General features: G+C 43.4%; 3 protein-coding genes and 1 long non-coding RNA gene across 11 annotated transcripts; all 4 read right to left on the reverse strand.

Moving 5' to 3' along the window:
* Positions 1-5,334: 5,334 nt before the first annotated feature.
* Positions 5,335-11,885, reverse strand: LOC111961305 (uncharacterized). Its single transcript, XR_002876992.3, has 4 exons — positions 11,578-11,885; positions 7,036-7,102; positions 5,984-6,038; positions 5,335-5,535 (listed from the first exon to the last, which is right to left on the reverse strand). It is a non-coding gene; the product is annotated as an uncharacterized lncRNA (long non-coding RNA).
* Positions 11,886-15,110: 3,225 nt separating this feature from the next.
* LOC111961306 (uncharacterized) lies at positions 15,111-20,858 on the reverse strand. 2 transcript variants are annotated; one of them, XM_070440745.1, is made up of 9 exons: positions 20,773-20,858; positions 19,441-19,471; positions 18,402-18,436; positions 18,242-18,301; positions 17,888-18,141; positions 17,449-17,714; positions 16,936-17,290; positions 16,362-16,698; positions 15,111-16,173 (listed from the first exon to the last, which is right to left on the reverse strand). In XM_070440745.1, exons 2-9 carry the CDS (start codon positions 19,463-19,465, stop codon positions 16,039-16,041), a joined length of 1,467 nt encoding a protein of 488 aa, XP_070296846.1. In that variant the 5' UTR covers positions 19,466-19,471; positions 20,773-20,858; the 3' UTR covers positions 15,111-16,038. The 2 variants fall into 2 exon arrangements, with proteins under 2 accessions (XP_070296846.1, XP_023839238.1); XM_023983470.2 differs by lacking the exons at positions 19,441-19,471; positions 20,773-20,858 and having other exon boundaries at positions 18,402-18,501.
* Positions 19,469-40,081, reverse strand: LOC111961307 (transcription factor TFIIIB component B'' homolog). Of its 5 annotated transcripts, none has more exons than XR_011477201.1 (19): positions 39,445-40,081; positions 38,706-38,943; positions 36,976-37,666; positions 36,275-36,378; positions 36,086-36,151; positions 35,784-35,933; positions 35,494-35,627; positions 35,241-35,335; positions 28,843-28,897; positions 28,502-28,636; positions 27,986-28,231; positions 27,813-27,858; positions 25,983-26,200; positions 25,613-25,724; positions 25,105-25,525; positions 24,492-24,626; positions 23,402-23,438; positions 22,171-23,261; positions 19,469-19,826 (listed from the first exon to the last, which is right to left on the reverse strand). XR_011477201.1 is itself a non-coding variant. In XM_070440734.1 (18 exons), exons 2-18 carry the CDS (start codon positions 38,921-38,923, stop codon positions 22,267-22,269), a joined length of 3,858 nt encoding a protein of 1,285 aa, XP_070296835.1. In that variant the 5' UTR covers positions 38,924-38,943; positions 39,445-40,081; the 3' UTR covers positions 21,769-22,266. The 5 variants fall into 5 exon arrangements, 1 of the variants encoding a protein (XP_070296835.1); XR_011477197.1 differs by lacking the exon at positions 19,469-19,826 and adding an exon at positions 20,945-21,027 and having other exon boundaries at positions 22,060-23,261; XR_011477199.1 differs by lacking the exon at positions 19,469-19,826 and adding an exon at positions 20,945-21,027 and having other exon boundaries at positions 22,060-23,261; positions 38,706-38,967.
* A 306-nt stretch (positions 40,082-40,387) lies between these two features.
* Positions 40,388-55,669, reverse strand: LOC111961308 (disabled homolog 2). Of its 3 annotated transcripts, none has more exons than XM_023983478.2 (14): positions 55,434-55,669; positions 48,080-48,341; positions 47,715-47,854; positions 47,463-47,561; positions 47,091-47,222; positions 46,928-47,008; positions 46,524-46,547; positions 46,385-46,435; positions 46,146-46,208; positions 44,687-45,289; positions 43,858-43,981; positions 42,977-43,639; positions 41,129-41,328; positions 40,388-41,037 (listed from the first exon to the last, which is right to left on the reverse strand). In XM_023983478.2, exons 2-14 carry the CDS (start codon positions 48,213-48,215, stop codon positions 40,966-40,968), a joined length of 2,388 nt encoding a protein of 795 aa, XP_023839246.1. In that variant the 5' UTR covers positions 48,216-48,341; positions 55,434-55,669; the 3' UTR covers positions 40,388-40,965. The 3 variants fall into 3 exon arrangements, with proteins under 3 accessions (XP_023839246.1, XP_023839247.1, XP_023839248.1); XM_023983479.2 differs by lacking the exon at positions 55,434-55,669 and adding an exon at positions 51,514-51,619; XM_023983480.2 differs by lacking the exon at positions 44,687-45,289 and having other exon boundaries at positions 55,434-55,666.
* Between the last annotated feature and the right edge of the window lie 15,890 nt (positions 55,670-71,559).

Here is a 71,559-nt window from a genome sequence, read left to right on the forward strand (position 1 = left end):
GGTCTCTTCCATATCAGATGCCTAAACAAATCCAGAGCTTATCATGAGAGGCCAGAGTCCCCTTTGAGGAAATCTTCAGGCACATATAAACCTTTAGCACTAGAGGTTGTTGTGTAGTCAGTGCACAGACATCTTGTTCCTGCAGGAGCATGTAATCATTGTCAACTATCGCAACAGATCCTATAGGTCCAACTAACAGACAGGTCTACTGCAAGCCTGTGGAAATGCATATGTAACCGCCAGGATATGAACCCGGGTCTACCATGGGAGAAACCAACGTCTTGACCATTAGACCAAGAGGAATTTCCCCATTGGCCTGAGGGTCGACACCGACTTTGGAGACGCAGGCGGGGCTACCCATCACGAGACCATGAACGATTCATGTCCGCTACACATACAGTAATTGACATTGATGGACAGCCAGAAGCAAGTAGCCTAACAGATCGGTAACTTCTCAAGTCATCTTGTGTCACTCCTGAAGTGTAATACGGTCAACCATCTTAGCCAAATACTCCACACTCGCCTGAGCAAAGTCTTATTACATCTCTCAACTTCGAAAAGAGGGATTTAACAAGATAAATWATATTTGGTTTCATGGCAGTTCTACAGACTGCTTCTGAGGTATTTCCTGATCCTGTCCCTTTTTGTATTGAATAACAGTAAGTGACTGAGATCATGTGTTGCCATACACTCATGCACTGTGATGCAAAGCACTGAAACCCATTAGAAAGGAAACAGAAGCCTATAATTCCATTAAAAGCTGAAAGGTCATGGATCATTGATGTGATACTGTAGGTTAGGAAATGTCCTTTTCCCCCTGAGTCTCTGTGTGTGTGTGTGTGTCTGGAATGCATGTTTTTCCTTAGGAAGGCTTAAACGTTCTGGGTCTCGGGTAGCTAGCCGATGAAAGGATTCTATGAAAGAGCTGGTCCCAGACTCCAAGTGGACCATGATTTCCCATGCTGCTGTTTAGCTTTGGAGTACAGTACACAACACAGTGCTTTAGCTKTCACCCGTTCACCGCCCCAATGCCAGAATATGATTTAAAGACAGGCTTGGAAGGCGCCGCACAGACTGAGACTACAGTAAATACAGAGAAAAGAGGTCAAATACATACAACTATAAATGTAATGTTATTAATACACAATCGTCTGATAGGAAAATGTTTTATGCAAACTTGGAATCCTTGGTATTGTTTTGAGAAAGAAAGAAAGAGACGGGGTAGAGGGAGGAGGCAGAGAGAGGAAAAGAGAGCGGGGTAGATAGAGGGGGAGAGATGGAGAGAAAGAGGAGGCGAAGATAGAGGGGGAGAGATGGAGAGAGAGAGAGAATAAGGAGGGAAAATGAGGAAGAGGGAAGGAAAATTAAATGAATGAAAAGTGGCGTTTGGAAGGTGGAGCTGCTGATGAGATTAGAACGAGCTGGTCACCGAAACAAAGACAGACGGCACCAGGGAGCCGGGGAGGGAGGACTCAGTAGTGGCTCAGCTCTGTCTGACCAGAGCCTCCTGCCACACAGATGGCAGGGAATAATGGGCTTTGCATGCATGAACTCAACAGCCCAAATCCTGCAGTGGGAAGAGTTTCTACGCCCACAAAATTCACACATCAGTTACACAAGAATACACACAAGAACATATTGAGGGAAGTTTCTCAAAATCTTAAGATCACATGCCTCGAGTTAAAATGCCATCATACACCAAATGTTAGTTTGATTCAGATTCCCCTTGACTGCATTTTCCACATGATGCTTCAAAACTTTCCCAGAATCAAACTCCATAGAGATTAACCTGAATCTCAGAGAACGGCTAATAAGGCATTTCTACAGCACCTCAGTGGGTAAAACTGACCTCAGTATTGAATTAAAGAGGGATGTGGTGTTCTTCTGTGGGTAACTTAAACACTGCTTTTCCATCATGCACAAATCTGCAATATTCTTTGATTTATCCATGATCGTAATCATCTCCGGCCGTGTTTGCTGTTTAAGGACAGCTACTGTACTTTAAATGTCATAGAACTTAGTGTTCGCCCTTTTTGGTGGAAAAGTCTGGTTTCTGGGGGTAGAGGTTCATCCAACAATGTGTACTGTAGCTGTGTGTGTGTGGGGGGGGGGGTTGAAAGGGTGGTCCCACCCCCGTTGTTTTAGGGATCATTTTTATGTAGGACTGAGAAGCTCAGTTCTGACGACTTAAAGACATTATACTCCAAAATGATTATCAGGTAAGCTACTAGCAATAAACAGTATCACTTGTAGCCCAAATKATGTAGCAAAGTGCAAATAAATAGGCTGAAGCATGGGGTTGCCTATTGGGCTAATCATTAGTCAGATCCCAAATGTTATCTTTTAATTATTTATTATCCTATTGATGAATTTTACATACCCCAAAAAATTGCATAAATACAGTGAATGTAATGTAGGACCTACCCGTTAGGGTAACTCACCAAACAGGGTAAGACTCCCCCTCCCTGTACTTCTCACAGAAACCAACATTAATGTCAACCACAGATCAGTCAGGCTTCTCTAACAAAGCGCACTGGAAAGAAGACTCCACACACATCAACAGATTTAAATAACACCAAATGACAAGCTTGCATAATTATTGCACTACTTCTAAATTGCCAAAGGAAAGTACATGGGATACAGTAAGTTAAGTGCATCGTTATAAATAATTTTGCAAAGCTGGCATAGTGGTATATTTTTCAACCTTAGTGGTAAATACTGAATACCTCACTCAACACATCCTGCCTACGCTATTCACTTTGCTATGTACAAAACAGCATTCATATTAAGTAGTCTATGAGGATATTATATATATATATATATATATTTTACAAAAAAAAAACACAATGACAAAAAGAGAGCACGCAATTAGTAAGACCAGAACATGCTGGTTCAATAGGTCCCAATATCGAGGGAGAATGGAAGACAAAAAGAAAACTAACGTGGGCTTTCAAGTTGGTTATTATCATATTGAGAAATTTAACATAATTAAAAAAAGGGAAGCAAAGACAAAACTGCAAATACTGACATTACTTCGATGTTTTAAAATCTCTAGCTAGGGTGGCAGGTAGCCTAGTGGTTAAGAGCATTGGGCGCAGTAACTGAAAGGTTGCTGGTTTGAATCCCCGAGCCAACTAGGTGAAAAATCTGTCAATGTGCCCTTGAGCAAGGCCCATAACCCTAGTTGTCTAAAAAAAAAAATTGCTAAAATTAAAAAGCTTTTGGATTTTAGTTTGTATAATAAAAGTTCAGTCAACAATTAATTTACTAAATAATTCAAAGACAATAAAAAATATATATATATATTTTTAAACTGAGATCACTTTATGATACATGTGCGCCCTGTTTGGAAAATGGTTTCAAAAACAAGATTATATGCATCATGTGATTCCAGTCTCACGTTAACATATATAAACACACATGACTCACTATAGCATTAAGTTCATATCCAGCTGGTGAAGAAAAGTTAAACCCTGAACCCAAACCCTAACAGGCTGGGCCTTAACACACATTAAAGGTGTTCATTCATTTTATAATTTAACTATTCAAAGTTCTCTTCAAGTGCCATTTTCTAAAAAATAACCTTTACGTTTCAGTGTTTACTTATGCTTGAACAACTTTGAAACGGATATCTGACTTAACATTCTGTGCCGTCTATATGGTGACAATTTCATTACTCACAAGTGTGCAAAATCTCTTAGATCTGTAAAACACAAACAAGTTAGGGGAAAAACGCACTCTTGGTTTCAAGATTGTCTGTCAATCAGAACATGAACAGAAAATGTAGACATTTCTATAAAAGTGACTTGTGCTGGGTACTACCAGATACAATGCATCCTTTGATTGCACATCTCAGTTTTAAAGGGTAACTAGTGTTAACGATTGCAGTTTTGTGATGCTCCGATCAACATGTGTATCCTCAAATTCTCTCACCTAAATCCCCCCCCCCCCTTTAGTAAAACATTAATGAAAAAAGTTGATATTTTCCTTAAATCCAATGAGAAAGCCGCACAGAAAACGACAGGGAAATACAAAGCCAATCCAGACCAAGTTACAACAACCAGACGTCAAAGAACCAACCCCTTCCTTAATCAGAACATGAAAGTAAAAAATAGAACCCGTCTCAGCTACCTTTCCAAGGAGCAGATTAAAGTCCAAAATAGCACCAATCATCAGTGTCTCAGTTCCGTGGCAGCATCTCACTCACTTACCACAAGGAAACAATGCATTTCTACATATATCTACTTCTATACATCACAGCGTACATGACTGTGTCTACACGTGGTTTATACTAGCTGCAACGTAAACATTCAAAACCTAAAATTCTACATAAAAAATAAGAAACATTTAAAAACAAAAAAAGAATGAACTACAAAGCATTTTAGTAGTCTAAAATGGAAAAAGGCGGGACTCTTAGCCTCAGTGAAATACTTTAGAGCATGTAATATTTTGAGTTTTTGAGAATGAGCATAGAGATGAATTTAAAGCTGAAGGGTGTGAATCACCTAAAGAGCTGAAGGGTGTGAATCACCTAAAGAGCTGAAGGGTGTGAATCACCTAAAGAGCTGAAGGGTGTGAATCACCTAAAGAGCTGAAGGATTAGGACTATTAGAGGTTAAATACCAAACCCAATGTTTGAATGGTTATGCTTCGAGGTGGAACCACTCCCCCTTCAAGAGTTAAACTCTGAATTGTTCGAAAAAGACTCGTAAAGAATTTCACTGTTAGTCTACACCTGTAGTTCATGAAGCATGTCACAAATAAACATTTGATTAGATTATTTTTTTTTTAAGTGTGTTTGTACAGGCAATGATATAAGTCTAGGCCTAACTACATACTGTGTTAAGCAGAGATCAATGCTGATGAGTGTGTGAGGTGAACAGAGCAGATAGAACTGAATGAGTGTTAAAACATGCATAGAGGATCCAGCTGCTGTTTGAACTGTGTTCTGTGGAAGAGTGGATGACATGCTGCTGCCTGTCAGTTACTGTACTCAGCCCAAAAAAGGGGCCACCTGTAGAGTTTGAAAACGCAGACGTTGGGTCTCTGCTAGCCTGGTTCCAGATCTGTTTGTGCCATCTTGCCGATGTCATGGAAGACAGCACAAACAGATGTAGGAACCAGGCTAGGTCTCAGATGTAGGAGACTCTGCTCAATTCGGCCAGGTATCGGTGTTATTAAATTTCTTTGTGTCTTTTCCTCTCCTTCCCGAAATACAAACATATCGTCAAGGCTTAGAGTCCCTTACAGGCTACTGTATATCGAACATGTTAATAAATCACAGATAAGACAGAGAAGGTATGAAACTTCAGAGTCATMATGATCTCATCTATATCCCCCCACATACTAAAAAAAAAAAAAAAAGGTTAGACATGTTTACAAAAAAAATATGAAACTAAAATATACATAATTCATTTTTCCATTTGTTCTTTACGGTGAGAGTGTGGTGTTTCTCCCAGGAAGGAAGGGAAGGAATGGTGAGTTGTTTCGTTGCTGCTCCCCTTTTGTCTGACTGGCAGTGACTTGCAGTCTTCTCTAAGAAAGGCAAATGTTAATTCAACGTTTCAGACATGATATATTGACTGTACATGTGGACACTGTGTTGAGACTTGCCAAAAGGCTTTTCAATTACATATTCAAGAAGCATCTGTAAATGCAGCTATACCGTAAGTAGAGATTTGGGGGTCGGACAACATAATACTAAGAAACCTCAGTTTCACAATTCCTGACATTTAATCCTCATCAAAACTCCATAGAAATCCACAAATGTCTTGTTAACAAACTATAGTTTTGCCTATCTACGTTGTGCGTGACACAAGCAATTTYCCCAACAATTTACATACACTTCTGACTTCAACTGTATATCAGCTGCTATTATTAGCTAATGGCATCTTTACAGCCCAATAAATACTACAATAGCCCTGCACTGTCCTTCATTAAGGGACTTGGCTGTCTGACATAATTATGACTCAAAAGTTCTTACCTCAGAGGATTCATCATAGCCTGTGTTTACTTCAGTTTGAGGGTTAAGCTGATACCTAAGACCAAGAGAGACAAACATGAAATACAACTGTTTGATGAATGAACAGGAGTTAGTCTGTATTACAGTACAGAAAGTAGGCCAGGCTACCTGTTTAAAGCATAAAGACTGTCCTTTCCACTTCCCTGACTGCAGCTTGGAGCGCATCCAGTCAAACGAGGTCAAATTTACCCCCCAGTGTCGGTCCACCGTACTGAGCCTGCCTCGACCCCTACAGGCAGCATTGAGCTAGCATAGACTTACAGGATACAGACAGGATCCTGCTTGAGACACGGCCCTACAGAGTCTGTAGACACAGCTCCAGCACATTGACCTATAACCCCAGCACTGTTCCACTAGCACAACAGTCGGGAAGRAGGGAGGTAGCCTAGCCAGATATTTTAGCAAGCTGAGCAGCCTAGAAGGATCTTAGAGACATACCTCTACAAAGTACAGACAGGAACAGCTCTCTAGCTCGAGTCCTGCTCTACATCACAGTCAGGAGGGAGGGAGGTAGCCTAGCAGGCAGCCTTGCAGGGTCAGTGCTGCATCGGCGCCATGGACTTACATTAGCCAGAGCACTGTTCAATGCTGAGCAGCAGTGACGATACTGTACCGGCTAAAGCTGTGATTGGAATACAACTACCGGTATACTGCTGCTGCGCACTCTGATTGGATAAGGGAAGGCACACTTGTATCATTACAGCATCTAAATTGGTGCTGGTTTAGTGTGAWGCGGTTATAGGTTCATTCCACAATTGGTTAGATTAGGAAATGATGTGACCCTTATAAAACTTGTCATGGATTGTTTAAGATGCATGTTGGTAATACTCCTCCCCTTTAGACTTGACACAGATACAGTATAACATTGAGAAAATTATGATTAAACATAGCTACATAACCTGCAACATACATCAAGGCAATATCCTATTAGCTATGTGACAAAATGCAGATTTTAATTATGAAAATCAGTGAGGTTAGAATGTGTAATTTAGCAGGGCTGCATCATATCTTACCTTGATTATCTGCAAAATCAGCTTTGCTACTGCATGCATAGTTTGGCAGCTGGGCAAGTGTGGGACTCTAAGAGATTTAAAAAAGAAAAAGAAAAAAAGAATGTCATGGATTTTTCGTTTTAAATGAGCTCGGGCGGATCGGCTATCTACAGTTGGGGGGGCTGGTAAAAATTGAGAAGAAAAAAAWAATATATATATTGAAAAAGATGGCATGGCCAGTGATTCTTGGGCGTGTTAAGATTTTATTTAAGATTTTTGCGCCATTTCTCTGTTATACTAATCTATAATGAGCTTTTCGCTGATCAGTGGGCAACGGCCAACCCCCCTACCAAGATGGGCCGACCCGGTTTTCTGTTAGGTTGAGGTCACGCAAACTCACATTCAAAGTCAAACGCGGCATCAGCTAACACGGAACCCAAACCAGCTGTGCGCGTTCGCCATCGTGCATAAATGTATTTTGTACCCCTACACCAAACGCGATCACGACACACAGGTTAAAATATCAAAACAAACTCTGAACCAATAACATTAATTTGGGGACAGGTTGAAAAGCATTAAACATGTATGGCAATTTAGTTAGCTAGCTTGCTGTTGCTAGCTAATTTGTCCTGGGATATGAACATTGAGTTGTTMTTTTACCTGAAATGCACAAGGTCCTCTACTCCACCAATTAATCCACACATAAAATGGTCAACCGAAACGTTTCTAGTCATCTCTCCTCCTTCCAGGCTTTTTCATCTTTGAACTTATATGGTGATTGGCATCTAAACTTTCATAGTATTACCACGACGACCTGCAAAACAGTTMATCTTTCAATCACCCACGTGGGTATAACCAATGAGGAAATGRCACGTGGGTACCTGCTTCTATAAACCAATGAGGATGGGAGAGGCAGGACTTGCAGCGCGATTGGTGTCAGAAATAGGAATGACTTCTATTTTAGCCCTTGGCAACGCAGATCCTCGTTGGTGCGCGCGAGAAGTGTGTGTGCAATAATTGAATAACATGTATTTCTAAATTTATTTTGCAACGCTCGCACACGCGACGCGAGCGGTGTTGTCAGCCTATAAGAGTCCTGCTCTGACTCTCACCAAACAAAGTGAACAGGCTACGTTGTTCAAACTGTTGGGGGCAGACAGGATGGTGTATTCATAACAGTTCAACTGTTCTACCTTCTTAGCAAGCAAATAGATCCAAATTGGCTTAAAATATAAAAGACTAGCTGGCTACTCACTAGCAGTGGGCTTGTGCTTGAAAGATTGTTTATGAGACTTGTGCTAAATTTTCTATAATGCCTGCTACAAGAAGTTGGTTATTATTAGTGGATGTGCATGGTTCTGGTTACATTTGTAACAAAAAGCGCATTTTCATAGACAGACTTGAAAGCTAAGTCAGTAATTATTGCAAAAAAGCAAGTTAAACAATGTTTTTATAAAATAAATAATTAGTGGGTTTTATGTTTGAAGGCTGATATTTAACCTAGCTGTAATTTTACAAGCCCTGAATCATAATTTGATTATTCCCGACCGTTTGAAATGCAGTGTATTGACCTTTAATTGTACAACAAAGCTTAGACATAAAGTTAATCGCCCCCAAAAAACATGTAGATAAGACTTTAAGGCCTTATCGCCCAGCCCTTTTTGATGTTGGGGAGGTGCTGGAGATGATGAATATATAGGTGAACATTTTTTGCTAATTCCCTTTAATGTCGAGTTACCACTTCTTCAAATGAATTAGCCCATGATATTAGCTAGTGCACATAACATGTATATAATTAATCTCTAATAATATATATATATTTAAAAAAACAGAAATTCTGCAGTCCTATTTTGACAGTGCAATAGCATAAAATCAATGACCATCACTGGATCAGGTTGCACCTGAAAGTAACTTGAATCATGCATTCTTGGACACGTTAGAAGAAACAACTTATCTCCTGAATACCTCATTAGTCTCAATAGCACCATGAATTACTTTCTATGATGATTACTCATGATTTGGTTCTGGTGCAACCAACTGTAATTTAAGTGATCAACTGGATGGTTGGAGCCCTGAATGCTGTTTGGCTGACAGCYGTGGTATATCATACCTTATATATTTACTGCTTTAATTACGCTGGTAACCAGTTTATAATAGCAATAAGGYACCTCGGGGGTTTGTGGCATATGGCCAATATACCACTGCTAAGGGCTGTATCCAGGCACTCCACGCTGCGTTGTGCGTAAGAACAGCCCGTAGCCGCGGTATATTGACCATATACCACACCCCCTTGGGCGTTATTGCTTAAATCATTAGYTTGGCTTTTATTACATTATAAGGCTTAAGCAGACAGGCAGGGTTTCCGTTAGTTAAATATGGAGCCAGACATTTGACCTGCAGCATTTTAATTCACCGGGCATTTGAGAAATGCATTGGGTGCGTRAACTGATTAGGGTATCCACCCACTGTGCTCTGAATGATAGAAACCACATTTAGATTATGGTTATTCATATRAGCAGAACATGCAAGTCGAGGACGCAACGATGTGTGGTACTTCTTACCAAATTATGATGCGAACTTTGAAGATTTTTGAATAACTGTCCACATKTACTTTTYCCCCAGCCAACAAGAGTAACGAACAGCAAAATCACTAGCCTATATCAATCTACTTTCCACCATATTAGAAAAGTTTACCTATTATATTGGTCAGCTTATCGCGAAAGAACTAGACTATTCCAAACAGACGTTGGGACAGCTGTGGGAAGATAGATCCCAAATTCATACAACCAGCAGGCCTAGGCAATATACMAARAAAAAAGCAATGAGTCTGATGCAACAGATCAAAACATTAAGCTTAAAATGTTAAACTCATTTCTTCACATTATAAGCGCAGCACTGCACACAAGGCAGTAGGYTACGCGCAAATGTTAACAGGAAAACACCCTTGTTAATTAAAAGCGCACCGCACTTGCGAGCGGTTTTATGTTGAMAGAGATGAAAATATCTGTTAGACATTTAGAAAAYGGAGAGATCTAATATACAAAAACTAGCATGGGTTGCTATATGACYARGATTGTGCCTTTGGCTACTGGGCAATGAAAGAAAGTTGATATAAAATAATTGCCTCCATCGATATGGTCTGATTTTGGCTAAAAAAAATAAGTAGATGTTTGCTAAATGCATACTGCCTCCAGCTTATTGCAAAGTGGTGTGTGACGTGCTGATGTAGCCTGCCTTTTGTTGCCTATGCATTTGCAGATTTTTCGCTAAAAGGCTCTGTACGCATGTGACAAATAAGATACATAATGGATATATACTGTATATACACACACACGCACACCAATTTAATTCCACTAAATTATGCAAATTAACCCATAGACCGATAAGCATTACCAGTCAAATGTATTTACATCGAAAGGTATTTCCATCAATGAATAGGCTAAAAAGCATTATTTTGCTATGGAATGGTTTCTTCTGGACAATTGGCCGGTGCCAATTTTATTTAGCGGCTTTTCTATTTATTTATTTATTTCATCTGCCAAAAGCCGCCTATTGCCAGCTAACGAAACCCTGAGACAAAGAACAAGAAAAAGCAGTGTGTGATGAGACAACACACCAGGGTTGCAAACAAAATGGCTAGAACAGAGTTACAGCGCTAAGCTGTATCTCTAGTGGTGTGTTTACATTTATTTTAAACATGAGCTGGTTGAAAACGAGGAACATGTCTCGCCAGTCACTGGTACCGAAATGGTTGAGAAACGCGGCAATGTCTGTGTCTAAGTAGGGTGTGTATGGGGCTTGAGTAGGCAACGTGCACAGTGATGWGGATAAAATGTCAGGGCCGAATTCTTGTACCAGTCTGCTACTCAAGGCACTGCAGACATCATTAAAAAAGTGTGATGCATGCAGTCAATGACAGTCAGTGTACATAGAATAAGCCGCATCTCAATGCACAGTAATGTGCCATGCAGTCAGAGCTTATCAAATGCATTTGTGCAGCAAGCAGACAAAGCATGACTCCATCGGTCTTTGTGTCTAAATATAGATCCATGCAATCCCCGAATTAGCAGCTGTCTAGATACCAAATGAAAATAGCAATGCTGCTGTGTAAACGTACCATATGCCGGATTCTATGGGTTGAAAGCATAATCTAAAGCCCTCATATTAAACTCTGGACATCGAAGCCAGTTTCATTGCTTATTTCTCTCAATTTTTTCCCCCACCAGGTGGGCGCAATCCATTATCAGATAGAACAGAAAACTAGYAGGCTCCGAACCTCGTAGGATAAGAGTGGAATACCCCTGGTCTAAAGGATAGAGTTTRCGTCAAGCAAATTGTAGTGGTTTTACTAGCCTCTCAAACACAGTGGTTRCTATAGTGTAGCTAATGTTAGCTTGCTAGATTAGCACACCGTCTACGGCTGAAACTGATAGCGGTGGCTCGCGCTGTATGACAGTGCAGCACAAATTCCATGCCAGTTTGGCAACTCGCTAGTTAACCCACATCGTTAGATTCGCTAACTAACATAGAACAGACCATTTATAATTCGATGTAGCTACTTACGGACTGAAGCCCCGTTCCACTAGCAAATTCTCGTTCGCTAGCGGGGGCTGGGCTAGCTCGCGCTGCTGAAGTTCCAATTTTACTGCAACAGTGTTGYATTCGCGTAGGTATAAAATGGCATGCAAACTTGCGGGGAGAGAACCCMATACAAGACTGCCACCGTCTTTAACTAGCTACCTAGCTATATTGTATAACAATTAGCTAATTCTGACGGTTGTTGGCCCGGGGCCAGGCCCCCCATTACAGCCAGACTGCTCCGTGCCTCGGCAGTCCGCGGTAACTCAAGGTCCCCCTCTGTCTGGGAGCCAACCTCTAAACATTGAGGGGATTCAATTATTTGGCCCGTGTTACTCCGRTGGGAGGAGTTGAATTGGGTGAAAAGTGATTGCATTCGTTATGGAACTGGGTTTCCTCCCGGGTTTGAGCCATGGTTATACGTGGTCTGTGGTTGTAAGGACATTTGGATGTACTGCCAAACTCTCTAAAACAACATTGCAGGMAGCTTATGGTAGAGAAAGGAACATTCAATTCTCTGGCAACAGCTCTGGTGGACATTCCTGAGGTCAGCATGACAATTGCACGCTCCCTCAAAACTGTGGCATTGTCTTGTGTGACAAAACTGCACATTTTAAAGTTGCCTTGTATTTTCCTCAGCACAAGGTGTACCTGTGTAATGATCATGCTGTTTAATCAGCTTCTTGATATGTCACACCTGTTAGGTGGATGGATTATCTTGGCAAAGGAGAAATGCTCACTAACAGGGATGTATGCAAATTTGTGCACAAGAACAATATGCTTTTTATGTGTATGGACATTTTCTGGGATCATTTCATTTTAGCTCATGAAACATGGKACTAACACTTTACATGTTGGGTTTATATTTTTGTTCAGTGTATTTTATGGAAAAGTGATGCATGTTTCTGAACAATACAATGCACCATGCTGCCTTGTTGACAACATGACCGAGTGGCGCAGAAAACTCTTCGATTTGAGAAGGGCACTCCAGAAGTCGCTCCTCCCTCATTGATTTTTGGCCGTCATGTCACAGGCCATAGACCGGTGCACCGCGGTTCAGTTTAATCGAACTCACTCAGTGGGTGCAACTCGATCTAGTTTGCAGCACATATGACACCTGCATGCAATGGGTGGTGGCTGCAGATACCACTGATCTGGTTTCCCTTAAACATCCACTATCAAGGGAAGCTCTACTACTTCTTACATGCAGGATAATGCAGTAGTTTGGGGGTGCAGGTGAAAAAAATGTGCCTGCACTGAAGAGGTCTATATTTGTCTTCTAATACAGGGCTAGTGAAGGCCCATTGCACTACTTTTGTTAATACATTTGTTAATACATAAATGTTTTTGAGTGTTTACCAGCATTTGGAACTTCAGTCAAATAATTATCTGTACAAAAGTTAATCTGGTAATACTTGTGGAATTGAAAAATACTTGCTTGATATGTTTTCCAATTTCTTGAAATACTTTGCAAATGCAACTTACTTCTACATGAACTTAAATTGTCTATTCATTCCTTTTTAGTTGACCCTGTTATCCAGAGTATTTTACATTAGGGAGTGCATACATTTTCATAGTACTTACTTTTCTCTCATGTTATTTGATCAAGAAAAATATTACATTTTAAGTGGATGTTTTGTGCCTTTGCCCATAACTTTGCACCTTTTGATGTAAATGTTTGAGGACAGGGTTTTGTACTTTCTGGATTCCATTAGAAKGACAATCACAGATAAACAATCAGGGCAACAACTCGTACTATTTCAACTACTGAATCCTGCAAGATACTGTTCTTAAATTATACAACTACCATTCTTGCCAAAGCAGAGATTTTAATATTATTTTTTTTTGCCCGTGCTACAAACGTCTATATTGTTCCGTTAATACTAGTAAAGGCTCACAGTATAACTTTTTTTCCCCCAATTGTTGTATTTTTTTYCTCTTCTGATTTTTCAGGGGGTGCTRCAGCACCCTCAGCTATGGGATACATTATTCCCATATTCCCTATATTTGGACTTAATTGGCTCCTGGGTGGGTGTAATGCACACAATTTGCCATTTTACAATTGCTTGTTCATAATCAGAGACAGACAGTGATGAGTTTATACTGGCTTAAATCATTGATTGGCAAGTGATGCACAGTAGAAGAGGCTGGTGGGAGGGGCTATAAGAGGACAAACTCRTTGTAATGGCTGGATTGGAATCAAAGGAATGGTACCAAACACATGGAAACCACACATTTTACTCTGTTCCATTGATTCYATTCCAGCCATAACAATGAGCCTGTCTTCCTATATCTCCTCCCCCCAGCATTTTCTGATGCAGTGTTTTCATTTTTTTTTTATCTAGGCAGGATGGAAACGGTTGGAAACCCCCTGATTAATTCAATAGCAGAATCTATAAAAGTGAATAACCCTATCCGTATTCAATATGGACCAACAGAAGAGGGGCACTGCCTGTGAGAGGGTGGAATATTTATGTAGTGAGGTCACCTAGCAACCCCTACGATCTCCCTGCCTCTCTATGCTGCTTGGGAATGAAACATCTGCACATTCCTCCCCCATCCCCCTATGCACACATGCACACACAGCAAAAGCTTTAAAGGCTTTTGAGATGTGCTCTCGACTTCTGTTGAGCCTAACTAAGATATCTGCACAATGTGTTTTTGAATAACTTTGTTACAGATTTCTTATGTTGYCATAAGGTTCTGCTGCATAGCTGGTCTGCAAAAAAGCAGTCATAATTGTACAGCTAGACTGCCTCCTCCTGGTCAACTGGCAGAAGACCAATGTCAAAACAGAGCTCTACATTTTCCCTTTCAAGTAGGCCTAGGCAAAGCCACCTCTCCCTACGAGCTGAGTGTAGGGCCCCTTGGCCACTAGGGGACCCAGACCAAAAAACCTCAGTCAGGGTCTTAAAGTACTGCTGAGAATTAGAAAAGTAGAAAACACAAGGTGCAATTAAAAAAATGTGGTAGTACATAAACAGTTTTCCACTTCTTTTGTCAGTCACTCAATTAACCCATGTCAGCTAACATTTCTTAAATTGGTAGGTAATCATAACCAAATTACCATCCGGACCGCAGGGCATGTGCTCAGGGGGACTGACCTCCCAATTGATTTTGTTATTCACTCACACTGATATCATATGAATTTGGCATAAATCAAGGGCCCCTGAGCGGCGCAGCGGTCTAAGGCACTGCATCTCAGTGCTAGAGGCGTCACTACAGACCCTGGTTCGATCCTGGGCTGTATCACAACCAGCTGTGACCGGGYGTCCCATAGGTCGCCGCACAATTGGCCCAGCGTCGTCCGGGTTAGGGGAGGGTTTGGCCATCATTGTAAAATAACAATTTCTTCTTAACTGAAAAATGACCCACTGCCAAGTGGAGGCACTAAAAAAAATTCCGGGGAGGTGGGAGGCTAAATCTTGCTTAGGGCCCTTAAAAAGGCGGCACTGGGCCAAGGCCTACTTATCAAATGTTATTTTCTCATCTGTTAACGCAACACATGAAACATAAAGTAGACGTTAACGTATAAAACTTTATTCACATATTTTACATGARCTACAGAACAGCTATGTTAGTTTGAACCAACAGTGGCTGCAGAACATAATCGATAACTGAGAACTGAAATTGGACTCATGATCTGTGCACTGTTTCCGTGAGTTTGTCACTGTACATGGATTAAACTAGAGGATTCTGTTCCAGCGCCATTTGAAATTATATTTCCTGTATCTTCAGGGAGCATGAAATAAAGAGACTTCGCTGTGGCGCCCCTCAAGCTGCAAWGCCGGGTCTTGTTCATGCACGAAGAGTGAAAAACCAAAGTAAACGTCAAGCGTACATACCCCTCCAATATATCTGATCTAAATTATAATAAACCTATATACATACACAATGCTCATGTTAAGACAATGGCTACCTATGTAAACAATATTTCAAATACGAACACAAATTTGAATGTGGAAGACTCTGTAGTAGAGTGAGGTGACACTGATTTCAAGTATTCTCCTTCATGCAGACAAKAGGGAAATTATCATGACTGTCTAGCTTGGTGTGGTTTGAAAAAATGTAAACCAAATAAATATAAATATGTTATTAGAATGAATAGATTACTCAATAGGCTAGATGATATGATTGGGGTAAAAGAGCCAAAAAACGTAATCGTTCAATATAGGAAATTAGCTTCAAGGCGCGGCAGTTTGGTCCCCCAAAAAATTTGAAGAGGAATTTTCCCTAGTTTGGTTTCACTGTTGCCATCTTGTGACCAAATCTGTTCACTGCAAGCATGAAACCTTGTTCGCATAAACACAAGCAAGCAGAAACGTAATTTCAGTGGTAGATACAAAAACATGTTTTCTTAAGTACTTAACATTTTGTTCTCCAGTTTGATTCAAACAAAGAGTCAAAGAGTGCCTTCTTGAATCTCCTTTCCCTTCCTCCCGTCTCTCATCCCTCATTCTCCTCGACCTCGGTGAAGATGTCACTGAAGAAGTACTGGGACACGTTGATGGGTTCCTCGTCTGCTGAACCGCTGTCCACACAGGGAGACGCGCTGGGCTGGGYGGCTGGCACCTGAGAAGACTGGTGGAGATAGAGAGAGATGGGGAGGGAGAGAGAGTAGGACAGGAGTACAATGAGGGTTCTGTTTCTCATCGTTGTGTAACAAAAATAAATACAAGATCATACCCACGACAGTAGGTTGATGTTTTTTTTTGTTGCAAAGTTCATAGGTAAAATACTGTATCACCAGATGTTGTCCATCTCTTTACCTCAGTAGCTGTAGTACACAGGGAAGTACTGGGCTCTGGGTCTGAGTGTAAGGCCAGGACATCAGAGGGTTTTTCCCGAGGCACCCTGGYGGAAAAATCTGGCATAGTCGTGGTTCTGGTGGCTCTAGTGGGGGTGGTGGTGTTATGCGTTGTGGAAGGTGAAGGCATGGTTGTGGTGGTGGTGGAAGGTGCAGGAGCAGCCCGTTTCCCCCCTGGGCGGGTGGTGTTGACCAGGGGCCTCCGAGTGGCTGCTCTGGTACATCGGGGGGGGGAAGCTACAGGGGAGRTGTTCTTATTGGACATGAAAGACAGGAATCCCCTGGGTCTCCTACCAGGCCTGTAGGGGGAAGGAATATCCAAAATATTTAAATCAATAATTATTAACACTCCTAATCAATGGAAGACAATCGAATGTGTCCTGTCAATTAACTATAATACAACAGCAGGTCATTTTAGCTACTTACGACTCCACCTTTAATTGAGGAGTTCATAACTAATAGATAGTAACAGGGGGACAAACAGGGGGAGATAGAGAGTGACAGGTATAAGAACGAATGAATTTCAGGCAAATCACCTGCTCAAGGGGCCACTCATTGCCAGCGGTGTAATTTGACGGGCAGCCTGAGACTCCGCCCCTGAACTATTGTCCTCCCCTCCAGTCGGCGTGTGCTCTGTCTCTGTACGATCTAAACAGCCCACAGTCCCCTGCTGTGGCTCATCAGCCACCACCTCTTGTGATGCGGTTCCCGTGACGGAGGGGCCTGGCTGGGCCGGGGGACTGGAGGCAGTGGGGTGGTCAGGGTCTAGGGTGGTAGTGGTCAAAGAGGTGGTCTGGTCTGGGGTAACGGGTGACACAGCCTCCTTGGCAGGGGCCGAACGACTGGTCTGTTTCCTTACTGCAGTGTTAGGTCTCACCTGCAGTTTGTCTACTTCACACAAGCAGAGACAGAATTATTTTAGGAGAATATTACACAATAAAATGGATGGATGAACGGAATCGAATGAATGAACGAACAAACAAACAGACGATGGAGAGCAAGTGTTTCACACATTGTATTAGATGCACTACTGTGTACTCCGTGCCCACCTCTCCTGGCTCTCTCTGGCACTTTCCTCTTCTTAGAAGGAGGATATGTGTCCTCACTAGTCGCTGCATCAGCCATCGAGTCTTCTGAGGGTTTGGCCGAGGCACACACACCTACTGGGCCCGCTGTGGAGCCAGACTCCACTTCCTTGATACTGGTGTATGAGGGTTGAGGAAGGACCTCATCCACTGACATAGGCTCAGGGACTTCACAGAGGATACCAGCATTCCCTTTCTCCAAACCACCWCCAGGGGCAACAATATCACTGCTGAAGGAGAGAAGGATTTGCAAGGTGAAGGGACGGAGCGCACAAAACAGGGACGAAATAGAGAAAGAAAGAGGGGGAGAGAGGAGAAAATGTACATTCATATGGGAGATATTTTGCATTTGGGGGGGGAAACTGAGTGGAAAAGGGGTTAGCGATGACTGACAGGCACTGACCTCTGCTGCAGTTGAGCGCCTGCGACTGGTAGAAAAAAGAAAGGCTCGGAGAGGGTCTGGGATGTGCAGCCATTCTCCTCCCCTGTGGGAAGTACTGGGATTTCAGTCAGGGAGAGGATGAATATAGGCTCATCCGGGTCTGACTGGGCCTGGTCCAACGGAGCAGTCGATACAGACGTTTCTGAGTGCTGTATGAAGACAGCATCACTTTGTTGCGAGAAAAAGCTTCCCTCCGTAAAGAGAGACATATCGCCCTGTGAATATAAACATCGGACGCACACAGATGAGAGGCATATCTTAGGAGCACATTTCTACACGCAACCAGACATCTTCGGTAGGAATACAATGAATTACCTGGGTAGTATCAATGACGTCAGTAAGAGGGATGACTTGGTGAATCTGTTGCATTTCCTCCTATGAATACAAACACCACACACACAGATCAGACACTTTAAAAGCACACTGTGGCAATGCAACCGGCTAAACCAATAGATGATATTTATAATAGCCTCACCTGGGTAGTATCGATGATGTCAGAAAGGGGGACGACTTGGTGGATCTGTTGTATTTCCATGGGAACCGTCTCACTTCCTCTGGTGTCTGGACTTCAGGGCAGGGTCTCAGTATCTAGTTCTTGGACTCAGATGTGGGTCTGGAAGCCACATGCTGGTGTCTGGACTTCAGGGCTTGGCTGCCTTCTGGTACTGGACTGCAGAGCGTGTAGCGGCTTGGCGGTGCGACCCAAGTTGGGTTTGGGTTAGGTAAACGGGCCCTACGGGTTGGGGCACTGTCTGTTGGGCTGGTCTGAGTCTGATGTCCCTGGACTGGGACCCTACAGCACTGAGGGAAGAGGAAAGTTTTCCTTGGGCCATCGTGATCTTTCCCTCTCCTGATGACCTCAGAGGTGACTCTGGACTATGGGTCTGAGTGAACTGGACCTGGCTGCTCAAGGCTTGGGGTGGGCTGTGGTTGTGAGAGTATGGTGGTTACTTTGGTGTGGATTGTTGTTTTGAGAGTGTGTTGTGGTGGAATTTAGTGTGGGCTGGCGGGTTCTGACTGTGTGGTGGTATTCAATGCAGGCTGTTGGTTTTGAATGAGCAACTCTGGTTCTCTGATGGGGTGTGGTTCTGACAGTGTGGCTGGTAGTCAGTTGGGGTTTGGGTTGAGTGGTCCTAGCAGCCCGTCCAGGTTGGGTTTGACCTTAGGGAAGTGGCTCCTCTGGTCTGTGAGGTTGTCCTGTTGCTCTGAGCCCTCTGACCCTTCAGAACCTGATTCCACTGAGAGGCGTGTCCAATATCAGTCCCCTCCCTCTGTCTGAGAGGCCTCCTCTATGGGTGGATGAGGGATGACTTGGTGAGATTGTGTATTTCCTCCTATGAATAAATCACAACACACACACACACACCCTTTAAAACCCACTGTGGTAATCAACACAATCAGACATGTTTGTTAGAACACATTCAATTATAAATAGCATTTAGGCTAAACCAATAGATTATATTTATAATAGCGTTACCTGGGTAGTATCGAATGATGTCAGAAAGGGGGACGACATTGGTGGATCTGTTGTATTTCCATGGGAACCTCATCAGCTTCCTCTGGTGTCTGACTTCAGGGCAGGGTCCAGTATCTAGTCCTCTGGACCTCAGATTGGTCTGGAAGCCACATCTGGTGTCTGGACTTCAGGGTTTGGCCTGCTTTCTGGTACCTGGACTGCAGGGCGTGTAGCGGCTTTGCGGTGCGACCCAAGTTGGGTTTGGGTTTAGGTAAACGGGCCCTGCGGGTGGGGGACCTGTCTGTTTGGGCTGGTCTGAGTCTGATGTCCTGACTGGGACCTCCAGCACTGAGGGAAGAGGATATTTCCTCTTATGGCCATCGTGACCTTTCACCTCTTCTGATGACCTCAGAGGTACTCTGGGACTATGGGTCTGAGTGTTAACTGACCTGGCTGCTCAGGCTTGGGGTGGCTGTGGTTTTGAGAGTATGGTGGTACTTCTGTGTGGATTGTTTGTTCGAGAGTGGTGTTTGTGGGGAATTTAGTGTGGGCTGGGGGGTTCTGACTGTGTGGTGGTATTCAATGTAGGCTGTGGTTTTGAATGCGTACTCTGGTTCTCTGAATGGGCTGTGGTCTCTGAGTGTGGGATGATATGTGTGGTGGGTGTGATTTTGAGTGTGCGGTAGTCTCTGTTTGGGCGTGTTTCTGACTCTGTGTTAATACTCTCATTAGGCAGTGGTGTTCTGTGGTGAATTTCATGGTAGGCTGTGGTTCTGAGGGTTTGTGATATTCAGCATAGAATCTAGTGGTGGTTCCGACAGTGTGATGGTAGTTTGTGTTGGTTTGGGGTTGCTGTGGTGATATTCCTCAGTAGGTGTGTGGTGGTCTGAGATTGTGGTGGTAGTCTGTGGTGGTTCTGACAGTGTGGTGGTAGTCTGTTTGGGTTGAGTGGTCCTAGCAGCCCGTCCAGGTTGGGTTTGACCTTAGGAAGTGGCTCCTCCTGGTGGTGAGGTTGTCTGTTGCTCTGAGCCCCTGACACTCAGAACCTGATTCCACCTGAGAGGCGTGTCCAATATCAGTCCCCTCCATCTGTCTGAGAGGCCCTCCTCTATGGGTGGATGAGGATGACTTGGTGAATCTGTTGTATTTCCTCCTATGAATAAAATCACACACACAAACACACACACAACACACACACACACACCCTTTCAAAAACCCAACGTGGTAATGCAACTGTAACACAATCAGACATATTTGTTGGAACACATTCAATTATAAATAGCATTTTAGGCTAAACCAATAGATGATATTTATAATAGCCTTACCTGGGTAGTATGGATGATGTCAGAAAGGGGGACGACATGGTGGATCTGTTGTATTTCCATGGAACCTCATCAGCTTCCTCTGGTGTCTGGACTTCAGGGCAGGGTCCAGTATCTAGTCTCTGACCTCAGATGTGGGTCTGGAAGCCACATCTGGTGTCTGGACTTCAGGGCTTGGCCTGCCTTCTGGTACCTGGACTGCAGAGCGTGTAGCGGCTTGGGCGTGCGACCCAAGTTGGGTTTGGGTTTAGGTAAACGGGCCCTGCGGGTTGGGGGACCTGTCGGTTTGGGCTGGTCTGAGTCTGATGTCCCTGACTGGGACCCTACAGCACTGAGGGAGAGGAAGTATTTTCTTAGGGCCATCGTGACCTTTCACCTCTTCTGATGACCTCAGAGGTGACTCTGGGACTGGTGCTCGGGTCTGAGTGTAACTGGACCTGGCTGCTCAAGCTTGGGGTGGGCTGTGGTTGTGAAGAGTATGGTGGTACCTGTGTGGATTGTTTGTTGAGAGTGTGTTTGTGGTGGAATTTAGTGTGGGCTGGGGCGGTTCTGACTGTGTGGTGGTATTCAATGCAGGCTGTGGTTTTGAATGAGCTATTCTGGTTCTCTCGAATGGCTGTGGTTCTGAGAGTGTGGTGGTATCTGTGGTGGTTCTGACAGTGTGGTGGTAGTCAGTTGGGGTTTGGGTTGAGTGGTCCTAGCAGCCGTCCCAGGTTGGGTTTGACCTTAGGGAAGTGGCTCCTCCTGGTCTGTGAGGTTGTCTGTTGCTCTGAGCCCTCTGACACTTCAGAACCTGATTCCACCTGAGAGGCGTGTCCAATATCAGTCCCCTCCCTCGTCTGAGAGGCCCCTCCTCTATGGGTGGATGAGGGATGACTTGGTGAATCTGTTGTATTTCCTCCTATGAAATAAAATCACACACACCACACACCCTTTAAAAACCCACTGTGGTATGCAACTGCAAACAAATCAGACATAGTTGTTGGAACACATTCAATTATAAATAGCATTTAGGCTAAACCAATAGATATATTTATAATAGCCTTACCTGGGTAGTACGATGATGTCAGAAAGGGGGACGACTTGGTGGATCTGTTGTATTTCCATGGAACCTCATCAGCTTCCTCTGGTGTCTGGACTTCAGGGCAGGGTCCAGTATCTAGTCTCTGGACCTCAGATGTGGGTCTGGAAGCCACATCTGGTGTCTGGACTTCAGGGTTTGGCCTGCTTTCTGGTACCTGACTGCAGGGTGTGTAGTGGCACGACGCAAGTTGGGTTTGGGTTTAGGTAAACGGGCCCTACGGTTGAGGGCCTGTCTGTTTGGGCTGGTCTGAGTCTGATGTCCTGACTGGGACCTCCAGCACTGAGGGAAGAGGAAGTATTCCCTTACGGCCATCGTGACCTTTCACCTCTTCTGATGACCACAGAGGTGACTCTGGGACTGGGGCTCTGGGTCTGAGTGTAACTGGACCTGGCTGCTCAAGGCTTGGGTGGCGTGTGGTTGTGAGAGTATGGTGGTACTCTGTGTGGATTGTTGTTTGAGAGTGTGTTTGGTGGTGAATTCAATGCAGGCTGTGGTTTTGAATACGCTGTCTGGTTTTCTGAATGGGCAGTGGTTCTGAGTGTGGGATGATATTTGTGGTGGGCTGATGCTTGGAGTGTGATTTTGAGTGTGCAGTAGTTCTCTGTTTGGGCTGTGTTTCTGACTCTGTGTTAATACTCTCAGTAGGCAGTGGTGGTTCTGTGGTGATATTCATGGTAGGCTCTGGTTCTGAGGTTGTGGTGATATTCAGCATAGAATCTAGTGGTGGTTCTGACAGTATGGTGGTAGTCTGTGGTAGTGCTGGCAGTGTGGTGGTAGTCTGTGGTGGTTCTGACAGTGTGGTGGTAGTCTGTGGTGGTTCTGACAGTGTGGTGGTAGTCTGTTTGGGTTGTGTGGTCCTAGCAGCCCTTCCCAGGTTGGGTTTGACCTTAGGGAAGTGGCTCCTCCTGGTCTGTGAGGTTGTCTGTTGCTCTGAGCCCTCTRACACTTCAGAACCTGATTCCATCTTGGAGGCGTGTCCAATATCAGTCCCCTCCATCTGTCTGAGAGGCCCCTCCTCTATGGGTGGAGTTTCTAGAGTGGGAGTATCACTGCTCTGAGGCACTGGTACAGATGCCGTTGATGTGGTGACTAGGATAGAGGACGTTGTTGTCAAGGTGACTGGAGCAGAGGATGTTGTCGTGGTGACTGGGACTGAGGCTGTTGCCATGGTAATTATAACAGAGGCTGTTATTTTGGAGACTGGGATAGAGGCTGTTGACATGGCAACAGGTACAGAATCCTCAGCGATTCGTGATGCCTCAGTGACCCTAAGAGATTCAGAAGGAATGGTGCTAGTTTGTGATTGGTCAGTGGGCTGTGGTGTCATCTGGTACAGTTGGTCCTCATTGGAACATTCTTCCGTGATGATATCATCTGCTCCTGCAGTGAAGGCCTCAGCTGCCTGAGACAGGTGGGTGAGGTTGCCAATGGCCAGAAGGGTTCTAGCTGCCTCRTTGTAGCTCTCCTCAGATACTGGAACAAAGAGGGGAGAGGAGAAGAGAAACAGTTTAACATTCTATAGTTAGTGGTGTGAGGGAGAGCGTTTATATTTTGTATATATTTTTTACTTAAGAGGATACAATAGATATCAGCTCTTGAAAGGACCAACCTACCTTCCATGTTATCTGGAGACAGGAAGTCTATCACGTCCTAGAACGAAGAAAACAAAAACATTAGTCCTCATAACATAGACACAGTCTGGAGCAATATAGCAGCCGTGCTTGACACAATTGGATGCTTGACCCAGTCATCTCAATTTAACACAGAGAACTTCTGAAAAGTGCTATATACTGAATCTCAAATGTGATACTATAACCAGATTTCTATCCAACCATTGCCTGACACATGAAAAAARTCACGAACGGACTGATGGAAACAGTAAATACTGGTACAATTTCAGAAATGTTGAGAATTCGTTCATTCGACATGGTGGGATCTTTTAGTGTCTGGAAAATGTATTATGTGAGAACCGCCTTAATGCGCAAATAATAATATAATACCCATCAGAACGTAGTAAACTTGAGTCACGAGATGATGTGTGGTCCCCCCACTACCAAGCATGCAGGTTATTAGGCTACAGATGAAATAACTTAAAATAAACTTCACAGGGTGGTGAAAGTGCACAGTGATGAGTTTGATGCTCCTTTCCAATAAATATTGAGGGACTTATTCTGGTGACATGATGATCGATGCTTGGCTGCTGTTTTGAYAAATAAAAATCCCATAATGTTGGTRGGCAWCCCACACTGTATCTGCGAGCTGTTGGCTACAGCGCTTGTGACAAGACTAGAGTGGTCACAGTTGGTATATAACTCTTTWTATTTTTGTGACAGAACTATCAGTAGAGTTGAAAAGGCGATGWAAASCCATTTAACTTGTTTTYYCCCCCGGTATTTGGGAATTTAACCGTAAAAGTTATTTTTATGTGCACTACGTCATCACACACAGCCTTTTATCCGCAATAAGTCTGTTTCATTGAAATATCTCTGGTAGGAAAATGCCTATATTCTTTAATGCAGATTTTAGAATTTTCACATGAAAATCTGTCACTAATTGGATGGAAACCTAGCTATTGATGACAAAATGTTGGTCAAAAACATGGATGAAGGAGGGATGGTAGTGATGTATAGGGAWATACATTTTGTCCACACGACACAGACAGGACAAACAGGACAGGGCACATGAGGGCACATGATGACTTACTACTAACAGGTCCAACTGATGCTCACAGGGCACTGTGCCCATTTCACCACCCTGTGCCCGCTCGCATGACGAGTCAGGGCAGAATGCATCATGGGAAATACCCAGGACATCAGGCACGTTGACGGAGATATCGAGCTGTGAGCGGGGGAGAGGATGACAGGATGGAAGGAAGGAAGGAAGGAAGGGAGGTTACAGGACAGAAAAACCATGCATGATAAATAAATGAATAAAAAGACATACACAGGGTAGGTTGTGCTGGGTTTCCAAAGTGTAGGATAACTAAAGCAGCTTTGTGAATAGCAAGTCGGAGAGTGAATTAAATGGATAAACCAATGGGATGCAACTGTGACAGGATAAAATAATAAAATAACCTAAAAATAAATACAAATAGATCCATTATGTARGATCTAGATCCCTGGGACAGTAGACAAACCTTTTTCAAAGCATTGAGCCAACCCATTCCATAGTGGCTCAGATTTGTTCTTTACACATTGACCCTTCCAGCAACTATGGTGCAATTATGGTGGAGCAATTATAGGGGATGCGTAACCAGGCCAGTGCATTACAGCTAAGCTCAGTAGTGTGAAAATGGTAAGTGTGTCACCCCTTTCACCTCCTCCATGGTCTCCTCAACCTCTGTGGCGACAGGTTGTGGCGAGCGAAGGCTCATGGGAATGAACGCAGGTGCCTGGTTCTCCTCCTCTGGGCTTGTGGGATTGTGGGTGTCCTCCTCGGCCTGCGCCTCCTCTCTCCATGCTCCTTCTTCCTCATCTTCATCCTCATCTTCAGACTGGGACGCCCTGAGGGTGACCAGCTTGGATTTCCTAGCCGCTGATTGGCCCTTCCTACCTGGCAGGACTGGGCCAGGTTTGATGTTGGACCTCCTGGTTGCTGGTTTGGATTTGGGCTTGGTGGAGGAAGAAGTGGAGGGGGATCCGTCTGAGGCAGGAGTGGGGGCAGAGTCTGAGGGCGAGTCCCCATCCTCCTTTGCAGGGTAATTCAAGAGCTGTGTCTTTTTGGGTATTCTGCCATACCTGAAAGACATTAACATAGTTMGTTTTACTGCCGTTCTATGGCTGTGACCCTCTTCAGTTATGTAGGATCAGTGTGCGTGTGTGTACCTGGTGGGTTTGATGGGTTTATCGTTGGCTTCTTCCTCCTCTCCCTCAGATGAAGAGAGTTCACCAGCTTTCTTCTTCTCCTTTTGACTGACTGAAGGAGAAGCATCTTTATCTACCTGAAAGTAAGTTAAGGTAGAGGTTGGACCACACAGACACTCAACTACTTTTCAGCTATTGAGGTTCAGACAAGTCTTAGGGTTTATAGAATGTTACAAACATTTACGATTAATAAGAAAAAGAAAGTCACAATTCTCTGTGATTGGTGTGCGTCTTATGACCAGGGGAAGTTTTTTGTCCACAATGATGTTGGGAGTGAATATAAGCTCTATTTACACTGTTAAAAATKGGGTTTTCCTCACAGGACAAAGACCTACCTGTTCTTCAGACAGCCCTTCTTCAGTGTTCTCCTCCTCTGTAGGTGTGGCCCCATCTTTAACGTTGGGCTTGGTATTGGGCTCGGGGCCCCTCTGGCCCCACTTCCTACCCAGGTTAGGAAGAGGTCTCTGGGATCGGCCACGGGACAACTGGGCTGGTTTGATCACCACAGGTCCCTTGGCTGCTTCCACAGGCCCTTCTGCCTGCTTTGAACTAATAAAAAAATACATCATAATTATTAAACCTACAATATGTAATCTTTTGGGCGACCTGACCAAATTCACATAGAAATGCGAGTTATAGATCTCTCTTTCGCATTGAAAGCAAGTCCAAGAAGCGGTAGATCTGTTCTATGTACACTATTTCTATGTGTCCCGTTCTTAAATTCAGTTTTTGCGTCTTTTACGTTCGGTTTTGTACACCAGCTTCAAACAGCTGAAAAAACAATATTTAAAAAATATTTCACAGGGGTTTAGATGGCACAATGATTCTCTACAAAAACTGAAATTAGGCAAACYAATAGACTTTTAGCAAAATGGAAAATGGCAGAGCGATATCTGCATACTGCACCTTTAAAGGGACATTTCTAAAATGTTCAACTTCATAATCAACATCTCCAGCACCACCCCAACATCAACATATGTGAAAATGGCACATTTGTATGTTTTGTTAGATAGAGGAAGATAAGTCTTTCCAGTGACATCATCGGTGTGCATCATGATATTTTAACCCATTGTGAGTAGGCATTGCCTACTAATTGGTTGAGGATGTCATTAGAAACACTTATCTTTCTCTTTCTTTTCCCACACAAAACATAGAAACACTATTTTCATAGAGGACTCTCCATGACCAAAAGTATATGGACACCTGTTTGTCGAACATCTCATTCCAAAGTCATGKGCATTTATATGGAGTTGGTCCCCCCTTTGCTGCTATAACAGCCTCCACTCTTCTGGGAAGGCTTTTCACTAGATGTTGGAACATTGCTGCAGGCACTTGCTTCCATTCAKCCACAAGAGCATTAGTGAGGTCGGGCTCTGATGTTGGGCGATTAGGCCTGACTCGCAGTCAGCGTTCCAATTCATCCCAAAGGTGTTCGATGGGGTTGAGGTCAGGGTCTTGTGCAGGACTCTGTGCAGGCGGTTCCACTGCTTCAGAGACCAACGGCCGCGAGCTTTACACTACTCCAGCCGACACTTGGCATTGCGCATGGTGATCTTAGGCTAGTTTGCGGTTGCTCGGCCATGGAAACCCATTTCTTGAAGCTCCCGACAAGCAAGTCTTGTACTGACATTGCTTCCAGAGGCAGTTTGGAACTCGGTAGAGTGTTGCAACCAAGGACAGACGATTTATGCGCGCTTCAGGGGTCCCGTTCTGTGAGCTTGTCGCCTACCACTTCGCGGCTGAGCCACTGTTGCTCCTAAACATTTCCACTTCACAATAACAGCACTTACAGTTGACCGGGGCAGCTCTAGCAGGGCGTACATTTGACAAACTGACTTGTTGGAAAGGTGGCATCCTATGACGGTGCCACGATGAAAGTCACTGAGCCCTTCAGTAAGGCCATTCAACTGCTAATGTTTGTCTATGGAGATTGCATGGCGGTGTGCTCCATTTTACACCTGTCAGCAACAGGTGTGGCTGAAATAGCCGAAACCACTAATTTGAAAGGGTGTCCACATACTTTTGTATGTATAGTGTATGTTGATGTTGGGGTGGTGCTGGAGATGATGAATATGAAGTCAAAAAAAAATTTCAGCACTTGACACTTTTTCTCCTAATGTAAAGAACAAAATAGTTGACATTTACAAACTGCAAGTGTTACCTCTCTGGAGGCCCTGCCTCAGAATCTTCAGGTACACCAGCCTCTTCTGAGGAAGCAGAGGAAACAACGGCAGTAAGTAAGATAAATAATGAGTTACTAGATTTTGTATATTTTCACTTTGTTATATGGCTACTGTGAAAAGCACCACTGAAGTCGTGGAAGTTCTACTGCACCTTGATCACTTGTTATTAGGTCGATCTTCTTTTTCTTTCCATCCTTTGCTTCTTCAGGAGAGGACTCTCCTCCTCCATTCCTACTTTTGCGTTTTCTCTTCGGGGTGGGAGAGGAGGAAAGTGTGGTCACTTCGTTAGAGACGTTCTCGTTCTCCTTCTCTCCCTCCTCCTCCACCTCCTCTGTGTCCATCTCCGCGTCTAACCCCTCCTCCTCCACGTCGCTCAGCTGCTTCGCTGCTTTCTTTTCTGACGGACAGCGAGAGCAGAGATATTGAGACTCATACAGGGAGCAAGGACGGCTAATGCGTGGGCTGAAGACATTACTACCTTTTAACGATGAATAATGTTCAAGAAATCACAACAATTTCACCAGATTACATAGGTGAGAGATGCCATATGAGATGCAACACATAGCTGTCTGTTAAAACCCCCTCTGAGAAATTCAGGCATTGACTTTGTGGTGGAACTCCCTACATGACCAAATAGGTAGTAAACAAGGAAATGTATCTTAGTTACCTTTCTGTTTGATTTTTTTCTTGATCCGTATCTTCTCTGTGGGGGACTTGTTATTTTTGTTCCTCTTTGCTTCTGCAGCCAAGATCTTCTCCAGGAGGCCAGTGAAGAACTCAAAATCCAGCCTGCGTTTCTCCTCTAAATCAAATCACATTTTTTGTTGGTTAGATACACATATATAGCAGATGTTATTGCGGCTGTAGCGAAATGCTTGTGTTCCTAGCTCCAACAGTGCAGTCAGAACAGAGAAAAGACCAAGATTGGACCAAGAATTGGATTCCCGAATCACGTCTATAACGRCTGAGTATAGTAAGTTCCTTCTGATAAAAGTTTTTCAAACTTACTGAAGGCCTTGTCTATCCTCCAGCTGTTTGCTCTCTCCTCTTTCTTGAACTTGTTCTGAAAGACACAAAAACAGTAGACAAAATTACAAACCGGCAGTAACACAACCTAGTACAGTTGTATAGTGCTACAGCCCCGATCTACAGTATTTAGGGTTGGGCGGTACCCAGACCTTCAGATCTTCATTACCGTCCTTCTCATCCTGGGATTTATGGTATTAGCAACTTAGTACACAAGAGGGTGCCAAAAACACACAAAAGAAAAACCCATTGGGCATCCACTACCAGAATGCTAACAAAATGAGTGCAAGTAATAGCGGATTTCCATGGAGGCTGCTAGCTAAATATGCTAACGAGCGCAAATGAAGTCGCTCGGGCAACAAGCCTGCCTGCTCTGAGAAGGGGGACGGGGGGGGGGACGGGCCAAGAACGGAGAGGAGAAAAAACACAAAGAGGGGGGGGGGGGGGGGGAGGACGGGCCAAGAACGGAGAGGAGAAAAAACACAAAGAGATCAAGATAGCAGAGAGAGCTGTACAAATAACTCATCCAAAGGGCTTTGACTTCTTAAACAAGGCAGAAAGCTAACACAATATGATGCCCTGTTACCTTAATTATTCAGCCACTTACATATAACTACCAAGTTAAGCTTGAACGCAGACCTAAAACGCTCCTTATTGTAAGTTCTGCTCGGCATCAGACAAATCTTGTGCTTCAGTTGCACTTCTCCACTCAGATGAGAATTCACGAATGGGCATTCTATCATCAGACAGCGCTCTGACTGACGTGTAGCTACTTTTCTCTGGTACTTTTCTCAGTGTAGCCAGCCTACTTTTCTAAGGTAAAATGCCAGATKAACTTTAAGCAAAACATAAGGAAATGTACCTGGCAACATTCTTTCTATGATAAACATAAAAATATGATGCCATGCATCATTTTAGCAAAAAAAATACCTCGCTTTTTCACTGTAATCTCATTTACTTGTGTGGCTGCCAGCTGATAAAAATGAAACTATTTTCTGCCGAATGTGTTGCATTAATGCATTTTCTGTGAAGGAAAACTATAGTTGCACATCCCTGATCACTCTATTGAAGAAAACATGTTAAGCGTTACTTTCAAAGAAATGCGACCCCTGTCAATACACAGYTGGACCTGCTCCCGCTTTCTCCCGTTAAACTATTTACAAACAAACATTTGACTGGCTCAACTGTTCTGGGGAACTACGGTAACCTTAATAATGTAACAATGTGACAGGTGAAATGAACAATGTGATCTGCTTAATCTCCTAACGTATTACACAAGTTGACTGAAGGTATTTACTTAAAAAGTAGCTACAAMTATTAAAATGAATTGAAAAACTTCAAAGAAATAGTTAACAGTTTTGACGGTATTGAAAAACCATCCCGTGGCTATTTCCAAATACCCCGTATACCTTATGGGTAGGGCCTGTTGTTTTGGTTGATCATGACCTGGATTGAAATCYTTTTAAGCCTTTTCCAGAAATGAGAATTACACCAAAAATGAAAGCAATTGTATAAGGATGGTGCTGGACCATCTGACATAAAAAGAAAAGGGGAAAGTCTTATGAAAAACCTTTATTTAATGGTTAAAGGTCCAATGCACCTGTTTTATTTCTCTCAATATAAAATAATTTCTGAGGTAAAAAATTAAGTATCGGGCCTCCCGGGTGGCGCAGTAGTCTAATGCACTGCATCGCAGTGCTAGCTGTGCCAGAGACAGAGACTCTGGGTTCGAGCCCAGGCTCTGTCGCAGCTGGCCGCGACCGGGAGGTCCATGGGGCGACGCACAATTGGCCTAGCATCGTCCGGGTTAGGGAGGGTTTGGCCGKTAGGGATATCCTTGTCTCATCGCGCACTAGCGACTCCTGTGACGGGCCGGRCGCAGTGCACACTGACCAGGTCGCTAGGTGTACGGTGTTTCCTCCGACACATTGGTGCGGCTGGCTTCTGGGTTGGATGCGCGCTGTGTTAAGAAGCAGTGCGGCTTGGTTGGGTTGTGYTTCGGARGACGCATGGCTCTCGACCTTCGTCTCTCCCGAGCCCGTACGGGAGTTGTAGCAATGAGACAAGACAGTAACTACTAACAATTGGATACCACGAAACTGGGGAGAAAAAAATAAAATAATAATAAATCAAATTAAGAATCTTACTGTGATTATTTTAAATTAAAATGGTCAATGGGCAATTTCTCAAGCAAAAATGTTGCTAGGACTGTCTAGGAGTGGGGAGGGGAAACTGAACATTTGCTGTTATTGGCGGAGRTTGGGAACTCTCTTTCTCATTGGTGGTCTATTAACTAATTTACCACATGGTATYATGGAAGGCCAAAACATACTCCCGCCAAAACATCCTCCCACCAAAACAAGATGACATTTATGGCAGTCTTTTCAAATAGCTCTTACACTAAAAGGGCATTTTCATAATTTCACAGTATTATTCCAACCTCAGTGTGGAAATATATATAAAAATATACACTACCGTTCAAAAGTTATGGGTCACTTAAAAATGTCCTTGTTTTTGAAAGAAAAGCAAATTTTTTGTCCATTAAAATAACATCAAATTGATCAGAAATACAGTGTAGACATTGTTAATGTTGTAAATGACTTYTGATCCTGGAAACTGAAGAGTTTTTAATGGAATACCTACATAGGCGTACAGAGGCCCATTATCAGCAACAATCACTCCTGTGCTCCAATGGCACGTTGTGTTAGCTAATACAAGTTTAAATTAATTTTAAAAGGCTAATTGATCATTAGAAAACCCTTTTGTAATTATGTTAGCACAGCTGAAAACTGTTGTCCTGATTAAAGAAGCAAATAAAACTGGCCTTCTTTCAGACTAGTTGAGTATCTGGAGCATCAGCATTTGTGGGTTCGATACAGGTTCAAATGGACAGAAACAAAGAACTTTCTTCTGAAAATCGTCAGTCTATTCTTGTTCTGAGAAATGAAGGCTATTCCATGCGAGAAATTGCCAAGAAACTGAAGATCTCGTACAACGCTGTGTACTACTCCCTTCACAGAACAGCGCAAACTGGCTCGAACCAGAATAGAAAGAGTGGAAGCCCCTGTGCACAACTGAGCAAGAGGACAAGTACTTAGAGTGTCTAGTTTGAGAAACAGACACCTCACAAGTCCTCAACTGGCAGCTTCATTAAATAGTACCCGCAAAACCCCAGTCTCACGTCAACAGTGAAGAGGCGACTCCGGGATGCTGGCCTTCTAGGCAGAGATGCAAAGAAAAAGCCATATCTCAGACTGGCCAATAAAAAGAAAAGATTAAGATGGGCAAAAAGAACACAGACACTGGACAGAGGAAGATTGGAAAAAAGTTTTATGGACAGACAAATCTAAGTTTGAGGTGTTCAGATCACAAAGAAAGAACATTCGTGAGACGCAGAATTTTTTTAAAAGATGCTTAAGGACTGCTTGACACCATCTGTCAAGGATGGTGGAGGCAATGTGACGGTCTGGGGTGCTTTGGTGGTGGTAAAGTGAGAGATTTGTACAGGGTAAAAGGGATCTTGAAGAAGGAAGGCTATCACTCCATTTTGCAACGCCATCATACCTGTGGACGGGCGCTTAATTGGAGCCAATTCTTCCTACAACAGGACAATGACCCAAAAGCCACAGCTCAAACTATGCAATAACTATTTAAGGAAGAAGCAGTCGCTGGTAATGGAGTGGCCAGCACAGTCACCGGATCTCAACCTTATTGAGCTGTTGTGGGAGCAGCTTGGACCGTTTGTTATGTAAGAAGCGCTCATCAAGCCAATCCAACTTGTGGGAGGTGCTTCAGAAGCATGGGTGAAATCTCTTCAGATTACCTCAACAAATTGACAACTAGAAGCCAAATGGTCTGCAAGGCTGTAATTGCTGCAAATGGGGATTCTTTGACAGAAAGCTAAATTTGAAGGACACAATTATTATTCAATTAAAAATCATTATTTATAACCTTGTCACGTCTTGACTATATTTCCTATTCATTTTGCAAACTCATTTCATGTATGTTTTCATGGAGAAACAAGGAACATTTCTAAGTGACCCCAAACTTTTGAACGGTATCAAATCTTAAGTGTAACATGCACATGGTTAGCAGATGTTAATGCGAGTGTGCTTCTAGTTCCGACAGTGCAGTAATATCTAACAAGTAATCTAACAATTCCCCAACAACTACCTAATACACACAAATCTAAAGGGGTGAATGAGAATATGTACATGTAAGTATGTGGATGAGCGATGGCCGAGCGGCATTGGCAAGGTGCAATAGATGGTATAAAATACAGTATATACATGTGATATGAGTAATGTAAGATATGTARACATTATTAAAGTGGCATTATTTGGCATGTTATTGTATAAAGTGGCCAGTGATTGGGTCTTAATGTAGACAGCAGCCTCTCTCTGTAAGTGATGGCTGTTTAACAGTCTGATGGCCTTGAGACAGAAGCTGTTTTTCAGTCTCTCGGTCCCAGCTTTGATGCACCTTTACTGACCTCGCCTTCTGGATGGTAGCGATGTGAACAGGCAGTGGCTCGGGAGGTTGATGTCCTTGATGATCTTTTTGGCCTTCCTGTGACATCGGGTGCTGTAGGTGTCATGAAGRGCAGGTAGTTTGCACCTGGTGATGTGTTGTGCAGACCGCACCACCCTCTGGAGAGCCTTTGTGGTTGAGAGCGGTGCAAGCCCACTACTGTTGTGTCGTCTGTAAACTTGATGATTGAGTTGGAGGMGTGCATGACCACGCAGTCATGGGTGAACAGGGAGTACAGCAGGGGGCTGAGCACGCATCGTTGTGGGGCCCCAGTGTTGAGAGTCAGCGAAGTGGAGATGTTGTTTCCTACCTTCACCACCTGGGGGCGGCCCGTCAGAAAGTCCAGGACCCAATTTCACAGGGCGGGGTTGAGACCCAGGGCCTCAAGCTTAATAATGAGCTTGGAGGGTACTATGGTGTTGAATGCTGATCTGTAGTCAACAAACAGCATTCTTACATAGGTATTCCTTTTGTCCAGATGGGATAGGGCAKTGTGCAGTGTGATGGCGATTGCGTCGTCTGTGGACCTGTTGGGGCGGTATGCAAACTGAAGTGGGTCTAGGGTGGCCGGTAAGGTGGAGGTGATATGATCCTTGACTAGTCTCTCTATTCACTTCATGATGACAGAAGTCAGTGTTACRGGGCGKTAGTCATTTAGTTCAGTTATCTTTGCCTTCTTGGGTACAGGAACAATGGTAGCCATCTTGAAGCATGTGGGGACAACAGACCGGGATAGGGARCATTGAATATGTCCGTAAACACACCTGCCAGCTGGTCTGCGCATGCTCTGAGGACACGGCTAAGGATGCCGTCTGGGCCAGCAGCCTTGCGAAGGTCAACACGTTTAAATGTTTTACTCACGTCAGCCACAGAGAAGGAGAGGGGGGCGCAGTCCTTGTTAGCGGCCGTGACGGTGGCACTGTATTATCCTCAAAGCGGGCAAAGAAGGAGTTTAGTTTGTCTGGAAGCATGATGTCGGTGTCTGTGAYGTGGCTGGTTTTCTTTTTGTAGTCCGTTATTTACTGTAGACCCTGCCACATAGGTCTCGTGTCTGAGCCGTTGAATTGCGACTCCACCTTGTCCCCGTACTGGCATTTCTCTTGTTTTATTGCCTTGTGGAGGGAATAGCTACTGTCTATACTCAGTCATATTCCCAGACCTCATTCCATGGTTAAATGCGGTGGTGTGTGTGCTTTCAGTTTTGCGCGAATGCCGCCATCCATCCACGGTTTCTGGTTAGGGTAGCTTTTAATAGTCACAGTGGGTACAACATCTCCAATGCACTTCTTWATAAATGCACTCACAGAGTCAGCGTATAGGTCGATGTTGTTCTCTGAGGCTRACCGGAACATATTCCAGTCCACGTGATAAAAACAATCTTGAAGCGTGGTTTCCGATTGGTCGGACCAGCGTTGAATGGTTCTCCTCACTGGTACATCCTGTTTGAGTTTCTGCCTATAAGACGGTAGGAGCAAGATGGGGCCGTGGTAGGATTTGCCGAAGAGAGGGCGGGGGAGGGCTTTGTATGCATCGCGGAAGTTCGAGTAGCAGTGGTCGAGGGTATTGCCCATGCGTGTAGCGCAATCAATATGCTGGTAGAATTTAGGTAACCTTGTTCTCAAATTTGCTTTGTTAAAATCCCCAGATACAATAAATGAGTCCTCAGGATATACGGTTTCCAGTTTGAATATAGTCCAGTAGTGTATATATATATTTTTACTGCCATGTGCCTTTAAAATCCAGGTTATGTGACATGAACAACCAAAACAAGGGGCCCTACTTATGGGGCTAAATCAGGAATAACACTAYAGTAAATTACACAGGTAATTTATAGACAGTGTCAGTGATACCTTGATCTCGGTGCGACCGCGGTGAGGGAACAGCTGTCCAATCATGGAGAAGTCTGTTCCCACCATACTGATGGCCAGGAAGAACATGTCCGTCTCTGACGAAACAACAACAACAACACAAAGACTTTGTTTTAGTAGGACTTTTGGTTTCAACATGTACAAACGCAGGTAAACTAAGGTGTAACTGATGATTAAGTAAATATTGGGATAGAGTAGAGTTCTATTGGACCCAAGTAGTGGCTKTCAGACAGACCTTTGTTGGACCAGGGCTTGACATGTGTCCCCTTCCTGAAGCTCGAGTAGGTGGTTGTGGAACCACGCTCAAAGATGGGGTCTCTATCATCAGCTGGGTTGGGCCCTTTCTGCCTCAAGACCTCCACCGTCAAACTGGGACACACACACAAACACACAGGGGGAGAAAGTTAGGTAACATCCAAACATAACAGGATTGGGGTGAAGTCCAATTCAGTCAAATCAGGAAGTCAATTCAGGAAGTAAATAAAAAATTGCTTTTCAATTAGGAAACTGAGACACGTCGCTGACCTCTCCTCATCGATGATCAGAGAGCCGTCTTCTGCCACCTTCACCCGCGGGACCATCACCCCATCGTCATCCTCATCTTCATTTTCATCTTCATCTCCCTGGCTGGCTGTCTCAGCTGGGGCCTCCGGTGTTGGGGGTCTTTCAGGTGACCTGTACAAGACAAAGATGATCATTTCAATTGGGTTAAATAGCACAGCTACCTTGGTTGTTACACTGTGAGATGATATTTCACACACTTTATTGCCTGCCTAATATATATTTTCTAGAAATGGAAAATAAACTTGAGCATGATACGGTCTTACTCTTCTCTTGGTGGGGTGAGTGGGAGGACAGTCTCGTTCTCCCTCTGTTCCTCTACCAGATAAGACCTGGAAGGAAAACACAACACAGGGAACTTACGCTTCAGAAAAACCTTTAAAATAGAACATAGATTTACACTGACTGTACCCAACAAATCCCCCCCTCCCCAGACTCACACCCACTGAGCTTACGTCATGGGGTTGGTATCAGGCAGGTAGTAGATGAGATCTCTCATGGTCATTTTAGAGGGATCTAGTGTGTATTCGCTCACACACACCTTGGCTTTGCTCCGTTTCTGCACATTCAAAACATCACAATGTTAAAATTCAGTGGTATGACAAGCATCTAAACAATGACAGTAAACACTGTGCTCTGCTGTCATCTAGCAGCTTCTCTTGGTGACAGCAACAACTGGTTTAACTGAAGAACCTCTGCTATCTAAACACAATCAGTGTGAGTGTATGAGATATGCAAATTCGTTGCAGTTCTTGGTATCTTCAAACATTGACAGTGCCTAGAGAAGCGTTTAACAYATCAATTTGCAATAATAATCCTACATTCTGTGCAGATTGTGTGTTATCAAACATGCATAATGTTGTTAGCTTCACAAGATTACATTATAGATTGAACGGGATCTTAAGCACAAACAAATTAATAACATTGTACGAATTGGAATTTGTAACATACTAATCAATTTTTTTAAAATAAAATCAGGACGTAACATATGAGACTAAATGGATGATGTTGAATACAGTTGTGCACAATTACTGGGGACCCGTTTCGCCTCGTGAGCGCTACTTTAAAAATGACTGGCTGAAATTATACAAAACCTTTCTAGCATCACTTTATTCTTTGAACTAAAGATCACCAGTGAGACTAAAACCAATCTCACCTTCTCCTTGTTCATCTCCTGTCTCAGCARCTCTCTGAGCTTCCGGGCCTTAGCCAACCTCTGTAGGTCTGTTGGGTCATTCAGGAACCTGCTAAGCCTGGACTTCCCTGGTGCCAGCCCGGTGAGCCCACCAGACACAGACCTGGCGACCAGAGTCTTAGCTCTCTCTGATACTGAGATACCCTCTTTGTCTGGAAGGGAGGATGATGGGACCATCTCTAACGRAGTGGATGGAACTTTAATGGTTGGTGTTTTTTTCAGGAGATCTGATTGGATGCTGCCTTTGCCTGCTGCCTGCGGGGTCTGTTGTGAYAAGGATGAGTCCTCCACTGCCACATTCCCCAGAGAGGTTGTTGTAGGGCCTGGGGAAGCTGGGGACAGTGGCCTGGGTTTGGGCTGTCCTTTGGCTTGCCTACTACCTCCAGAGGGCCTCCGCCTTGGGGATCTCATGCCCTGTGGGGGTCCAGAATCTGTCTGTCTGGGGGCCTCTGGAGCCTCAGGGGTTGGAGCTGGAGTCTCAGTGCCCGCTCTCATAGGGGACTTGGGGGTCCTGGGGGAGGAGCGGGTGAGGGCTGGGGTGGCGGCCACCCGGGGTTTGGCAAGGTTTGGCATGACAGAGAACCGCTTCCTCCTTTGAAGACCGGCAGAKGGGGTGCTGCTGGAAGCCTCGCCATTTGGGTCTTTTCCATCCCTATACCAAAGACAGTCAGAGGTCAGAGACAATGCAGACAATAAGCTAATACGTGAGCAACACTGMACCACAGTCAGAAGATGGTTGTTGGGGCAAAACCAAGTTTAAACCTAGTCTGATTAATATGTATATACAGCCTGAAGCCAATGCCTGCAAAATTGTGTAAATGTTCCTTATGAGCCAGAATGTATAATACATTTACACTTACTCTMCAGGTGGTCTGTGCGGTTTGTCTTTTAGCTGCTTGAAATTTGTGACAATAAATGATATATTCTGAATCAGGGGAGGATGGAAAACAATCCAGACCTTTTTTGTGTGACTTTTTCATATATTTCCATTTTTTCTTTGGATTTCCAAATGTTTTAAATCATTTAAAGTGTGGATTGTTCTCCATCATCCCCTGATTCAGAATACAACATCTTCATTGTCATGGCATGCTTAGTTCAAAGCTAATCACGAAATGAAAAAAAAAATCCAATACAAAACAAACTTTACCTTGGTGCCAAATCATATACCTACAGGCTCTCTAAAAAAATTATCTGGTAAACAATACTTTCCTGTGGATATTTTGTCTCAAATTTTTTGCAAATTTAGGACAAACCACACAGACAACCGGTATACTAAGTTGAAATGTATTTTTTATTAAACATTTACACGATTTCGCAGGCATTAACTTACAGGCTGCATGTACAAATTAATTGTGTATTACAGCCTAATTCATCAGACTAGTTTAAACCATGTGTACGACCCATGTTACCTTGAGTAGTTCTCAATTCTACAACAAMATTTGAAATCCTATGAGAGATTATAAACCTCCAGAACAGTCACTGACAGCCACACCTCTGCATTTACACATTTAGCTGTAAAAGTGACTATAATACATTTGATTCAATTATGGATGTTGAATAAGGTAGCCCCCTGCACCTCTCTGATTCAGAGGGGTTGAATTAAATGCAGAAGACACATTTCAGTTGAAGGCATTCAGTTGTACAACTGACTAGGTATCCCCGTTTTCCCCCATTGATCGATTGGCACTCACTCTCTGGGTGTGGTGGACTCTGTGGAGGCTTCTAGCACTGCAGTTGTGGTGGTGTCCTTCACGCACTGGCCCCCTGCCTGGGGAAGGTCCTCGGAGGCCTGGGAGCCTGCAGCTGGAGCCTCCTGGGAAGGTGGAGTGTCCTGGGAGGAGGCTGGGGCTGGCCCTCTRCCTGCTGGCCTGACGTTCGGGCGAAAACTGATCCTGGATCTGCGAAGCATTCTGTCCTACTGCAGAGAGGCTGTGACACGGATGATGACATTAGCTATAAGAAACACAGAGCTCAGGGTTGCTAGCAAACGAACTTGTATTACATATATGGCAAATGACCATCAATGGCTTGTGTCTAAGCTAGTTAGCTACTAAATGCATCGGTTTGCTGCAAGAAGTCTGCTCAGCTGCCAAATGTCACTCACTGGCTCACTTATCTTCTGACTCAGCTAGCTAACGTCAGCTACGCGTCAGTCACATACCATAGCTGACAACCACGGGTAAGTTAGCTAGGGAAATACACCAGAAAACGTAAAGTGAGATAAAGTAGTTACAATTTCATCTCACTGTATTTTGTTAGCTAGCATGTCTTACATAGTAGTAACGACGAATGAGCATTATTAGCGTGCTAAAAGTTGTAAACCTGCTAACAGTTAGCTCGCAGTCACGCTTTCTTTGGACGCCTAGGAAAGTAATGTAATACTAACTTCCTCTTCTCCAAATACGTATCGTAATCCATAAAAATACAAACCTCGTATTTAATTATCAGTTTTTCGACATATATTCCATATGGTCGACGTTTTAATCCAAGTCTAGCACCATGCACACACACACTAGTCCACCATGATGTTTTCGATTACGTCAGAATTTTATTCGTGAAAGGGATTGTGGGAATTGTAGTTTGAGTGATAAAGGCCAAAAGTTGTTAGAGCAGCAGCTCATGTGTTCGTTATTTCTACATTGCAAAATTGAAAGGGACAGGTCCACAATATTTGAATGCATACTAGCTAGCAGTACTTTATTTAGAACATGATTGTAAAGTAGGTATATCAAAAACATAAGTTATCACATCATAGGGCAGGAACCTTGAGTCAAATTCACCCTCTTTAGTGCCCCTGATTAAGAAAAGTTAAACTAAAAACACAAAGTACAATGTGACTTTGTGAGTGGTAAGTGGACATGAATATGTATTAAGTCAAATCATTTAAATTTCAGTGATTCTGGCAAAAATAAATACAAATGAGTCACAACCCATTGTATGATCAAAGTGCAATTAGCTTGGGTAATAGTAACCTAGGATTGTCTTACATTTAACCAGGTGCTTTACAGTCAGCACTCATTAGGTGAATCATTACCAAAGTATCTATAGGCTTATTTGGATAAGGCAAGTATGTATTAGCAACCAAAATTGCACATGAATGAATTCAGCGTTCTCAGTTTTAGATTCTGAAGATCCAGGTCCACTTACACAACTCAGTAACTGTTGGTAAATGTTATTTCATAGGTGGAATGAAACATTGCACCCCACACAAGTACATGTCTATGAAAACTTGTTCGAATGGCCTACAATAAAACACACATATGAATGTTACCCTGTTTTAGCATCCTAAGGTGAGTAGTCTAGGGATACAGTAATAACCCCCTTAACAAGATTTCCCCGAGAAGAATAATATCTAAGACACGACAGACAAAGATCATAATGAAAGAAATTTGTGTTTAATAAACATTGAGTATTTGCAGGGCCATCCATCCATCCATCCATGTTCCTCCCTTACGAGAATAATTTCATTACAATACATTTCATTCAGTGGCACTGAAAAGCTAAGTGAGTTGGGAACAGAAACAAAAACTACTACTACTGATTGGGCAAGACATACATTAAAGTCCTCCAGCTCATGCATCACCTGATTTACTTAAAGGCACAGACCAACTCCTTGAATTGGCCTACTCCAGGAAGTTTTCACTCATCTTCAAGGTTGCTGAAAACCTGTTTTATCCCCTTAAGTGTATACATTACTGTATTTATGTGGGATACTGTTTTTCCATCAGGAAAGGTTACACATTTCTGGAGTGCATCTTTAAAGTGAAGGTGGTTTGGGGGAAGCTAAGTAACTGACATCAAAAACGGCAGGTGAGGAGTTACTGTGTGTGCATTGGAGCAGGGGCAATCATGTGGATTGTCTGGCGCTTGTTGTAGCAGCTGGTTCTGAAGATCTTATTTGGTCGTAGAGCTTTGCTGCTTATTATCTGGAACTGATGGGCAGGATGTCACTTAGGCAAAGGGGTTTCCAAAGGGGTCTCCGAAGGGATCCGAGCCGCCAGTGGTCTGGGCAACAGGAGTGTTCTGTCGTAAAAACAGTGATACAAAGCAGTACGTTATCATCAATTGATTGGAGTATGATAGGATTCATTGAGATATGAGTCTGTTTCCATACCATTGCTAGGAGTGGTGCTCCAAAGGCATTAGGAGTTGCAGTGCCAAATGCATCATCAAATAGGCTCTGGTTGAGACCTGTTGCTGCTGTTGGAGCCAGGCCTGGGGCTGGATTTGGGGCAAAGACATCCAGGAGCCCTGGAACGGGGGCTGCTGCAGAAGACATGGGAGCAGCTTGCCATGGGGCTGGTTTGGGTGAGTCTAAAGAGACAGGAAAGAATCAGGTGGATTAAAAATAAATACATTTCACAGATACAATACCAGTCAAGTTTGGACACACAATTCAAGGGTTTCTATTTTTACGTTGTAGAATAATAGTTTAGACATCAAAACTATGAAGTAACACATTTGGAATCATAGTAAAAAAAAAAAAGTGTCAAATCAAAATATATTTTAGAATCTTCAAAGTAGCCACCCTTTTCCTTGATGACAGCTTTGCACACTCTTGGCATTCTCTCAACCAGCTTCATGAGGGAGTCATCTGTAATGCATTTAAATTAACAGGTGTGCCTTGTTAAGAGGTAATCTGTGGAATTTCTTTCCTTCTTAATGCGTTTGAGCTAATCAGTTGGTAGGGGTGGTAAACAGAAGATGGACTTGGTCTTTTACCAAATATGGCTATATTATGGCAAGAACAGATCAAAAAAGTAACAGGCAATCATTACTTGAAGGTCAGTCAATCCAGAAAATGTCAAGACCTTTAAAAGTTCAAGTGCAGTCGCAAAAACCATCAAGCGCAGGAAAGGACGACTCAGAGTTACCTCTGCTACAGAGGATAAGTTCATTATAGTTACCAGCCTCATAAATTGCAGCCCAAATAAATGCGTCAGAGTTCAAGTAACAGCCACATTTCAATATCAACTGTTCAGAGACTGTAAAATCAGGCCTTCATGGTCAAATTGCTGCAAAGAAACTAYTACTAAAAGGACACCAATAAGAAGACTTGCTTGGGCCAAGAAACACGAGCAATGACATTAGACGTGGAGATCTGTCCTTTGGTCTAATGACCAACCTCCATGTCTTTGTGAGACAGAGTAGGTGAACGGATGATCTCCGTATGTGTGGTTCCCACCATGAAGGTGTGATGGTGCTTTGCTGGTGATTTATTTATTTCAGCAGCAATACGCCATCCCATCTGGTTTGCGCTTAGTGGGACTATCATTTGTTTTCAACAGGACAATGACCCAACAACTCCAGGCTGTGTAAGGGCTATTTGACTAAGAGAGTGATGGAGTGCTGCACCAGATGACCTAGCCTCCACAATCACCCAACCCAATTTGGATAGCTTGGACCACAGAGTGAAGGAAAAGCAGCCAACAAGTGCTCAGCATGAGGGAACTCCTTCAAGACTGTTGGAAAAGCATTCCAGGTGAAGCTGGTCAAGTGAATGCCAAGAGTGTGCAAAGCTGTCAAGGCAAAGAGTGGCTACTTTGAAGAATCTTAAATACATGATTCCATATGTGTTGTTTCATAGTTTGTCTTCACTATTATTYTACAATGTAGCAAATAGTCAATAAAAGAAAAAAAGCCTTGAATGAGTAGGTGTCCAAACTTTTGACTGGTACTGTACATCAAAAACCATCCTGTAACCCAAGCCATAGACTTCACTGTGCTACCGTCTGGGAAAACGGTACCGGACCATGTTTTTCTTTTTAAACTGCATCGTTGGAAAGGTCTCCTAAGCAAGCATTACACAGTAAGGTCTACACCCGTTGTATTTGGCGCATGTGACAGAGATTTTTATTTAAACTTAGACTTGATATTTGCTGGGGCTAGATGATAAATAGGTATTGGGGGTAATCTCCTATAGATTTGATAGGATTTTGAAATTCCAAATAACCACCATTACCATCCGCTGAAATYTGACTCTGAATTTCAAAGTCGTCGTGATCCGCAACCTCCTGGAGCATGCCCACTTTGCTGGAGAAGTACTGGGCAAATGCACCATCCCCATTAGTGCTGGGGGCCGCTCCAGGAGCCTGCTCCCCCTTCCTGGCCGGGATGGCTGGAGGTTTGGCAATCTGGAAGTCCTTGAACATGTCCTTCCCACTCTTCTTCTCCTTCTCCCCTCCCAGGGGGTCCAGAGCCGTGAAGGCACTGGGTTCTACCTTAGCTGGGGCCTCCTTGACTGGGGGCCGGGGTGGGGGCCGGGGTGGACCTTGTGGCAYACCCTGTGGAGGGCCTCCCATCATGGCATAAGGGCTGGGTTGGAAGGGGTTAGCCATGGGAGGCTGGCCCCAGCCAGGTGCAACCATGGGCCCTGCAGGAGCAGGCTGTCCCCAAGCCTGGGTGACCGGCTGGGCCCCATACGGGGATGGAGCCTGCTGGCCCCAGGGTGCCGGGGGTATGGGAAGGGCACCGAAGGCAGATGGCTGGGGGAAGGTGGTCTGGGGGTTGTGGAGTGTTACCCCTCCTGGCATGGTGAACATGGAAGGTCCTGGTGCTTGGACTCCCCACGGTAATGTGGCTGTCCCATGAATGGTGACTGAAGGGGGACCCAACTGCAATGCTCCTGGAGGAAAGAGGAAGACCACGGGAGAGAAGAGGGTGATCTTTTCATTWAGGTACAATAGGTAGACTGAACAGAACTTAAAACGCCATCTAGTTTGCCTCAAACGCAGCATAGCTAAAGGATGATTTGCGCCAATGCCGATTTAAACAAGCCAATTGTTTTGCTTTAACACAACATGGGTTCTCACTATTTGGAGCCAATGACGCCACTAGTCTTACCCAGAGCTGCTATGGGAGAGGTGGTGGTCGGACTGTTGAAGAGGTCATCAGAGGCAGATGAGCAGTCAGGCTGACTGAGAGCAGCATATGGGTCGGTCCCAAACAGGTCATTGGCAGGAGGAGACTGGTGGTCAAACCGCAAATAAGGCAACCAAATTTACTACAGGGATATTGAACAATTGACTATCCATCGAGGGCCAGTAAACAAGGGAAAACTGTAGTGAGCGCTGAATTAATGACAAGGTTTATATGGATGATAATGCAGTTGAAAAACAATCATACTTCTATACCGTATTCACATTAATATGATAACCTTTAAAAATAAACTTCTATACCGTATTCACATTAATATGATAACCTTTAAAAATAAAAACACATCTCTAATACTTAAGACAAACACCAACACTTACCTCCACATCTCACTGAAGCATGAATGTTAAAGACAAGGAACATATAAATAGATAGCAACAGGAGATTAGCATAGCGGTTACAGTCAAGCAGAGAGGTTGTTAATCTCCAGGRACAAGCAGGTTAGAGAAGCCATGTGAGCACCACTTACATGCAGTTATGTTAGAAACCTATACCAGTTCCAGTTGTATCCCCAGAGACAAAAACACCAACCCTAACATCCTTGTACCAAAACCATGTTGGTAAAGACAAAACAGTGCAATGCTACCCGTTGGCCTGTAGGAATAGAATATGCCAGCATGGTATCCCAGTGCTGTGAAAGGGGGTTGTTGTTAGACCAATTATGGTTTGGGGAGGTGGTGTGCAGACAGACTCATTCTCAGACATGCAGCAACATCATAGGACCTCTATGGAGCTTCACCTTGGCACTCCTCCGACCTCGTCCAGCCTTAGTGCTCTGTGGAGGGGGGCTTATCACAACCGAACCATCCTTGCTAGCACCCACAGGGGCAGGGGGTTGTGGAKCGAACATCACGCCATTACAAAGGAGTGGGCTTTTCCCAGAAATGTCAAGAAAGGGGTTCTGTGGTGAGTGCACAGGAACAGGGACCCTGCTCTCTTCTGTCATCACTCCCCCTAGTGGCCACTGGCCATTACTGAGAGCCAGGATCATGTTCCTATTGGACAACCCGCTCAACTGCTGACCGAAGTTGTCAGRGTCTTCGTTAAGACCAACGCCGTTCCCGATTGGCCTACCCAAGAAGTGAACAGRGCTTTCTTGGTTGTGATTGGTGGARGGGGCTGAGATCAGAGAATTGGGGGGTGCTGATTGGGCAAGAGGGTCATTGCCGAAAGGGTCAGTGTCTGGGGTTGGAAAGAAGCCAAACGTGGAGGAGAAGGGGTTCTCTGTCTGGGRGGTGCCCCAAGGGTTAGGTGCACAGGAAGTGAAGGGATTTCCCTTTATACAGTTCTGATTGCTGTCAACCTCGGCAGAYAGATCCAGCAATAGAATATCATTAGTCTCCTGGTTATCAAGGGAGGGAACGAGAGAGAGAGAAAAATAAAAATCTGTTGCGCTGAAAGAGAGAAGCAACTGTTAACACARCTAAATGAATAACAAAATGACATGACAAGACGGTTTGATTGATAAAGCAACAGTGGTGATAGCTAAACAAACATTTAAACAGGATTCAGAAACTCAACTGTAGGAATGTGCTTTGTCAAGGCACCCGCCTTTGTGTCTGAGGGATTACAAGCATTATTTGGAATGCGTTGCCATTTAAGATATAGCCAGKATTTGACCTTTGTAATCCATCAAAAGTACCTCAAGTTAATAAACTTACACTTATTACAGACAGCCCTTTACAGAGTTGAGTTTGAGAGCCCTGTATGACATAAGATGGTGTGATTGGTTTAAGGGGTGAAGTTACGCAGTTAAGCTATGGTTTGGGGCGAAAGACTCAGATACATCCACAAGGCAGAACAAAACATCTATGGCCAAGGGTAGGACTGAGCTAGCTAGCACCTGAGAGGAACTTTACCAGAGCTTGAGTAGTCAAAGCCACCTGATAATAAAATTGGGGGGGGAAAGATCCTTGTTARGAATAGGAAAGGGTGCAAAAAGCCTCCAATATTGAAAATAAAATACCAGCAAGGTCATTTGTTGTTGTCCGTTCTGTCCAAAGAGTTTACTTCGAAGATAAGCATGGCATAACATAATTGCCAACCATTGGCCCTATCCATGTGTAAAGTCTGTTATGAGCATTTCCCCCAGCTCTAGCACTTAGGCCGTTTCACATTATGAGTATATTCCCAGAAAAAAAAATTTGTCCCATAATAATGTGCGCACATCCAGTGAACCCAACAGCGGGCKGACTTACTGTAGGAGAGTGGATGTCTGGAGGGGTGGACATATCGCCAAACAAATCCAGCTGTTGCACCTCCTAAACAAAAACATATCCATTTGAAGCATCTTAAAAATACTGGATGTATCATAAAATGAGACGCGACAACACCACAGAACATCTACTAGTAGACACTTGTGCCTGGAGAATCCTCTTCTGCATCCACTTTGCACTTTTTTTTACATGTATGATTCCAATATCTTAAAAACACTTACTTTGGCAGTGCCAGCCTGGCCATCGATACTGAGCAAGGCATCACCGCCATTCTGTAAATGAAAACACAGCAGTAGGAGGTCAAGTATGCAGTACGTTGCAGATGAAGCTTATAGTTAGCCAACATACACAGGCACTTACCTCTACWGCATTATTACTCCCATCCTGAAAAGATAGCGCAAGAGAAACATGGTGAATATTCCCATTGGAGGAATGTAATATGTTCTCCATTTACTTATTGGATGCGATTTGTGTGCGATGAGTCATCTCATTGGTATTGCAATGAAAGCATGGTTCGTGGTGCAGGACTAATGAAGCACTAGGGGGCAGTGTTGACTACAAACGTCAGTCACGTGACCTCTGTCCAGTCAGCACCCCCCCATTTTTTTTGTTTTTAAATACCTGGATCATGTTCAGTAGGGAGAAAAATGTTTGGAAACAGGGCTGTACTACCAGAACATACAAATTGTACTTTTCTGTTGAAAATATGTTTTTCTATGCCCTACTGAACAACTCTGATCACAAACCCCACCGTAGTCATTTACCTTCTGTGAGGCCTCGGACTTCTTCTTCATGTTGAAGATGACCTGGAATAGATCCTTTAGGTCAATGACCAGGGGCTCTGCCTATATGGAGAGGAGATGAATGGAGAAACAGTCAGACAATCAACTACTTGCAACAACCTACGCGTGTCCCCGTGCGTCTTACCTGCTGGCCAGTCTTTATGGCGAAGAACTGGTGCTGTCCCTCGGCCCCACACACGTAGCCAAAGGCCCTGTTATCCGTTACGTCTCTGGCGATGAATGAGATCTTATTCACTATGTGCTCGTGTTCTATCACCTGAGGGGGAGAGGAGAGAACTGATTTTAAAAAACAGTCCATCTTCAATAACCTAATAATATAAACACTTGCATTTAGGCCAACATGGAATCTACTCGACTGAGATCATGTCCTGTGAAAATTTCTCTACTAAAGGAATTGTAGTTGTAAAGTTAGGTAGTAAAGTTGATACTCCCCAGCCACTGAGACATGATTTAGATAGAGGAACGTTGGATTAGAACTTCAAACAGTTGTTCTCACCCCTGTTTTCTCATCAATGATCTTGATGCCTGACATGGATATGTTGACCCAGATCCTTTGCTTGTGTTTGCCCTGGGACCGAGAAGCTATTGCCATGCCCTGCAAAGACAACACAACGACATACTAACACACAGCTCATCACCATATGCACACCCAGAGAGAAATTACCATAGAAAACAGACTAACAAAAATCACATTCAATTTGCTCTTTACTAACGTGTACTGTAGCATCTGCATCCTAATATCTGGTACCTTGAGTTTCATCATGGAGTCCTGGCTCATCTTGTCCCCTCGGGCTTCTGGGACATAGTCGATGCCGATCAGCTTGGCCTTGTAYCGCACACCATCACCCTGAAACCTTGACAGCAGGTACTCATCAGTCTTCTCTGGAGCTGGGCAAAGGGAAGGAGAGAAAAGTGATTAATTGGATCAATTGTCACTTTGTCTGGTTGAGAATGCCATCTATTATTCATGACGTAGCCTCAACCATCACRCCACAAAACAAGATGTAAAACTAGACCAAAGGTCAAGTCTGACGACTCAGAAAAAGTATGTTCTGCCCATAACACCAAATCCCTTACGTGGGGAAAKAGGGAGAGGCCCCTTGCATATAGTACCTTTCTTCTTCTCTTTCTTAAAGGGGGTCTTGGCTGGTGCTGTGGAGGGTGTGGTGGGAGGGCTGGTTGTGGAGGCGGGGGTGCTGGAGGGGGCAGCCGGGACCTCAGGTGCAACGCTCTCCMCTTCAGTAGACATGGTGGGGGAGGGGCTAGCCTTACTGGAGTCGGGACAGGTAAACCAAATCAAACGGCAGCTCCTTGTTCAGGCCAGGGGGTCGACTCAGCAAAGAGGCTCAGTACTAGCACATGCTCCGTTATGTGCCTGTAGGAGGGAGGGGGAGATGGTGTGAGAAATATAATGCAACTACACTCCGATGTTAAAGTAACTGTCCAGCGAAAATGTCACTTAAAGTTAATATTCTGTTAACTCAAACAATGTTGTTGACTCGTAATTTTATGCTTTGACCATACAAATGAAATATCAGCAATCTAATCGCATTAATATTTTTAATGAAAGGCATATGGCCACACCATGCCAACACAGAACTGCTTTTTAACATAAAGCAGCAATATTCACATAGAAGTGTGTCATAAATCTGCCACTCATTGAAAGCGTGTCTAAGAAGTGGTAGATCTGTTCTATGTGCACTATTTCTATGCTTCCCATTCTGGAGTCTTTTACAACAGCTTCAAAATACTAGATTTTCAGTTATGGAAAATATATTTCACAGTGGTTTAGATGGTACAATGATCCTCTACACAACACTTCCTTGTTTTGTCCGAAACGGAAAAAAGGCAAACTAGAATTTGAGCAACCGGGAAAAAGGGCGATTTCTGCATAGTGAATCTTTTAATTAACATTTTTTCAGAAAGAAAAATATTACTCATATGACTAATTATAGGTCATATTTCATAGAAATCAGGAAACACTGGACAATTACTTTAAGCTTTTGGAAAATGAATATAAAGTAGGAAATTAGATTTCACATCACAACAAACTTGTTTACAAAAACATTTGTGATAAAAGAATGATGACAGAACAAGACATTACAGCTCCAAACATTTTAAAGATTAACAGCTTCTGCTACCTGAAATCGTCCCCTAAAAGGTTTTGTGAGCATCGTAAAAAGTAATATCCCTATAATGATCCACAATGAGGAGCCATGACCCAGTACCTCGTTCTTACTAACCACACATCATTTTGACCCTTATAGTAGCCTTGCTGTAACCCATTGATAGCCATGCATGTAGGGATGGGAGGTGATTCAACTCTGTGGGGTCTTTAATTAAGACAATGTGTGTGGGAAAGGAACACCTGGAGGGCATCAGAAACAGCTGCGCAACTAGCCAGGGACACACACTTCCTCCTTCGAACAGTGYGTCCTGTCAGTCATGTGATTCACATAGGGCAGAGGCCCTGTCCATTCCAACTCTAGGCTGTTATAAAGATCTTAGGATGACAGGCTGGGTGTTCAAATTAAAGCTGTTCCATGTAACCTACAGTGGCTTGAGAAAGTATTCAACCCCCTTGGCATTCTTCCTATTTTGTTGACTTACAACCTGGAATTAAAAGATTTTTTTGGGGGGGGGGTTTGTATCATTTGATTTACACAACATGCCTACCACTTTGAAAAAGCAAAATGTATTTTATGAAAAACAAGAATTAAGACAATACAGAAAACTATTCACCCCCCCCCCAAAATCAACACTTTGTAGTGCCACCTTTCTCAGCAATTACAGCTGCAAGTCTCTTGGGGTGTCTATTAGGTTGGCACATCTAGCCACTGGGATTTTTGCCCATTCTTCAGGGCAAAAGTGCTCCAGCTCCTTCAAGTTGGATGGGTTCCGCTAGTGTACAGCAATCTTTAAGTCATACCACAGATTCTAAATTGGATTGAGGTCTGGGATTTGACTAGGCCATTCCAAGGCATTTAAATACTTCCCCTTAAACCACTCAAGTGTTGTTTTAGCAGTATGCTTAGAGTCATTGTCCTGCTGGAAGGCGAACCTCCGTCCCAGTCTCAAATCTCTGGAAGACTGAAACAGGTTTCCCTCAAGAATTTCCCTGTGTTTAGCACCATCCATCATTCCTTCAATTCTGACCAGTTTCACAGTCCCTGCCGATTAAAACCATCCCCACAGCATGCTGCCACCACGCTTCACTGTGGGGATGGTGTTCTCGGGCTGATGGGTTTGCACCAGACATAGCGTTTTCCTTGATGGCCATAAATCTCAATTTTAGTCTCATCTGACCAGAGTACCTTCTTCCATGTTTGAAAAGTCTCCCATATGCCTTTTGGCGAACACCAAACTTGTTTGCTTATTTTTTTCTTTAAACAATGGAATTTCTGGCCACTCTTCCATAAAACCCAGCTCTGTGGAGTGTACAGCTTAAAGTGGTCCTAACGACAGATAATCCAATCTCCGCTGTGGAGCTTTGCAGCTCCTTCAGGGTTCTCTTTGGCCTCTGATTAATGCCCTCCTTGCCTGGTCCATGAGTTTTGGTGGGCGGCCCCGTCTTGGCAGGTTTGTTGTGGTGCCATATTTTTTAATAATGAATTTAATGGTGCTCYGTGGGATGTTCAAACTTTCAGATTTTTTTTAATAACCCAACCCTGCACTTCACAACTTTGTCCCTGACCTGTTTGAAGAGCTCCTTGCTCTTCAAAGGGGGTGAATACATACGCACCACTTTTACATTTTGTTATTTCCCCCCCCTCCTTTTTTTATTTTATTTTTAATTTCACTTCAACAACTTGGACTATGTGTATGTCCATTACATGAAATCCAAATAAAAATCAATTTAAATTACAGGTTGTAATGCAACAAAAAAAATAGGAAAAACACCAAGGGGGATGAATACTTTTGCAAGGCACTGTACTTCAGGAAAAAATGMTCGAGTATAATCCATTGTGATAAACATTGCTCCTCTTTCAGTAAAGTGAAGACCGTAAGAGGCAGAGCGAGCCATGGAACACCAAGATATTATGTTAAAGGAACACTCAGCTATTCTGGTTTTAGAGAACGTAGTGACAGCTTCTTAGGAAGTCACACTCAGCTTGGGTCACCCTATCTGAGGCTAAAAGACAGCTGGGTACCACCACACTGTCCATCTGTGTGCAACTTGGTCCTCTGGTTATGGTAAGAGACAACATTTGCTATTAACAACTATAGCCACAGTTCATTATTACTAACACCATCACAGCTATAACTAGGCCCTTCATGACAAACAAAGACAGAAACCGAGCACAGACAGAGTAGCCTACAGTAAAATAGAAAGTCAGTGGTCGACCAGTACTGTAAACTGCAAGAGGAGACTTGACTGCCAACAGACAGAGCTCTGGAACCATCAACACTCACAGCTGGATTAGGGAACAAAATGGCTTCTTTCTGAGAGTGAACAAGAGAAACACTACAACAGCACATTATAACAACCACCACAGGTTGATATYAGCAGCTAAACGCCAAGCATTTATTTTCCATATGACACATACCTTCAGGGGCACTTGCAGATGCTGCGTAGATCGCCTCGCTACTGGAAATTAGCCTCGACTACGGCAGAGGAGAGCAAAGGTTGGGAGTGAACAAAGGTTGAGCTATTAAATGAAGTTAATCTTACGCTACCTGGTTGGTGTTTAAAACTGGCCATACGCTCCAGTAATCTCATAACACACAGCTAAAGGACAACATGACAGTAGAGCGTGCAATCCACCCTCAGCAACTGTAGTCTAAAACCTTAAAAGGTGAGAAACAGACTGCTGCTAACTTTGTCAATCGTTTGTATTCATTGACAATGTATAGTAATGTCCAAGGACGTGACTGAGGCAGGATCGAGAACAGGCCTGCTAAACTCTATTTCTACAAAATAGTGTAACTCGGGAATAATGAGATGTACAAGGTCAAGAACCAATGTTGCCTCAATTTTTCAGCACTGAGCAAATTTCAGATCTGCTGAGCACAAACTTCCAGCTATATAAACTTACAGCCATTGCCAATTAGGCTTCTGCGGCCATTTCATCACAACGTAGGCCTACCAGAGTGGCCTACCATCAAAACAATGGAGAAAATGAATCCCCTAACATTTTTACATGGAAATAGCTGTTCTATCATTCRGCCTCCAGTAGAAGCCAATGTGGTGTTCAAGCCCGTCTCAAAATACAACACTGCCCCTTTAAGACAAAAATAAATGCTCTTTACCAGACTTGCTTTTCAAAGATGCCTGGAAATGTACACGTTTTGTGCTCTTGTAGGAAGCAATYGCTCCCCTATTGCTGACTACAAATGATCTAAAACTGGGTGAATAACTCCCCAACTAACAAAGGATATGAACAAAATGAGCACACGTGGCTACATGCCGGTCTCGCTTGGATCTCAAAACAAGCRTCATGGCAATGATCTATTTGCATTTAGGCTTTTTGCAGCTCTTATTGGTTGAGCRAGGCATTTAAACCTAATTGCCTGTAAGTCGCTCTGGATAAGAGCGTCTGCTAGATGACTAAAATGTACATGTTATGCCGCACAGGTCTGTGTAGAGTACTGGCTGAGTTGTGCGTGTCAGTGCAATAGTATCCTACTCCGATGTGTTCTGCCTACAACAAATTCTCTTGCATAGTAACTTYTGGTATGTTGCATTGAAAGTGGCTGTTGATTTGATCACAATTGCCACAGTGAAGGGAAACGTTGATAACTCTAGAAAGTTTTCCCTGTTAACGCTAGAAAGTTAAGTGAAGTTCAATCTTGTGCTTTTCTCAGTGGGCTGATATTTCTTCTGCGCGGCAGTCTCGGGCTACTGCTCGCCCGCTTACTCGCGGCGCTTAGAGAAAACATTTCCAAGAACCTCATGTATGACACAGCTCCAGTTGAATTCCCGCCACTCTACATAGAGGCCTCTTGTAGTCCTCTCTCAGGGTCAGTCTGGCGGGGGGGGGGGGGGTTACTCATAAAAACAAACAGTCCATTTCCTGAAAACAAGTACAAAGCTGACAGTCCACAAGCTCTTGTAAAACCAGTGCACAGTGACTGCTGAAGAGTAGTTAACATTAACTTGACTCGTCAGGTAAAGTCCAGCTCTGCACAATTCCCCTCTGATGACTGGTAAACACGTTAACAATAAAACTAGTGGGAGACTGGAAGCTGTTTAAACGATAGTCAAGGCAGCTCCTTTAGTACCCTTTTTCACACTACTGTGCCAACCTGAACCGCACTGACTTGAATATTTATTTTCACATTGTCTTGTTCAGGACTGTTCCAGCCACTACAGGGGATGCATAACCAGCCCAGTACACGTTTCTTTGGCTAGACTCAGTAGGGTGAAAAGCCTTAAATGAAACGATTATATAATGACTGTCCTCAGTCCCAGTTGTCCTCAAGCGATTGGACTAGTCCATATTCTATTAAGATAGAAAATAAGCTCTTGGGGACATTTAGTGCATCAGGCCTGTGTGTCAATATCACCTTTAACCATCTAAAGCAGTGATATAATAACACTTACAAACTTCCATTAGAAGTATGCAGCTCTTCTAAACCAAACTAATTTCAGCATGTGAAAAGTCAGATGACATGCTTTGCAGAGCTACGGTGGCAAATGTTGATCTAATATCTTCTTCCAAATCAAGTTTATAATTGCACGCACACTCGAAACCACAGCCAAATCTCGCTTTGCCAGCAATCATTTGTATTATATGGCTTGCATCACAAGAGCGACAGCACCAAGACAATAAAACGTTCATGCATTTGTTTCTGCTATGAGAGCAGATTTGTCGACCTTGAACACGCCAAAGTGCATTCAAGGTCTACAGAAATGACTAGAATAGTTTTCCAGTCATCATATGATAGCTGGAGACAGGGTTTGATTGCACCCCCCACTTTAAAACACACGTAACCTTTGGACCCATCGGTCACTGAGTGTAAAAGTTCTCACACGTTACATGTGTGTTTACCGGGCCTCTATCACAGAGGAAACAATTATGTCCCTAATAGCCGATAAGTTATCAGATAACAAGAAGCAGAAAGGGTTTCCTTTCCAAACCAAACTACTGACTAGATAACCAATCAGAKCCCAGATAGCACCACGTGACTGAATGGGTCATCTGTGGATCACAACACACCACAGTGTTTGTGTGTGTCAAGTCAAAATCCMAAGTAAATGGGCAAGAAGAGGATTATTGGGATACTGTCAGCCAGGGTTGAAAGGCTGAACTACCTTTCGGGTGGTGGTTACATTAGGCACATGATGCTAGCTGTTCAGTAACTACCATGGACTGACAGTCCCAGTGACTTTGCCCTAATAAGAGGCTGTGTCAGCAACTTCAGAAAAAAGCTAATTAAAGCAACTTCTCAATGTCAGCATGACTAACTAACCTGACAGTAACTGCAGGAAGAGACTGCACCYATCTAAGAACAGACAAAAACCATTGGCATCTCCTGAGCGAATACTCAATGCCACAGCTTTAAAAAGGTGAGAGAAGGACTAGCCAGCAGTGTGGTTATTTGTAATTAGGCATTTTAAACCTGCTAGGGGACCAACTTTCCAAACACTGGATGGTTAAGCTACATCAAGAACGCCTACCATMTTTTGGATTCTTCAACTAGTTAGGCTGAAGTCATACACACAATAAATATTTTTTWAAGAAAAGATTTACACTAAGTCAACAGAATGGCTGCAAAAACGGAGAGAGATGTCCCAATCCTGGGCGTTGTGTTGCTTCATTAGAAGGAAAAGTGAAGTTCTATTCAGCACATCTGGAGGAGATCAGGGCATGAATCAGACACTCAATAGGATGGTGAAATACCACAACTGCAGCCTAGACCCACTGTGGATACAGACAGTGGCCAAGGCTACAAAGACTACATTCCGACATCGCCAGACAACTGTCTACTAGGGATACTAACAAATGCTGGAAGTATATGACTAATTATCTATGGCATTTCATATACACGCAAATATCCAGTTATGAAAAGAAGTATAAGGATAAATATGGTTGCGCAATGCAAAAGAGACTATGATAACCCATTTTGGTAGGCCCATGAAGACGGCCTTGTTTAACAGATAAACATCTTAGGTCCCCAAAACATGATTTTAACGTAGTTTAAATATAATATTCAACAAGTTGTCCCGAAAAAAAAAAAAAGAGATCTTACTCAGCCGAAGTATATTTTCAGAAAGCTAAAATAGCGACCTCCCACAATTACCTAGCACTAAACCATTACCTTAGCGACGTGTGCATAGCGCGCACAGCTGGATCGAATGGAAAAATCATGGGGGCTTCTTGGATTTGTTTGATCCAGCATGTAAAATATAATTCCAAATGTATTACTTTCTATTTTAAAAGTGAAGCATTCCGTGACAGCGAAACACAAATAGCATTCCCTGCCTGTGAATTTGTGGATGCGAAAGAATGTGGATGTCACGTACCGTTAACAAGCGCTCCAGACAGAATTATTCATATTCGAGGTTTGTCTTCCAGTGTTCTGAATGTTATTCAAACGCTATCTAGACCGGTCGACACGTCTCCTATCCTCTATGAAGGTTGAATCAAACACCGCTTTTTCAGAGACGTGTTGGAATCAGATGTTTTCCGCTAAGAAGTGGCCCAGAACGCGCCGCTATGTGGTGAATTGGCGACTCCTTCTACCTCCCAATTTAACCCCTAGCAAGCCAGAACGTCAGGAGGCACGTTGCGCCTGTATAGGCCGCACAACTACACCAATCAATGATGAGACCAATAGGATGATWGACATGTAACCATTATTTCRTCCATCATAACCTGCAGTYYGACGGGTTTAGGGTCMTGAAATATTGTGTGGATGAAGGGCAGTTGGGTGTCGGGCGGGTTGAATAAAGATTAAACAACACATTAGAAAACCATAAATGTATCRTACATGTATCATTCTTGTGTAATTTATATTGATAGCCTTAAATAATGAAATAAAAACTAAATGTAGCCTTTCTGGCAWTAGTGCATAAACCTAAACTTTAGGGCCTTACTGTATGCGCGCCAAATATGCCAATCACCAAATGCTTTTGGGAATGGGGAGAAAAGGGAATGTTGGAGGCAATAACGACAATGTCAGAGTTTAACTCGATAAGAGAAAAGCTGCAAAATGGAGAGTTAAAAATAAAGAGAAGAGAGGGCCAGAAAAGTAATGTTTGAGAAAGATTTGGTTCAAATGCGCCTATATGGCACTACAACCGTAGCCTACTATGCAGATTAGTTCAATGGAAACTGAMATCTGGACACTGACTGTAGGTCTATAACCTCGAACATAGCCATAATATTAAGTTCATCACAATTAAGCATTTCTTACAKTAAATTGATACACCAACTGTGGGCMAAATGGAGAGAAATTGGATTGATTTATTTCAGCATCTTGAGAGAATGCTAATGCTAAGTTAGATGCCATCTGTAGAGGTGTTATCTTTATCAGCATCATTAGTTGATAGTAAGTTAATACAACCACATAAAATATGTATCCAAGCCCAACTGAAATCTTATCAGAAACATGTYGGTTCGTTCTCACAGCTTTCTATGTCCTTACAACCGGTCAAACTGATGTCATTTGGACATTTTGCAACGAAAATATTTCCCATTTCTTTTTTGTTAAGCTATTGCATTTTCTCCCCGGTCCCCAAATGTCTGCRAAAGAAGCAGAGATGACAGAACAAACGTTACCTATTTGAACTCCACTGAAGCAAGAGTTTGTTTAGTATTCTAGGGAAACATATAATGACAGAAGAGAAGCTGCATGTATCTAATTATAGACGAGTTGATTAACAAATAGCATACCAAAATGTTGGAAATTATAAGCAGAAACATATCTAAATCAGGTAAAAAATAATATCCTGCACCCCCTTTCAAAAAATCGTTCTGCTGTCTCTGACTGTAGCCTACRGCGCATTTTCAATATTAGTCGGGCAGTTGCATGCATCACTATGCTCTTACAACTCACATCAAAAATACTTTCAACCTGGTATTTATTSCCTTCTGCTTTATAAAAATCTGTGGGCCATATTACTTAGCTATGGGATCTATGTAGCCTAAGCCTATAAGAACATGATCCGATATTTCCTGATGTTCTTTGCAGATTAAAAAATAAATATTTTGCCCACTGCACTACCCCAGGTTTGTTTGACCCAGATTTAGTAGGCTTATAGTAGGCTAAAGGCAAACATTTTAAATGCAATTWACAGTAAGTGAACATATTTCAGTAAGACATGCTGCTTAGAGTAACATTTGTCAAAACCTCCATCAGAGGAAAAAGAAGAGGACGACAAAATGATTTCCTTTTCAACCTTACACCTGTTGTTCACAATGGGAATGATGACAGTAGAATGTGTTAGTGGATGTGTCCATGCTTGCATACTTTCATGCATTTGTGCTTCCACATGTGTGTTTGCATGCATGTGTGTGGTGTGTGTGCGTGTGTGTGTGTGTGCGTGTGCTAGTGGTCAGCTGTTTGTTAACCCGCACCCTGCAGCAACTGCTAATAACCCATCCGCAACGCCCGACTATATGTGATGATTGATTAAGTTAAAATCTGAGGCCACCCAATCCTAACCCAATAATATAGAAAATGTGCTATAGGCTAAATCAAAATCAAATCAAATGTTATTTGTTACATACCCTGAATACAACCTTACAACCTTATCGTGAAATGCTTACTTGCAGTTAAGAAAAATAAGAGTTAAGAAAACATTTACCAAAAAAAGAAAGAAAAGAGCAAAAATAAGGAGGCTATATGCTAGTCAATGTGTGGTACAGGTTAATCAGGTAATTGAGGTAATATGTACATGTAGGTAGGGGTAAAGTGACTATGCATAGATAATAAACAGTGAGTAGCAGCAGTGTAAAAAAAAAGGGGGGGGGGGGTTATTGCAAATAGTCTGGGTAGCCATTTGATTAGCTGTTCAGCAGTCATGGCTTGGGTGTAAAAGCTGGTAAGAAGCCTTTTGGACCTCACTTGGCGCTCCGGTGCCACTTGCCGTGTGGTAGCAGAGAGAACAGTTTATGACTAGGGTGGCTGGATTCTTTGGCAATTATTAGGGCCTTACTCTGACCCCGCCTGGTATAGTGGCAGGAAGCTTGGACCCCGTGATGTACTGGGCAGTACGCATTAAGCTCTGTAGCCCTTGCGGTTGGAGGCCGAGCAGTTGCCATACCAGGTGGTGATGCAACCAGTCAGGATGCTTTCGATGGTGCAGCTGTATAAACTTTTGAGGATCTAAGGACCCATGCCAAATCTTTTCAGTCTCCTGAGGGAARATAAGCATTGTCGTGCCCTCTTCACTACCATGTTGCTGTGCTTGGACCATGTCAGTTTGTTGGTGATGTGGACACCAAGGAACTTGAAGCTCTCAACCTGCTCCACTGCAGCCCCATCGATGAGAATGGGGGGCGTGCTCGGCTCTCCTTTTCCTGTAGTCCACAATCATCTTCTTTGTCTTGATCACGTTGAGGGAGAGGTTGTTGTCCTGACACCACACGGCCAGGTCTTTGACCTCCTCCCTACAGGCTGTTTCATTGTTGTCGGTGATCAGGCCTACCACTGTTGTGTCGTCTGCAAGCTTAATGATGGTGTTGGAGTTGTGCTTGGCCACACAGTCATGGGTGAACAGGGAGTATAGGAGGGGACTCAGCACGCCCCCCTGAGCGGCCCCCGTGTTGAGGATCAGCGTATCAGATGTGTTGTTGCCTACCCTTACCATCTAGGGCAGCCCTAAAGGAAGTCCAGAGGGAGGTGTTTAGTCCCAGGGTCCTTAGCTTATTGATAAGCTTTGAGGGCACTATGGTGTTGAATGCTGAGCTGTAGTCTATTAACAGCCTTCTCACGTAGGTGTTCCTTTTATCCAGGTGGGAAAGGGCGGTGTGGATTGCAATAGAGATTGCATCATCTGTGGATCTGTTTGGGCGGTATGCAAATTGGAGTGAGTCTAGGGTTTCGGGGATGATGGTGTTGATGTGAGCCATGACCAGCCTTTCAACGCACTTCATGGCTACAGATGTGAGTGCTACGGGTCGGTAGTCATTTAGGCAGGTTACCTTGGTGTTCTTGGGCACAGGGACTATGGTGGTCTGCTTGAAACATGTAGGTATTACAGACTCGGCCAGGGGCAGATTGAAAATGTCAGTGCAGACACTTGCCAGTTGGTCAGAGCTTTCTTGGAGTACACGTCCTGGTAATCCGTCTGGCCCTGTGGCTTTGTGAATGTTGACCAGTTTAAAGGTCTTGCTCACATTGGCTACGGCGAGTGTGTTCACACAGTCGTCAGGAACAGCTGGTGCTCTCATGCATGCTTCAGTTTTGCTTGCCTCGAAGTACCATAGAAGTCATATAGCTTGGCTGGTAGGCTTGTGTCACTTGGCAGCTCGCGGCTGGCTTCCCTTTGAAGTCCGTAATAGTTTGCAAGCCCTGCCATAACCGACGAGCGTCGGAGCCGGTGTAGTAAGATTCAATCTTAGTCCTGTATTGACGCTTTGCAAGTTTGATGGTTTGTCGGAGGGCATAGCTGGATTTCTTATAAGCGTATGGGTTTGAGTCCCGGTCCTTGAAAGCGGAAGTTCTACTCTTTAGGTCAGTGCGGATGTTGCCTGTAATTTACGGCTTCTGGTGTGGGTATGTACGTACGGTCAATATCATCGATGCACTTATTGATGAAGCCGGTAACTGATGTGGTGTACTCCTCAATGCCATCGGATGAATCCCGGAACATATTCCAGTCTGTACTAGCATAACAATCCTGTAGCTTAACATCTGCTTCATCTGTCCACTTCCATATTGAGCAAGTCACTGGTATTTCCTGCTTTAGTTTTGCGTGTAAGCAGGAATCAGGAGGATAGAATATGGTCAGATTTGCCAAATGGAGGGCGAGGGAGAGCTTTGTACGCGTCTCTGTGTGTGGAGTAAAGATGGTCTAGAGTTTTTTCCCCTCTGGTTGCACATGTAATATGCTGGTAGAAATTAGGTAAAACGGATTTAAGTTTCCCTGCATTAAAGTCCCCGGCCACTAGGAGTGCCGCCTCTGGATGATACTTTTCTTGTTTGCTTATGGCGGTATACAGCTTGTTGAGTGCAGTCTTAGTTCCAGCATCGGTTTGCGGTGCTAAATAGAAAGCTATTAAAAATATAAATGAAAACTCTTGGTAAATAATGTGGTCTACAGCTTATCATGAGATACTCTACCTCAGGYGAGAAAAATCTTGAGACTTCCTTTATATTAGATTTCACTCACCAGCTGTTATTGACAAATAGACACAGACCGCCACCCCTTGTCTTACAGGAGGCAGCTGTTCTGTCTTGCCGATGCACAGAAAACCCAGCCAACTGTATATTATCCATGTCGTCGTTCAGCCACGACTCGGTGAAACATAAGATGTTACAGTTTTTAATGTCCCATTGGTAGGATAGTCTTGAACAGAGGTCATCCAGTCTATTCTCCAATGATTGTACGTTGGTCAATAAGACGGACGATAGAGGCGAGTTACCCACTCGGCGACAAATTCTCACAAGGCACCCGGACCTGCGTCTCCTGCGTCAGCGTCTTTTCTTCCTGCGAATGATGGGGATTTGGGCCTGGGCAGGTATCTGCAGTCCGACTCGTTAAAGAAAAAATCTTCATCCAGTTTGAGGTCAGTAATTGCTGTTCTGATATTCAGAAGCTCTTTTCGGTCATAAGAGACGGTGGCAGAAACTTAATGTACAAAATAAGTTACAAACAACGCGAAAAAACACACAAAAATAGTCAGTAAAACGGCAGCCATCTCCTCCGGCTCCATTTTGGCTAGTCAGAGAAGGCGGGACGATTTTTTGACAGGGGGTGCCTGTGCAGGATGTTTTGTTGTTGCCTGATTTAGATATGTTCCTACTTATAATTTACGACGGTTTGTAGGCTATTTGTTAGTTAACTTGTCTATATTTAGATACATGCAGATTCTCTTCTGTCATTATAATTTGCCCTTGAAGACTAAATAAGCCCTTGCTCACCAGAATGTCCAAAATCCATAGAATGAATGCTTCAATCTACACTAAACAAAATGATTAACACAACATGCAACAATTTCAAAGATTTTTTTATTTATGTTTTATTTAACCTTTATTTTAAGAATGTGAAATGTCAGAACAATAGTAGAGAGAATGATTTATTTCAGCTTTTATTTCTTTCATTCCTAGTGGGTCAGAAGTTTACATACACTCAATTAGTATTTGGTAGCATTGCCTTTAAATTGTTTAACTTTAGGGTCAAACGTTTCGGGTAGCCATTCCACAAGCTTCCCACAATAAGTTGAGTGAATTTTGGCCCATTCCTCCTGACAGTGCTGGTGTAACTGAGTCAGATTTGTAGGCCTCCTTGCTCGCACACGCTTTATCAGTTCTGCCCACAAATTTTCTATGGGATTGAGGTCAGGGCGTTGTGATGGCTACTCCAATACCTTGACTTTGTTGTCCTTAAGCCAATTTGCCACACCTTTGGAAGTATGCTTGGGGTCATTGTCCATTTGGAAGACCCATTTGCGACCAAGCTTTAACTTTCTGACTGATGTCTTGATATGTTGCTTCAATATATCCACATAATTTTCCTTTCTCATGCAGCCCTCTATTTTGTAAAGTGCACCAGTCCCTCCTGCAGCAAAGCACCCCCACAACATGATGCTGCCACCCCCGTGCTTCAYGGTTGGGATGGAGTTCTTCAGCTTGCAAGCATCCCCCTTTCTCCTCCAAACTTAACAATGGTCATTATGGCCATACAGTTCTATTTTTGTCTCATCCGACCAGAGGACATTTCTCCAAAAAGTACTGTCTTTGTCCCCATGTGCAGTTGCAAACCATAGTGTGTTTTCTTATGGTGGTTTTGGAGCAGTGGCTTCTTCCTTGCTGAGCGGCCTTTCAGGTTATGTCGACATAGGACTCGTTTTACTGTGGATATAGATACTTTTGTACCTGTTTCCTCCAGCATCTTCACAAGGTCCTTTGCTGTTGTTCTGGGATTGATTTGCACTTTTCGCACCAAATACGTTAATCTCTAGAGCCCGAATCGTCATGCATGCCCGAATGTCGCTCTACGCTTCCTGAGCGCGTATGACGGCTGTGTGATCCCATGGTGTTTATACTTGCATACTATTTTTTGTACAGATGAATGTGGTTCCTTCAGGCGTTTGGAAATTGATCCCAAGGATGAACCAGACTTATGGAGGCCTTTTTTCTGATCTTGGCTGATTTCTTTGATTTTCCCATGATGTCAAGCAAAGAGGCACTGAGTTTGAAGCTAGGCCTTGAAAAACATCCACAGGTACACCTCCAATTGACTCAAATATGTCAATTAGCTTATCAGAAGCTTCTAAAGCTATGACATAATTTTCTGGAATATTCCAAGCTGTTTAAAGGCACAGTCAACTTAGTGTATGTAAACTTCTGACCCACTGGAATTGTGATACAGTGAATTATAAGTGAAATAATCTGTATGTAAACAATTGTTGGAAAAATTACTTGTGTCATACACAAAGTAGATGTCCTAACCAACTTCCCAAAACTATAGTTTGTTAACAAGAAATTTGTGGAGTGGTTGAAAAACTACTTTTAAAATTTCAATGCACAGAGTTTAAACGAGTTTTAATGGCTCCAACCTAAGTGTATGTAAACTTCCGACTTCAACTGTACATTAAAAAAAAGGTAATGGCGTGGATCAGGAAACCAGTCAGTATCTGGTGTGACCACCATTTACCTCTTCAAATACTTGTTGAGTTGATCAGGCTGTTGATTGTGGCCTATGGAATGTCATCCCAGTCCTCTTTAATGGCTGTGCGAAGTTGCTGGATATTGGCGGGAACTGGAACAGGCTGTAGTACACGTCGATCCAGAGCCTCCCAAACATGCTCAATGGGTGATATGTCTGGTGAGTATGCAGGCCATCAAAGAACTGGGACATTTTCAGCTTCCATGAATTGAGTACAGGTCCTTGCGACATGAGGCCTTGCATTATCTTGCAGAAACATGAGTTGATGGTGGCGGATGAATGGCACGTCTTTGGGCCTCTGGATTTTGTCACAATGTGTGCATTGAAATTTCCATCGATAAAATGCATTTGTGTTCGTTGTCCGTAGCTTATGCTGCCCATACCATAACCCCACTGCCACCACGGGGCACTCTGTTCACAATGTTGACATCAGCAAACAGCTCGCCCACACGACGCGATACATGCTGTCTGCCATCTGCCTGGTATCTTTGAAACCGGGATTCATCCCTGAAGAGCACACTTCTCCAGTGTCCCAGTGGCCATTGAAGGTGAGCATTTCCCCACTGAAGTCGGTTACGATGCTGAACTGCAGTCAGGTCAAGAAAGATGAGCTTCCCTGAGACTGGTTTTGACAGTTTGTGCAGAAATTCTTTGGTTGTGCAAACCCACAGTTTCACCAGCTGTCCAGGTGGCTGGTCTCAGATGATCACGCAGGTGAAGAAGCCGGATGTGGAGGTCCTGGATCTGCGGTTATGAGGCCGGTTGGACATACTGCCAAATTCTCTAAAACAACGTTGGAGGCTGCTTTTGGTAGAGAAATTAACATTACATTTTCTGGCACCAGCTTTGGTGAACATCCCTGCAGTCAGCATGCCAATGGCATGCTCCCTAAAAACTTGAGACATCTGTGGCATTGACTCTAAAATTGCACATTTTAGAGTGGCCTTTTATTGTCCCCAGCACAAGGTGCATCAGTGTAAGGATCATGCTGTTTAATCAGCTTCTTGATATGCCACACCTGTCAGGTGGATGGATTATCTTGGCAAAGGAGAAATGCTCACTAACAGGGAGAGTAATATGYTTTTTGTGCTTATGGAACATTTCAAAATTCAACTCATGAAACCAACACTTTACATGTTGCTTTTATAATTTTGTTCTGTGTGGTTCACTTTCATCTCTGCTTCTTTCTTGGAGCAGAGACAGATGGGTACCATGGATAAAATGCAATAACTCAAAAGAAACGGGAATGATTTTCTGTGCAAAATGTCATCAGTTTGATCATTTGTAAGTAAATAGAAAGCTGTGAAAATGACCCAACATTCTGATAAGATTTCCGTTGGGCTTGGATGCATATATTATGTGTTTGAAATATCCTACTTTCAGCATTTATGATACTAATAAAGATAGCACCTCTAGGCTACAGATGGTATCTAAATGTGTATTAGCATTGTCATGTAGCATTGTCATGTGCTCGTTATGGTGCACACCTGTCACCATCGTTACGCGCACCTGCGCATCATCAGACTCACCTGGACTCCATCACCTCCCTGATTATCTTCCCAATATATGTCACTCCCTTTGGTTCCTTCCCCAGGCATTATTGTTTCTGTTCYAGTGTATTGTCCGTGCGTTGTTTGTGTTTCTTGTTTTGTATTTAGTTGTGTTTACTTGTAACACTCACTCCCTGAACTTGCAGCCCGACTCTCAGCACACTTGTTACAAGCATTATTTCAAGACGCTGAAGAAAATCAACCATGTTTCTCCACTCCTGTTCCTAAGTAGTTGAAAGTTGCTAAACTGCTAAAGTTGTCCATGATGAGATTTGAACTCGCAACCAAATCAAGTTTATTTTATATAGCCCTTCATACATCAGCTAATATCTCGAAGTGCTGTACAGAAACCCAGCCTAAAACCCCAAACAGCAAGCAATGCAGGTGTAGAAGCACGGTGGCTAGGAAAAACTCCCTAGAAAGGCCARAACCTAGGAAGAAACCTAGAGAGGAACCAGGCTATGAGGGGTGGCCAGTCCTCTTCTGGCTGTGCCGGGTGGAGATTATAACATAACATGGCCAAGATGTTCAAAATGTTCATAAGTGACAAGCATGGTCAAATAATAATCAGGAATAAATGTCAGTTGGCTTTTCATAGCCGATCATTAAGAGTTGAAAGCAGCAGGTCTGGGACAGGTAGGGGTTCCATAACCGCAGGCAGAACAGTTGAAACTGGAACAGCAGCAAGGCCAGGTGGACTGGGGTCAGCAATGAGTCATCATGCCCGGTAGTCCTGACGTATGGTCCTAGTGCTCAGGTTCTCCGAGAGAGAGAAAGAAAGAGAGAAGGAGAGAATTAGAGAGAGCATACTTAAATTCACACAGGACACTGGATAAGACAGGAGAAGTACTCCAGATATAACCAACTGACCCTAGCCCCCCGACACATAAACTACTGCAGCATAAATACTGGAGGCTGAGACAGGAGGGGTCAGGAGCTGTCTCTTATACACATCTAGATGTGTATAAGAGACAGAGGCAGAACAGTTGAAACTGGAACAGCAGCAAGGCCAGGTGGACTGGGGTCAGCAATGAGTCATCATGCCCGGTAGTCCTGACGTATGGTCCTAGTGCTCAGGTTCTCCGAGAGAGAGAAAGAAAGCTGTCTCTTATACACATCTAGATGTGTATAAGAGACAGGTCCTCATGCCCCCCTCCTAGGGACGGCATGAAAGAGCACCAGTAAGCCAGTGACTCAGCCCCTGTAATAGGGTTAGAGGCAGAGAATCCCAGTGGAGAGAGGAGAACCGGCCAGGCAGAGACAGCAAGGGCGGTTCGTTGCTCCAGAGCCTTTCCGTTCACCTTCACACTCCTGGGCCAGACTACACTCAATCATATGACCTACTGAAGAGATAAGTCTTCAGTAAAGACTTAAAGGTTGAGACCGAGTCTGCGTCTCTCACATGGGTAGGCAGACCGTTCCATAAAAATTGAGATCTATAGGAGAAAGCCCTGCCTCCAGCTGTTTGCTTAGAAATTCTAGGGACAATTAGGAGGCCTGCGTCTTGTGACCGTAGCGTACGTAAGGAATTTTTGTGTTGTCTGAGAATTTATAGCACGACTTTTGATGCTCCTTGGTTGGGGTCTGAGCAGATTATTTGTTGCGATTGCAAACGTAATAAAATGGTGGTCCGATAGTCCAGGATTATGAGGAAAAACATTAAGATCTACAACATTTATTCCATGGGACAAAACTAGGTCCAGAGTATGACTGTGGCAGTGAGTAGGTCCAGAGACATGTTGGACAAAACCCACTGAGTCGATGATGGCTCCGAAAGCCTTTTGGAGTGGGTCTGTGGACTTCTCCATATGAATATTAAAATCACCAAAAATTAGAATATGATCTGCTATGACTACAAGGTCCGATAGGAATTCAGGGAACTCAGAGAGGAACGCTGTATATGGCCCAGGAGGCCTGTAAACAGTAGCTATAAAAAGTGATTGAGTAGGCTGCATAGATTTCATGACTAGAAGCTCAAAAGACGAAAACGTCATTTTTTTTTTTGTAAATTGAAATTTGCTATCGTAAATGTTAGCAACACCTCTGCCTTTGCGGGATGCACGGGGGATATGGTCACTAGTGTAACCAGGAGGTGAGGCCTCATTTAACACAGTAAATTCATCAGGCTTAAGCCATGTTTCAGTCAGGCCAATCACATCAAGATTATGATCAGTGATTAGTTCATTGACTATAACTGCCTTTGAAGTGAGGGATCTAACATTAAGTAACCCTATTTTGAGATGTGAGGTATCACGATCTCTTTCAATAATGGCAGGAATGGAGGATAAATATTTTCCAAACATTACTTTTCTGGACCTCCCTTCTCTTTATTTTCAACTCTCCATTTCGCAGTTTTTATCTCATTGATTTAAACTCTGTCATTGTCCTTTTTGCCTCCTTGGATCTATGTTTTTTGCACGTTCCTAAAAGCATTTGGCAATTGGCGTGTAGGCTTTTTGGCACTCATACAGTTAGGCCCTACATTTTAGGCTTACCCACTAATGCCAGATAGCCTCAAATAATGAAAGAAAAAACTCAAAGTAGCCTATAGGTATAAATTGCACAATAATTATATAATTATAATAGGCTACATTTATGGATTTTTAAGGTATTATTTCTTTATTCAACCCGCCACTAGTGATCCGCGGGTTGACTCATAACCCGCGGTCTCTGCGGATATATAACCTCCGTGACTGCGGGTTATGAGTCAACTTGTGATGCGCATGTCCAGATTAGCCTCAGGGGACAGAGCTGTGCAGAGCAGGGGAGACAATAAGACAGAGGAAAGCCTTCCTTCCTGGCTAGGTTTCCTGTGTCGTTCTGCTGACAGAGGGTGTTATTTGGGAGGAGATAGGGAGAAGAGCCTCTCTGAACCAGATCATTGACAAGCCAAGGAAGAACCTCTTTTCCTTTTTTTCCTGTCACCTCTGGAATGCATAGCCAGTCGTTGCATCCCAAATGGCACCCTATTCCCTATAGTGCACTACTTTGGACCAGAGTCCTATTGGACCGGGTCAAAAGATTTGTTCTGGTCAAGATTTGTGCACTATAAAGGGAATAGGGTGCCATTTTGGACGCACCCAATCAGGCTCAATGAAGTGGATCAGCCCGTTTCTGCTATGTTAACCCATCACATATGATACAGGGGTACTGCTTTAAATGACGTGCAGCTTATAAAGGCTTTATAAACACTACATAAATGTGTCACAAATCATAAAGGGTATAAAGGGTTCATAAATGTAGCATAACTGTGTGACATAACCACTAATGTAAAATGTGACAAACTTATGCTTTATAAAGCGTGGCATAAGCACCACTTAATAAAGGCTTTATATATCAGGTTAAATGGAGGGTTCATAAAGCATTTATAACCTTGTCCTGAATCTTGGTAGAGCATTGCAATGCCAGGATAGTGGGTTCGATTCCCGGGACCACCCATAAGCAAACATTTATGCACACATGACTTTAAGTTGCTTTGGATAAGTGTCTGCTAAATTGTGTTTATGATATTACTCTAAAACATTTCTAGGATGGCCTGACCACTTTCTCTGTTGGGTGCATAGCCAATATTGGACCTGACCTCAACAAAAGACGTTCGTTGGGCCTTTTAAAATCAGTTTATATTTTTGGCCCAATTTCGTTTTTTGCCCAAATTCWGTTGTTTTCTCGATTTAGCTTTTCCAGGTTTCGTTTCCCCACCAGTCTTTTCTGTTTTTCCTACTTTTTAATAGAAAAACAACTAAATTAGATTTTTGTGTTCACAAAAATACTTAAACCACATCAGGGAACGACATTTAATGTCTGGGAAAAATCGAAGAAACTTTTATTTTTGAGTGTAGTTGCCCTTTCATTTAGTGTGCATGCCCTGCACTGTTGTTTGGTTGATGGTGTTTCTGTAGCACAGTAAAGTGCGCATGTGATGAGTTCGCAAAATCAAAAGGCCACTTTTATTTATTGTAATATTAATTTGTTTGTAGTAGTTAAGTGTTGAGTTAGATTACATAATTACCCCAATTGTTATTTCAAATAATTTTGGTGACTACACAGCAATTGCTAGTTAGATGGCTAATTAAATTTAGCTCGCAGGCTCCGCTAAATAAAAATCCCCCTAAATACAGCCACTTCTCATAGTCATGTCATGAGATTTGTAAATGAGAGGAATATAATATAATGAATAAAATGGAGTTTCCCATCTCCACATTTAGAGTATTTCTGGCACAGCACAGAAATAATCTTATCCAGATGGTGTGACAAAGGCATTTCCTAACAGACCTGCTAACTTTCTTTGTTGTTACTTTTAAGGTTGGAATCAACATGCAAAACCTCCATGAGGAAGAGAGGCAAGAACGATTCATCTGCAGCTCAGGGACAAGCTACACTATTAACAGCCCTGCGTAATGTTCAATGTAWCTGCATTGATGGACGTTTTTTAACTTCATGTATTTGTATTGTTAAAAAAAGAGAAAAAAATGGGAATGTATGGTTTAAACTTGTCTTTGATGTTTATTTATTTTAGGTTATAGTGATAATTCCATAAGTGTTAATACATTTGTGTTGGTATTATTAATTAAGCCTTTATGTATGTGTTATGAATGACCAAAGGTGTCTGACTTCATAGCAAGTACCCTGACATATGATACAAAGCATTTATGTACAGTACCAGTCAAAAGTTTGGACACACCTACTCATTCAAGGGTTTTTCTTTATTTTTACTATTTTCTACATTGTAGAATAATAGTGAAGACATAAACTATGAAATAACACATATGGAATCATGTAGTAACCAAAAACGTCTTAAACAAATCAAAATAAATATTAGATTTTAGATTCTTCAAAGTAGCCACCCTTTGCCTTGATGACAGCTTTGCACACTTAGATTTTCCAACAGTCTTGAAGGAGTTCCCATATATGTTGGCTGCTTTTCCTTCACTCCGCGGTCCAACTCATCCCAAACCATCTCAATTTGGTTGAGGGCGGGTGATTGTGGAGGCCAGGTCATCTGATGCAGCCCTCCATCACTTTCCTTCTTGGTGAAATACCCTTTACACGCTTGGAGGTGTGTTGGGTCATTGTCCTGTTGAAAAACAAATGATAGTCCCACTAAGCGCAAACCAGATGGTATGGCTATCGCTGCAGAATGCTGGGGTAGCCATACTTGTTAAGTGTGCCTTGAATTGTAAATAAATCACAGACAGTGTCACCAGCAAAGCACCATCACACCTCCTCCACCATGCTTCAAGGTGGGAACCACACATGCAGAGATCATCCTTTCACCTACTCTGCGTTTCACAAAGACATGGCGGTTGGAACCAAAAAYCTAATTTGGACTCATCAGACCAAAGGACAGATTTCCACCAGTCTAATGTCCATTGCTCGTGTTTCTTGGCCCAAGCAAGTCTCTTCTTATTATTGGTGTTCTTTAGTAGTGGTTTCTTTGCAGCAATTCGACCATGAAAGCCTGATTCACACAGTGTCCTCTGAACAGTTGATGTTGAGATGTGTCTGTTACTTGAACTCTGTCAAGCATTTATTTTGGGCGAATTTCATAGAATGGTAACTTTAATTAACTTACCTTCTGCAGGCAGAGGTAACTCTGGGTCTTCCTTTCCTGTGGCAGTCCTCATGAGAGCCAGTTTCATCATAGCGCTTGATAGTTTTTCAAATCAAAATCAAATCAAATCAAATTGTATTAGTCACATGCGCCGAATACAACAGGTACAACACCAGTCATGAGGACTGCCACAGGAAAGGAAGACCCAGAGTTACCTCTGCTGCAGAGGATAAGTTAATTAAATGCTTAATTACGATCCCCTAACCAACAATGCAGTTAAAAAATATATATAAGTAAGAATAAGAAATAAAAGTAACAAGTAATTAAAGAGCAGCAGTAAAATAACAATAGCAAGACTATACAGAGGGGGGTATCGGTACAGAGTCAATGTGCGGGGGTACCGGTTAGTTGAGGTAACATGTATATGTAGRTAGAGTTATTAAAGTTACTATGCATAGATGATAACAACAGAGAGTAGCAGCGGTGTAAAAGAGGGGGGGCAATGCAAATAGTCTGGCTAGCCATTTGATTAGATGTTCAGGTTTCTTATGGCTTTGGGGTAGAAGCTGTTTAGAAGCCTCTTGGACCTAGACTTGGCGCTCTGGTACCTCTTTCCGTGCAGTAGCAGAGAGAACAGTCTATGACCAGGGTGTCTAGAGTCTCTGACAATTTTTATGGCCTTCCTCTGACACCACCTGGTGTAGAGGTCCTKGATGGCAGGAAGCTTGGCCCCAGTGATGTACTGGGCCGTACACACTACCCCCTGTAGTGCCTTGCGGTCGGAGGCCGAGAAGTTGCCATACCAGGCAGTGATGCAACCAGTCAGGATGCTCACGATGGTGCAGCTGTAAAACCTTTTGAGGATCTGAGGACCCATGCCAAATCTTTTCAGTATCCTGAGGGAAAATAGGTTTTGTCGTGCCCTCTTCACGACTGTCTTGGTGTGCTTGGACCATGTTAGTTTGTTGGTGATGTGGACACCAAGGAACTTGAAGCTCTCAACCTGCTCCACTACAGCCCCGTCGATGAGAATGGGGGCGTGCTCGGTCCTCTTTTTCCTGTAGTCCACAATCACCTCCTTTGTCTTGATCACGTTGAGGGAGAGGTTGTTGTCCTGGCAYCACATGGCCAGGTCTCTGACCTCCTCCCTATATGCTGTCTCGTCGTTGTCGGTGATCAGGCCTACCACTGTTGTGTCATCGGCAAACTTAATGATGGTGTTGGGACCTGTCTCTTATACACATCTAGATGTGTATAAGAGACAGGTACACGTCCTGGTAATCCGTCTGGCCCTGCGGCCTTGTGAATTGTGAATGTTGACCTATTTAAAGGTCTTACTCACATCGGCTGCGGAGAGTGTGATCACACAGTCTTCCAGAACAGCTGGTGCTCTCATGCATTTTTCAGTATTATTTGTCTCGAAGCGAGCATAGAAGTAGTTTAGCTCGTCTGGTAGGCTTGCGTCACTGGGCAGCTCTCAGCTGTGCTTCCCTTTGTGGTCTGTAATGGTTTGCAAGCCTTGCCACATCCGACCCTGCCCTTTTGTCCTGTATTGATGCTTTGCCTGTTTGATGGTTCGTCAGAGGGCATAGTGGGATTTCTTATAAGCTTCCGGGTTAGAGTCCCGCTCCTTGAAAGCGGCAGCTCTAGCCTTTAGCTCAGTGCGGATAATGCATGTAATCCATGGCTTCTGGTTGTGGTATGTATGTAC

Source organism: Salvelinus sp. IW2-2015, linkage group LG4q.1:29 (genome assembly GCF_002910315.2).
Source record: "Salvelinus sp. IW2-2015 linkage group LG4q.1:29, ASM291031v2, whole genome shotgun sequence".
Lineage (NCBI taxonomy): Eukaryota > Metazoa > Chordata > Actinopteri > Salmoniformes > Salmonidae > Salvelinus > Salvelinus sp. IW2-2015.